Source organism: Musca domestica, unplaced genomic scaffold, assembly GCF_030504385.1.
Source record: "Musca domestica strain aabys unplaced genomic scaffold, Musca_domestica.polishedcontigs.V.1.1 30, whole genome shotgun sequence".
Taxonomy (NCBI): Eukaryota; Metazoa; Arthropoda; class Insecta; order Diptera; family Muscidae; genus Musca; species Musca domestica.
This window is the reverse complement of record NW_026712300.1, coordinates 8,658,682-8,730,770: the sequence shown is the minus strand read 5'-3', so window position 1 is coordinate 8,730,770 and position 72,089 is coordinate 8,658,682. Positions and strand designations below refer to the sequence as shown.

At 36.6% G+C, this 72,089-nt stretch overlaps 1 protein-coding gene across 1 annotated transcript; it reads right to left on the bottom strand.

Moving 5' to 3' along the window:
• Positions 1-36,580: 36,580 nt before the first annotated feature.
• On the bottom strand, positions 36,581-68,421 carry LOC131803484 (uncharacterized). The gene is made up of 4 exons (XM_059124844.1): positions 63,154-68,421; positions 62,089-62,296; positions 37,292-37,540; positions 36,581-37,164 (listed from the first exon to the last, which is right to left on the bottom strand). Exons 1-4 carry the CDS (start codon positions 68,419-68,421, stop codon positions 36,581-36,583), a joined length of 6,309 nt encoding a protein of 2,102 aa, XP_058980827.1.
• Between the last annotated feature and the right edge of the window lie 3,668 nt (positions 68,422-72,089).

Sequence of the window (72,089 nt, the reverse complement as noted above, 5' to 3'; positions counted from 1 at the left end):
CGACAGGTCTAGTATTAAAGAGATTATAATCAGCAAACCGAATACTAGGCAAACGAGAAGCGATGTCTGAACTGAGGGCGAATGATGGGAGATTTCCAAAAATTTTTGAAAGAACAAACATGCTGGTTTTAACAAATGTGAATGAATCAACAGGAGAACTGATGCGAAGTGAAGTGGCATATGTAGAACCATTTACACCAGATACTGTGACAGTGACACACTGGGTGGGCAACTTAAGACGCTTTTGTAAATTTTCTGTTATAAAGGAAGTCTCTGAACCTGGGTCGATGGGAGCATGAAATAATATTTCCATCTACCTGCGGAGGAATTACTTCATTTGAAAGGACTGTGTTCAATGGTCTAGGTGACAAGCTGGAGAAGGCCTATGCAACAAGGTTTACAAAGGTTAAAATTATAGCTACTAGAGCAATACTTAACAGAATGTCCGACAGAAAGACGATTAAGGCAAGCTCCCTGATATTTAGCAGTCTCTTTTTAAATGAAAGATTTCTAAATTTAGGGCAATAAAGTAAAGAATGATATTCATTGCGACAAAGTTAGCTAGTGACAAGAGTTTGAATTCATTCAGTGAGAAATTTGTCTAATTCTTCCTAAGACGATAAAGAAGATTTGTCTTTAATATTCTGCTCCCATAACGCTATACTTTATTTAGATATACGCTGTTGACAAATAAAGCCGGTCAAGCTTTTAATACCCTATACCACAAAAACTCTTCGTCGACCGTGCCTTGTCTATTAATAGAACAGTTTTGGCTTGTTTGTTCGGGATACCATATTATTTTGTTGTTGCAAAATGGTCAGGCTTAATACTTTTATTGTTGTTTTTATAAAAACAACGTTTGTCTCTTAGTGGAGAACGATGGTAATGCTTACCAGGGGGTTAGGCAGGGAATACCTAGGTTTCGGTAAGAGCCACCAATCCTCATCAGTTCCCTTGTTTTTTGTCTGGGATATTCTCCCCAGAAGTTACTTTAAAAATAATTTCTATAACACAAAGGAGATTTAGGAAATTTTTTTTCAAAAAATTTAGTTTTATTTAATTCTTTGGTTCCACTTCTATTACGATCTTCTAACTTGGGCAAAAAAAAAAAATTTTTGTCGTAGAAGTTAATTTTAAAATAACTTCTGGGGAGAATATGCCTGACAAAAAAACAAGTAAAAAAGCAGTAAGTTCGGCAGGGCCGAACTTTTAATATACTCCACCATTTGGTACAAATTCGGCAATTTTCAAAATGAGGACTATTATATGGGGAGTATTCGAGGCCGTTGACCTGTACAAACAATTTTTTTCATAGACTATGGTATTCATTACGAAATTGAAATATCAAATTTGAAAAAGTTCCGGTAAATAATGTCGCTAAAATAATCAAAATACCCAATATAGGGAGGTACCGTTATATGGGGGCTATACGAAGACGTGGGCCTACATGGCTGATTTTCTGTCTTAGAATGTAGTATCCATTACGAACTTTAAATAACAATTCCGGTAAATAATGTCGCATCATCAAAATACCGAATGTCGTGTGGTACCGTTATATGGGGGCTATAGAAGACGTGGACTTACAAGGGCCATTTTATGTTTTATGCTGTAGTACCTTCAAATGACAAATTTAAAACCGTGCAATCGTATAATGAAAACTGAAGAACTCGAATAGCAAGATCGTGCAATGCATCGATAATGTCCTGATCGTTTGAAGGTTGAACCCGTCGAGTCCAATGAAGCGAAACCACTGATATCTCTTGGAGGAACTCCAGTGATCGTTGGGGCGATGGGGCGTAATCCTTTAAATAACAATTCCGGTAAATAATGTCACATCATCAAAATACCGAATGTCGTGTGGTACCGTTATATGGGGGCTATAGAAGACGTGGACTTACAAGGGCCATTTTATGTTTTATGCTGTAGTACCTTCAAATGACAAATTTGAAACCGTGCAATCGTATAATGAAAACTGAAGAACTCGAATAGCAAGATCGTGCAATGCATCGATAATGTCCTGATCGTTTGAAGGTTGAACCCGTCGAGTCCAATGAAGCGAAACCACTGATATCTCTTGGAGGAACTCCAGTGATCGTTGGGGCGATGGGGCGTAATCCGCACACCATTGTCGCAACCATCATTCTAAATTTTTCAACTCATATGAAAGGTAGAGATGAAGCGAAAATGTAGATAGGAACTGTATAGCTCGATGCCTCGAATCTCTAACGCGGCCATCAAACTATATTTTTCTAAATTTGCAGCGAAAAAGTAGAGAGGAGACTGGACGTAATTCATCTGCCATAGGAGTGGAAGATGAATTAAAATCGCCATCGGATGAAAGTGCTGTCTTCAATATTAAATTTCGCCCCTCATATTCAGTTATATTTGGTGAGATGTGGACCAGTGATCCAGCAAAAGAAATCGTTGGGGCGATGGGGCGTAATCCGCACACCATTGTCGCAACCATCATTCTAAATTTTCCAACTCATATGAAAGGTAGAGATGAAGCGAAAATGTAGATAGGAACTGTATAGCTCGATGCCTCGAAACTCTAACGCGGCCATAAAACTATATTTTTCAAAATTTGCAGCGAAAAAGTAGAGAGGAGACTGGACGTAATTCATCTGCCGTAGGAGTGGAAGATGAATTAAAATCGCCGTCGGATGAAAGTGCTGTCTTCAATATTAAATTTCGCCCCTCATATTCGGTTATATTTGGTGAGATGTGGACCAGTGATCCAGCAAAAGAAATAATTTTAGATGTGAAGCATCTCCTTTAAGATTTAGCACTCCAAGAATGAAAAATATGGGATGCTTCCTTGAAAATGAAGTACAGATGGCCGTATAGTCATTGTTTATGTGGATTAAAAGTTATTTGTGTAACAAATGAAAAAAACAATATTTGCGTTGCATGTAGGAGGACGAAGTGTAGGTGAATGAATCTTTGTGTTTTTCGTAGAAAAACTGACCTATACTTTAAACATGTATGGAAAATGCGTCCGTAGAGAAAGGTGTGAGCAAACGTGACTCAAAGTCCCCAGTTATTTACCCAAATCTGGGGAGAATCTCTAAATAGGAGGTTGTAGATGGGAGTTAGGCGTTTGACCAGTAATGATTCAGCCGAAGACGGTGTTCTGTGCTATTAATGGTCCTAATGGGAATGTGAATGGGAAACGGACCCACTAACCCCGAGATTGAAGATTGAACGTTATTCGCGCCTGTATCCAATCTTTTTTGCATACGTTCAGAAACAAAAGATGCTTCCGAAGCAGGATCTTTCAATGCTCTAGCTGGGTACGTAGTACCTTCGTTCACAATATGTACCATAGCTGTGCCTAACAATATTTTTCTGCTCTGGATGGTATGAAATACCAGTCGGCTTGAAGACCCTGTGATACTGGTAGAAGTAGTAGGTAGAATTACCTGATCTAGACTTCTTCTGATGCCGTTTATTGCATATGGCGCAGTTGTAAATGCTGTTGCATTTAGAGGCTTCATGGCTGTGAGACAAACAATTAAGACAACACAATTGTTTCTTAATTGTGCAGACTCTTTCAGGAACTGAAAGACTTAGGAATTTATGACAAATTCTTAGATGATGCCTTTGTCGTGAACAAAGCGCACAAAGCGCATATGATGTATTCGTTGCACCATTCGCTGAAAGGGAACATTTACCATTGTTTAGAGGTTCGGCGTAATCGATGCCTCTAATATCACGCAAGTAGGTCAGAGTTTGGATCCTTTCTGTGAGAAAATGATCCAGATCTTTACACGTAGAAAGAATTGATTTCTTTCTTGTATTTTTTTCCCAAATTCCCACGCAGTTCTTAACTAATTTCTGATGACACAGAAAACTAGAATAAGATCCAAGTTTTGGTGAACACATCATAATTAGACATGAACGAAATACACCCTTTATACCTCTTTGTAGTTTCTTTAACCCTGCACTAGTTTCTTTGTCTAAAACTGGAAGGCCAAGGAGGAGCTTAAGTTGGTTGTTTACCAAAATTAGCGGATTTTCATAAGTAGAAAACAATGCACTCCATGCTAAGCTAAACTTTTTGTGTGTAGACGTAAAAAATTTCATGAGCATAGCCACTGATTTTATTATCCAAACGCTGTAGTACCTTCAAAAGACAAATTTGAAACCGTGCAATCGTATAATGAAAACTGAAGAACTCGAACAGCAAGATCGTGCAATGCATCGATAATGTCCTGATCGTTTGAAGGTTGAACTCGTCGAGTCCAATGAAGCGAAACCACTGATATCTCTTGGAGGAACTCCGGTGATCGTTGGGGCGTAATCCGCACACCATTGTCGCAACCATCATTCTAAATTTTCCAACTCATATAAAAGGTAGAGAGAAAGCGAAAATGAAGATAGGAACTGTATAGCTCGATGCTTCGAAAATCTAACGCGGCCATCAAACTATATTTTTCTAAATTTGCAGCGAGAAAGTAGAGAGGAGACTGGACGTAATTCATCTGCCGTAGGAGTGGAAGATGAATTAAAATCGCCGTCGGATGAAAGTGCTGTCTTCAATATAAAATTTCGCCCCTCATATTCGGTTATATTTTGTAAGATGTGGACCAGTGATCCGGCAAAAGAAATAATGTTAGATATGAAGCATCTCATTTAAGATTTAGCATTCTAAGAATGCCATATGAACAATATGGGATGCTTCTTTGAAAATGAAGTACAGATGGCCGTATAGTCATTGTTTATGTGGATTAAAAGTTATTTGTGTAACAAATGAAAAAAGCAATATTTGCGTTGCATGTAGGAGGACGAAGTGTAGGTGAATGAATCTTTGTGTTTTTCGTAGAAAAACTGACCTATACTTTAAACATGTATGGAAAATGCGTCCGTAGAGAAAGGTGTGAGCAAACGTGACTCAAAGTCCCCAGTTATTTACCCAAATCTAGGGAGAATCCCTAAATAAGAGGTAGTAGATGGGAGTTAGGCATTTGACCAGTAATGATTCAGCCGAAGACGGTGTTCTGTGCTATTAATGGTCCTAATGGGAATGGGAAACGGACCCACTTACCCCCGAGATTGAAGATTGAACGTTATTCGCGCCTGTATCCAATCTTTTTTGCATACGTCCAGAAACAAAAGATGATTCTGAAGAAGGATCTTTCAAGGCTCTACCAGGGTACGTAGTACCTTCGTTCACAATATGGACCATAGCTGTGCCTAACAATATTTTTCTGCTCTGGATGGTATGAAATACCAGTCGGCTTGAAGACCCTGTGATACTGGTAGAAGTAGTAGGTAGAATTACCTGGTCTAGACTTCTTCTGATGCCGTTTATTGCATATGGCGCAGTTGTAAATGCTGTTGCATTTAGAGGCTTCATGACTGTGAGACAAACAATTAAGACAACACAAATGTATCTTAACTGTGCAGACTCTTTCAGGAACTGAAAGACTTAGGAATTTATGACAAATTCTTAGATGATGCCTTTGTCGTGAACAAAGCGCACAAAGCGCATATGATGTATTCGTTGCACCATTCGCTGAAAGGGAACATTTACCATTGTTTAGAGGTTCGGCGTAATCGATGCCTCTAATATCACGCAAGTAGGTCAGAGTTTGGATCCTTTCTGTGAGAAAATGATCCAGATCTTTACACGTAGAAAGAATTGATTAGTTTGTTGTACTTTTTTCCCAAATTCCCACGCAGTTCTTAAGTAATTTCTGATGACACAGAAAACTGGAATAAGATCCAAGCTTTGGTCAACACATCATAATTAGACATGAACGAAATACACCCTTTATACCTCTTTGTAGTTTCTTTAACCCTGCACTAGTTTCTTTGTCTAAAACTGGAAGGCCAAGGAGGAGCTTAAGTTGGTTGTTTACCAAAATTGGCGGATTTTCATAAGTAGAAAACAATGCACTCCATGCTAAGCTAAACTTTTTGTGTGTAGACGTAAACAATTTATTTTATTATCCAAATGGTATAAACGCTTAATATCGCTTATGCCGCTATTGTTGATGTAAATGGCTAAAAATAACTCCCTGAACCTAGGCCAGGAAAGAAAATCGGCATTGAAAACTTCGATGTCACAGGGTGGCAAATTCAACGTGTGACCGAAATTTTCATTTCTTCAGAATGTGAAAGATAAATTTTTGGAAGTTTCGGATCGATGCGGAACATTCGATATGGTCCCTGTATCATCGGAACGAGGTATTGAAGTGTTACTTATATGAGATTTTGGGGAAGTTACAATTGCAGGTGACTTCGGCGAGGCCCGTAATTCACCTAGCTTTCTGTTTATGCACGATAGAACATTTAAAAAATATTTATAAGCGACATCATATTTGATGTCGGCGGCTGAAATGCCGTCCTCATTAGAATTTTTATCATCATATTGATAATTCAGGCACGTTTAAATTGGAATTTAACATTATCCCATAGTGTTCAGACGTCAGCTCCTTGTAATTCCAGGATGCAAACGTCGAGCTCTTCATTCCGTTGGGACCTGAAGTTGGCATTAAATTTTACCACAGCATTAGTAGCTCGAATGAACAAATCGAATGGAGTGAGTGGCGTTTAAAAGCAAATCAGAAACCAATGAATAATGTTAATTTGGACACTTAATGTATTGTTTGAAAAACGAATAGAACAGTGTTGGCATGTTTGGTCAGGGTTAATCCCATTTTTGCTGTTTTTATAAAAATAATGTTTGCTTATTAGTGGAGAACGACGGTAATCTTTACAAGGGGGTAAAGCAGGGAATGCCTAGGTTTCGGAGAGAGCCACCAATCCTCATCAGTTCCCTTATTTTTTGTCTGGGATATTCTCTCCAGAAGTTAGTTTAAAAATAACTTCTATGACAAAAAAAAATTTACATATTTGACGAGATCGTAAGTACTCGTAGGGTCGGTAGAATACTGTAAAAGTTCATTTATTTATAGACTTACTCCCATATAAACTTACATTCCAAATATTAGTATTTTTAACTCTGTAGCCATATATAAAACACATTCGGCAATACTGTGGCTAATTATATAACTATAGCTTTTTCCAATTCGGATTCAACAGTAATGTGGCTTGTTTATTTACAATAGTTTACCGTTTATACAACAATTAATGTTAAAATATGTAATATTTTCTATAGGTATGTTTAATTGAAACTTTTATCTCATGTTTTCAAATATTTTATCTAACAAGGAACCCAAAATATTAATTTGCGTTCCTTCCCTCAAAATCTGCGGATACAAATCAGACCCAACAGTAAATCGACAGGTCTAGTATTAAAGAGATTATAATCAGCAAACCGAATACTAGGCAAACGAGAAGCGATGTCTGAACTGAGGGGGAATGATGGGAGATTTCCAAAAAATTTTGAAAGAACAAACATGCTGGTTTTAACAAATGTGAATGAATCAACAGGAGAACTGATGTGAAGTGGCATATGTAGAACCATTTACACCAGATACTGTGACAGTGACACACTGGGTGGGCAACTTAAGACGCTTTTGTAAATTTTCTGTTATAAAGGAAGTCCCTGAACCTGGAATTATTTCATTTGAAAGGACTGTGTTCAATGGTCTAGGCGACAAGCTGGAGAAGGTCTATGCAACAACGTTTGATGACGACTTTTACAAAGGTAAAAAATATAGCTACTTGAGTAATTCTTAACAGAGTGTCCGACAGAAAGCCGATTAAGGCAAGCTCCCTGATTTTTAGCAGTTTCAAATCTCTTTTTATACCCTCCACCATAGTATGGAGGGTATATTAAGTTTGTCATTCCGTTTGTAACACCTCGAAATATACATTTTAGACCCCACAAAGTATATATATTCTTGATCAGCATAAAATTCTATGTCGATTTATCAATGTCCGTCCGTCTGTGGAAATCACTCTAGCTTCCGAACGAAATGAAGTAGGTTGATAAAATTTTACTCAAATGTGTACTATGTCTGCAGGACTTTTGGTATTGAAAATGGGCCATATAGGTCCACGTCTTCGGATAGCTTCCATATAACTGTACCTCCCTATATTCGGTATTTTGATGATTTTAGCTACATTATTTACCGGAATTGTTTCAAATTTGGTATTTAAAGTTTTTAATAGATACTACAGCATAAAACAGAAAATGGGCAATGTAGGTCCACGTCTTCGTATAGCCCCCATGTAACGGTACCCCCCCGATATTCGGTATTTTGATCATTGTAGACACATTATTTACCGGAATTGTTTCAATTTTGGTATTTGAAGTTCGTAATGAATACTACATCCTAAGACAGAAAATAAGCCATGTAGGTCTACGTCTTCGTATAGCCCCCATATAACGGTACCCCCCAATATTCAGTATTTTGATGATTTTAGCGACATTATTTACCGGAACTATTTCAAATTTAGTATTTGAAGTTCGTAATGGATGCTACAGCCTATCACAGAAAATTGTCTGTGCAGGACTACGCCTTCGTATAGCCCCCATATAACGGTACCACCGATCTTCGGTATTTTCATGATTTTAGCGAACCTATTTACCGGAATTGTTTCAAATTTCGCATTTGAAGTTCGTAATGAATACTACAGCCTATGACAGAAAATTGTCTGTGCAGGTCCACGTCTTCGTATAGCCCCCATATAACGGTTCACCCCGATATTCGGTATTTTGATGATTTTAGCGACATTATTTATCGGAATTGTTTCAAATTTCGCATTTGAAGTTCGTGAAGTTCGATATAACAGCCTATGACAAAACATTTTGTATGCAGATCCACGTTTTATAACCACCTTGGTACCTCCCTATATTCGACAATTTTAGCTACATTATAAACAGATTTTTTTCAAGTTTCGCATTTGAATATTTGATATAAGTTGCCTTGTGACAAAAGTTGCCTATGCAGGTTCATGTCGCCATATAGACTCTAATATACGGCTACACGATTTTAACAGAATTTTAAAATCCTTTTATTTTTTTTTTGTGAAAATTGTTGAATTCGTACCAAATGGTGGAGGGTATTCAAAGTTCGGCCTGGCCGAACTTACAGCTTTTTTTCTTGTTAAATGAAAGATTTAGAATTTAGAGCAATAAAGTAAAAATGATATTCATCGCGACAAAGTATCCATATCGTTTTCGATTTATCTTTAACAGCAGAATTAGCTAGAGACAAAAGTTTGAATTCATTCAGGGAGAAATTTGTCTAATTCTTCCTAAGACGATAAAGAAGATTTGTCTTTAATATTCTGCTCCCATAACGCTACACTTTATTTAGGTATACGCTGTTGACAAATAAAACAAGTAGAAAACATTAAGTTCGGCCGGGCCAAGCTTTTAATACCCTACAACTTAGGGTAAAGGAAACATTAGAACCCATTGTGTCCCACAAATACCATTTTTTTGACATATTCGTGGGAATATGTCGTAAAATCATTAAAATATTGAATAACAGGTTCACGTTTTTGTAGGGGGGCTATACAAAAACGTGGGCATTCAATGTTTTGCCACCGAAGCTAGAGCCCATTATGACCCACAAATACCCATTTTTAGACAAATTCGTAAAAAATGTGGCAAAATCATCAAAATACCGAATATCGGAAGGTACCGTTATATGGGGACTATACCAAAACGTAAACGGATATATCTCAATTTCAATACCAACCATCCTAGGCACAATACAAATTATTCTGCTAAATTTTGACTCTCTACGTCAATTAATATGGGCTGTATCGTGATTTCAACAGACAGACGTCGTTAAATCGACATAGAATTGTATGCTTCGCTTTTTCCACAAATCATGAAGTTCTGTATTTCGAACTCAAGATTAAAAACAGTATGACTTTCGGCATTGATGAGCTTAAAACCGACAACAAATGCATGAATAAATTGGGTTAATTTGGTCACCGACATGGATAAGAACAAGTTAAAAAGCAGTAAGTTCGGCCGGGACGAACTTTGAATACCCTCCACCATTTGGAACGAATTTGGAAATCAAATCCTGAAAATTTTTTGGTAATATATTAAAAATACCGAATATTGCCGTTATATTGGTGCCTATACGACGTGGACCCACACAGGCATTATTTGTCATGAGTCATTAACAAATTCAAATTCGGAAATTGAAATAAACGCGAATAATCATAGCTAAAATCATCAAAGTATAGAATATAGGGAGGTACCGTTATATCGGAGCTGTGCGAAGACCTGAACCTGCGTCGACAATTTTTTGTCATATTCTGTAGCATCCATTACGAACTTCAAATACGACATTTCAAACAACTTCGGTGAGTATTGTACCTTAACTCGTCAAAATACCGAATATAGGGAGGTACTGGTATATGGGGTCTATGCGAAGACCTGGATCTGCATAGACAATTTTCTGTCACAGACTGGAGTTTCCATCACGAACTCTAAATGCGTAATTTTAAAAAAAAATTTGGTGAATAAAGACGCTAAAATCACCAAAATACCGAATATAGGGAGGTATACGAAGACGTGGACCTACATGGTCCATTTCCTGTCATAAGCCGGAGTATCTATTATGAACTTTAAATGCTAATCTTGAAACAATTCCGGTAAATAATGTTGCTAAAATCATCAAAATACCACATACCGGGAGGTACCGTTACATGAGGGGTATACGAAGACGTGGACCTACATGGCCCATTTTCAATACCAAAAGTCCTGCAGACTTAATACACATTTGAGTAATTTTATCAACGTACTTTATTTCGTTCGGAAGCTAGAGTGATTTTCACAGACGGATAGACGGATGGACATTTGCTAAATCGAAATAGAATTTTATGCTGATCAAAAAGATATATACTTTGTGGGGCCTAAATTGTATATTTCGAGGTGTTACAAACGGAATGACAAACTTAATATAGCCTCCATACTGTGGTGGAGGGTATAACAAGGGAACTGATGAGGATTGGTGGCTCTTTCCTAAACCTAGGAATTCCCTGCCTTACCCCCTAGTAAACATTACCATCGTTCTCCACTAATAGACAAACGTTGTTTTTATAATAACAACAATAAAGGGATTAAGCCTGACCAATCTGCAACAACAAGATTTAAATATTATTTAAACCGGCGCTAGAAAAGGCGCTTGGAATATTTGGGTATTGTTGTTGCGATTAAACGAAAAATAAACCAACAAAACCGATCAAACAGTGAGTGTCGGGAATAGGAAGAAAATGTAGATGTATTTAAAATTGCAACCAAAAAAGGGGCACGATGTAGAACAGTAGTGTTCTTATTGTTTTTCTCAACACACGATTATTTATTTAAAATCAACGACGATTAGTGGACTCTATATAAAATGAAATTTTAGAACACACGCGTTAAGGCAATTGTAAGGCGAACAGTATGCGACGTAAGTTAATGTTTTTCAAAAACGATGACATTCGCGGTTTGCTCAGTACAAAAGAAACTGAACTACATACCTTCGAGTTTTTGATGTTGGTTTGATGAGTTGGTTTGGTGAGGTTCATGGCAAGATGATGCGCATTGATGATGGGGGATGATTGTGTGGATGAGTTTTGTTCTTCAAAAATTTGAAAAAGCAAATATTAGAAAAGACTGCAACAACTTCTGTGAATTTATCCGGCTCAAATGGATAAAATAACGAATCAAATAACGAATCAGACCAAAATGTTGGCTTGATACTAAAACAAATTACCCCGAAAAATAACAAAATAAAAAAAACAAGGATATATAATTTTATGATAAGTATTTTCAACGGTTATTTTGTAAAGTAATGAGTTTCAACGAAACGAGACTTTACCATTACGTGTGATCACAACAAGAACAATAGACCAAGTGTAGTTGCAGATGAACACAATAACGGAACAAGGTCGTGACCAGCACCGACGACCGCAGCATTGGCCTCCCTGCATCCAAACTGAGCGAATATGACTTTTAGGAGAAGATGCAGAAGAGAGCTTAAGCTCTCCCCCACAATCCGAACTAGACGATTGGGACTCTTAAAATAGTGACAGAAGAAGATTTCCCCATTAATCTCAAGTGAGACGCTAATTAATGTGATTACGTGGAATGCTGGAGTTGGGGGATGATGTATCGAACATATTCCTTGGCGTAACCAAAGTATAAAACTTATACAGATATAGTTTTAATTGTTATATTTATATTTATTTATATTGCACAAAAGGTTTGCTGAAATTCCGAAACACCATTTTAAAAACGACTCAAAACGTACAAAGAAGAATTAAACATGTTCCTATCCGCCAAAATCTATATATTTGTAAAGCTTTGAAACATGATGATATTGCGATCTAAATTAATAGTTTTTGTATATAACTCTCTTTCGTAATTTTATAAATCACTTTTGTTTATTATATGGCTCAATGTACAGGTTTTCTTACGATTTCTCGATTATTTCCACTGATCTGGGTGAATGCCAGAGATTCTTGACTCAACCAGTGTTAGTATTATTGTCCGGTGTTGCTAAAGCATTTTAGTTTTGCAAAATAGGTGGGCTTAAGCCCATAATTAATGTTTTTATAAAAACAAATTTGTTTATTAGTGGAAAGATGGTAATGTTTACTGGGGTTACGGCAGGGAATGCTATGAAAGCACTAACCCTCATCAGCTCCCTGGGGATGTTTCCCTCAGCTGTTACTTAAAAATAATAATTTTGACAAAAAACAAAATTTTAGTCAACACGAACAAAATTTTATATATAAATTGCATAGTTGGAATGTATCAATCATCAGCTCATCAATGTCTCAGATACCAAGTCATCAAAACCCTCCCCACCAACTGCGTGTGCTGAAGCAATTATATTGGGATATTCGTTTGTATTTTTCTCCACAGGATTTGTACACATTCTGGCCAAATTGCTCTCCAACACCCGTTTAAGGTTGATGGTCGTAAATCTGACATTGCTAAAGCAGCATGTGTAACGCAATCTTTGATAGAAAACTTTTTCCAGGCATAAATTACTGTTAGAGTTTTATCCCTATCCAAAGTGTCCAAAATGTACTGGAATGTTCGTTTGATATAATAAGTTTTGAATGTCGCGATAATTCCTTGGTACAGTGGTTGGATTTGGGATGTGGTATTTGGTAGCAGGAACAAAACTTGTACATTTTCGTGTTCCAGCTGAGGATGCCCGGGTGCATTGTCTACCAACAGAAGAACTTTAAATTCTAAGCCCTTTTCATTCAAATATTTTCTAGTTTCAGGCACAATATATTTAATGAACCATTCTGTGAAAACTGTAGTCGTCACCCATGCTTTTTATTGGCCATCCAATTAACCAGCAATGTATCAAAATCGACACCTTTCATTGCTCGAGGCTTTAATGTACGATTGATAAGCTTTAACATACGATCTCCAGAAGCGTTACTGCACAATAAAATTGTGACTCGATCTTTTTCAATTTTTAAAACCCCTAGCACTTTTTTGCGATTTGGCCACATATGTTCTTCTCGGCATTTTTTTTCCACAAAAAGACCGGTTCCGTCAGCGTTAAAAACCTGATCAGGGCTGTATCGACCATCCGCTATTACTTTTTTTAAGCTTTAGTTGGTATTCTTTGGCGGCTTTCTGATCTCCAGAAGCAATCTCGTCCTTGATTTTTATGTTATGAAGCGCATGCCTATGGAGAAATTCCCCTCATCTAACCTGTGCTTGCAGAAAATACGTAGCTCTTCTCAGCAGCTGTTTGTTTGGATGTAGACGGTTGTTATTCTTTTATCATTTTATAGAATCTTAATGCTTGCTGTTTGATATTGTTTCCGTCTACGGGAATTCTTTTTTGGACATTTTCCTCCAGCCATATAATGAATGCTTTTTCCATTTTGTCTTTAACAGCATTTTTAGTGTATGATGAAGACTTAACAGATAGGTTCGTTCCAGAAATCACCGATTGCCTAATAGCAATTTCATTTTTCTTTATAGTTCTTATTGTGGCTTCATTTAAACCGAACGTTTTACCAAGAGCAGTTGAGCCTTTTCCATTTCGAAGGCGATCTAAAATTTTAATCTTGGTTTCCAAAGAAATTGCCTTCCGTTTTAGTTTTATATCTGACATTTCCTTTTAGGGATACATAAAATATATAACAAAATTAAAAAAAAAAAAAACATAAATAACTGAATACATACAAAATATTTTTTGGCTTACCTTTTATCTTAATGCGTTAAAGTTAATTTTAATGGAAAATCAAATTTGCCTGCAAAAAATTTCTTTACACAACACGTCTTATTGCATTGACAGTTCACAAAATATTAACACGTTTCAATTGCTCTGACCAGTAAATTTTATTGTTTGCTCATAAAGGGAATTCCCCTAAATTGGTGCTATTCACATTTGCTTTGACCAGTAAATATTGTTTGTAGGCTCACTTAAATCTTTCAGCTAGTGTACGCAAACCATCGATACTATCGATGGTTTCAGACTTTTTTTTTCAAAAATACTTTTTTGTGATATGAACATTCTTCGCAAAAATTAAATTTGACAATAAAAATTAAGTACATAAAATTTCAAATCGTGCTAAATGGAATAAAATCGTTTAAGAAAATTAAAAATATTAAATTTTCAAACCAACAGACTTAGGTGTATATTACATGTACACGAGAGCTCATGTAAGGTCTGTTGGAAAGTCTTGGCTTAATACAGGGTTTTTGGGTGGGTTATTGGAGGTTAGATGGAACACAAAATGGAAGACAAATTATACTAAATAGATGGAGGAAATATCCACATATTTTTGGAAGGTAAGATAGACCCAAATAGGTGTAAAGTGATGGAATGAATGTCAGGACAACTAGATAATATACACATACTTGAAATTTCAAGGAATGCAACACCAGCACAAATTTATTGATAGAATGGAAACTTACACAACAAACATTGAAATACTTAGAATTTTGACATATGGGGGAAACAGGATATTAGCAAAGCCCTCAACTACTATCCACCTCGTCATGGGACTATCAAATTAAAGAAACTACCATCAACGATAACACGTCTTATTGCATTGACAGTTCACAAAATATTAACACGTTTCAATTGCTCTGACCAGTAAATTTTATTGTTTGCTCATAAAGGGAATTCCCCTAAATTAGTGCTATTCACATTTGCTTTGAGCAGTAAATATTGTTTGTACGCTCGCTTAAATCTTTCAGCTAGTGTACGCAAACCATCGATACTATCGATGGTTTCAGACTTTTTTTTTCAAAAATACTTTTTTGTGATATGAACATTCTTCGCAAAAATTAAATTTGACAATAAAAATTAAGTACATAAAATTTCAAAACGTGCTAAATGGAATAAAATCGTTTAAGAAAATTAAAAATATTAAATTTTCAAACCAACAGACTTAGGTGTATATTACATGTACACGAGAGCTCATGTAAGGTCTGTTGGAAAGTCTTGGCTTAATACAGGGTTTTTGGGTGGGTTATTGGAGGTACTCTGTTAGATGGAATACAAAATGGAAGACAAATTATACTAAATAGATGGAGGGAATATCCACATATTTTTGGAAGGTAAGATAGACCCAAATAGGTGTAAAGTGATGGAATGAATGTCAGGACAACTAGATAATATACACACATACTTGAAATTTCAAGGAATGCAACACCAGCACAAATTTATTGATAGAATGGAAACTTACACAACAAACATTGAAATACTTAGAATTTTGACATATGGGGAAACAGGATATTAACAAAGCCCTCAACTACTATCCACCTCGTCATGGGACTATCAAATTAAAGAAACTACCATCAACGATAAGAAGGTTCTTCAACTCACACAGCCTCACTTCAATCAAAGATAGCGTAAATTATAACTGATTTATTTGGTCCAATATTACACATACACACTGTGCTAGATTAACATCGTGTTAAATCATGTCGTATTAATTTGTGAAATAACAAGTTAAAAAGCAGTAAGTTTGTCCGGGCCGAACTTTTAATACCCTCCACCATTTGCAACGAATTTGGAAATTTTCAAAAAATCCTTAAAAAATTTTGTTAAAAATTTAAAAATACTGAATATAGCCGTTATATTGGGGTCTATACGACGTGGACATACATAGGCATTGTTTGTCATAAGCCATTACCATATTCAAATTCGAAACTTGAAATAAACTGTGAATAATGTAGCTAAAATCATCAAAATATCGTATATAGGGAGGGGCCTTTAAATTGGAGCTGTGCGAAGACCTGGACCAGCATTTTCTGTCACAGGCTGTAGCATCCATTACGAACTTCAAATACCACATTTCAAACAATTTCAGTGGGTATTGTACCTAAAATCGCCAAAATACCGAATATAGGGAGGTACTGATATATGGGGCCTATACCAAGACCTGGAACCGCATAGACAATTTTCTGTCACAGACTGTAGTTCCCATAACGAACTTCAAATACCAATTTTGAAACAATTCCGGTGAATAATATCGCTAAAATCATCAAAATACCGAATATAGGGAGGTACCGTTATATGGGGGCTATACGAAGACGTGGACCTGCACAGACAATTTTCTGTCTTACGGTGTAGTATCCATTTTGAACTTCAGGTACCAAATTTGAAACAATTCCCGTGAATAATGTCGTTAAAATCATCAAAATACCGAATATAGGGAGGTACTTATATATGGGGCCTATACGAAGACCTGGACCCGCACAGGCAATTTTCTGTCACAGACTGTAGTATTCATTACGAACTTCAAATACCAAATTTGAAACAATTCCCGTGAATAATGTCCTTAAAATCATCAAAATGCCGAATATCGAGAGGTACCGTTATATGGGGGCTATACAAAGACGTGGACCTGCACAGACATTTTTCTATCTTAGGGTGTAGTATCCATTTGGAACTTCAAATACAGAATTTGAAACAATTCCGGTGAATAATGTCCCTAAAATCATCAAAATACCGAATATAGGGAGGTACCGTTATATGGGGGCTATATGAAAACGTGGACCTACATGGCCCATTTACGAACTGAAACTGCTTACAGCAAAAATAAACATGTGTGCAAAATTTTAGCCATCTATCTCAATTCATTCGAAAGATAGCGTGATTACAACAGAGAGACGGACAGACAGACGGACATCGCTAAATCGACTTTGAATTTTACGCTGATCAAGAATATATATACTTTGTTGGGTCTGACATGAGTATTTCGAGGAATTACAAACGGAATGACAATGTTAATATTCCCTCTATAGTATGGTGGAGGGTATAAAAATGTCAAAGAAATGTGTGAGAGAAATGTCAAACCTCTTAAAGGAAATATTATTTATTTCACAATCGTAGAACAAGAATCCAACTCCAGACAACTAAAAATCCATCATTTCTAAAAATAACTAGTAAAGAAAGTCCTAAAGACGGGCGGGCTGATTTTATGATACCCTGCACCACTTTGCAAATTTAGTTGAGCTCCACATAACAATTAAAAGTGTTTTATGGGAGAATTCAATCATACACCTTATGATTATAATTATAATTTAAAATTCATAGGACTAAATATGCCGAAGCATTTGTATTTTTTAAATTCGGACTTGTATTGCCCATTTGGTGCAAAATTAATTTGAAATCAGATAATGATATATATGGGAGCTATATCCAAATCTATATATATATATTTCCCTGAATATCGTTGTTACGGAGTGCATTTTACGGCTGTGGGTAACAAATACAACAAATCGGATGAACAATATATATGGGAGCTATAGCTATATCTAAACCTATCTTCACCAAATTTGGCATACTACCTTCTAGACTCAATTCGGTCGTAAGTGCTGAATTCCATCCTATTTGGGCAAATATTATACGTTTGGTGCACAATAAAAGCTAAATCGGACGAAGTTATATGGGAGCTATATCCAAATCTGAACCGATCTCGATAAAATTTAGCAAAGGTATTTCTGAGCTGCATTTGATATATTTCCCCAAATTTTGTTGTTACAGAGTGCATATTACGGCTGTGGAGGACAAAATAACAATGGACAATATATATGGGAGCTATAGCTATATCTAAACCGATTTCGATCAAATTTGGCATACTTATTTTCTGGCCTAATTTGGTTGTATGTGCTACACGCAGTGTGACCGCTGGAAATTTTCAAAAAGTATAATTTCTTAAAAAAAGTGGCACATATCACTTTAAATGGTGGCACAGAAAGTGGCACAATTTATTTCACATTTTATTTAAAACAAGTAAAAAATGCCGGGCCGAACTTTGAATACCCTCCACCATGTGGTAAAAATTTGGCAATTTTCATAAAAAAAATAAAATCGGTTAAAAATTCTGTTAAAATCTTAAAAATACCAAATGTAGCCGTATTTTAGGGTCTATACGACGACGTGGGCCTGCATAGGCAAATTTTGTCATAAGCTATTATAATATGTAAATGTGAAACTTGAAAAAAATTTGTTTATAATGTAGCTAAAATAAATAAAATACCGAATATAGGGAGGTGCATTGGGGTTACAAAACGTAGACCTGCACAGACAATTTTCCGGCATAGGCTGTAGTATACATTACGAAGTTCAAATACAGAATTTGAAAAAGTTCCCGTAAATAATGTCGGTAAAATCATCAAAATACCGAATATCGGGGTACCCTTATATAGGGGCTATAAGAAGACGTGAACCTACACAGACAACCTCCTGTCATATGGTTTAGTATCTATTACGAACTTCAAATACCAAGTTTGAAACAATTCCGATAAAAAATGTCGCTAAAATCATCCAAATGCCGAATATCGGGGGTACCGTTATATGGGGGCTATACGAAGACGTAGACCTGCACTTTCTTCAACTTACTTCATTTCGTTCGGAAGCTAGAGTGATTTCCAAAGACGGACGGACGTAGAATTTTATGCTGAGAAAGAATATATATACTTTGTGGGGTCTAAACTGTATATTTCGAGGTGCTAAAAACGGAATGACAAACTTAATATACCCTTCCTTTATGGTGGAGGGTATAAAAAAGGTGGCACAATGTATAAAAAAGTGGCACAAAAATTCAAAAAAGTGGCTCATTTAGGATCAAAATAAAAAGGTGGCACAAAGGTATCAAAGCCCAAAAAAAGTGGCAAAATTGATACTTTAGTGGCACAACGGTCACGCTGGCTACACGTTTGGTGCACAATAGAAGTCAAATCGGCCGAAGATTTATATGAGAGCTATATCTAAATTTTTACCGGTTATCTCCAATTTCAATAGGGTTCGTCCTTGGACCAAACAAATGTTGTTTCATCTAAATCGGACAATAAATGCGACCTGTAATTTGTTCACAATAATACATGGACGGAAAGACGGACGGACAGACGGACTGACATGCATAAATCAACTCAGAAAGTGATTCTATGCAGATCATCAAAAGGAACTACTTTCAGTCAAACAAACCACTAAACAAGTAAAAAAACATTAAGTTCGGTCGGGCCAAACTTTTAATACCCTCCACCTTAGGAAACATTAGAAGAAATGTGACAAAAACCTTAAAATGCCGAATATTGGGAGGTATCTTTATATGGGGGCTATACAAACTCGTGGACCTACACATGCAATGTTTCGCCAACGGAGCTAGAACCCATTATGACCTACAAATACCAATTTTTAGACCAATCCGCGGAAATATGTGGCAAAAACTATCTAAATACCGAATATCGGGAGGTACCGTTATATGGGGGCGATACCAAAACGTGGACCTATAATTACAATGACTCGCCACACGAACTGGGACCCATTATGATCTACAACTACCAATTTTCAGAGAAATTCGTGAAAAAATGTGTCAAAAATCATTAAAATACCGAATATTGGGAGGTACCGTTATATGGGGACTATACCAAAACGTGGACCTATGCATACAATGTTTCGCCACACGAACTGGGACCCATTACGACCTACTAATACCAATTTTTAGACAAATCAGTGCAAAAATGTGGCAAAAACCATCAAAATACCGAATATCGGGAGGTACTGTTATATGGGGGCTATACCAAATCGTGGACCCATACATGCAATGTTTCGCTACCGGAGCTGGAACCCATTATACAAATCCGTGAAAAAAAAAAATGTGGCAAAAATAATCAAAATGCCGAATATCGGGAGGTACCTTTATATGGGGGCTATACCAAAACGTCGACCTATACATGCAATGTTTTGCCACACGTACAGGGACCTGTTATGACCTACAAATACCAATTTTCACACAAGTCCGTGAAAAAATGTGGTATAAATATAACAGAAAATCGGTATGAATATCGGGGGGTACCATTATATGGGGGATACAAGGGGACTCCTAGTGAGGATTTGCAGACAATTTCATTGAATAATGTCGCTAAAATCATCAAAATACCGAATATTGGGATGTACCTTTATCTGGGGGCTATACTGTAAGCTGTAAGTTCGGTCGGGCCGAACTTTTAATACCCTCCACCATTTGGTACAAATTTGGCAATTTCCAAAAAATAAAATCCGTTAAAAATTCTGTTAATATCTTAAGAATTCCGAATGCTTATACGACGACGTGGGCCTGCATAGGCAACTTTTGTCATAAGTTATTACAATATTTAAATGCGAAACTTGAAGAAAAATCTGTTTATAATATAGCTAAAATCATTAAAATACCGTATATGGGGGGTACCGTTATATGGGGGTTATACGAAGACGTGGACCTGCACAGACAATTTTCTGGCATGGGCTGAAGTATCCATTACGACCTTCACATGCCGTATTTGAAACAATCCCAGTAAATAATCATCAACATACCAAATATCGGGGGGTACGGTATATGGGGGCTAGATGAAGACTTGGACCTATATGGCCCATTTTCTGTTTTATGCTGCAGTATCTATTACGAACTTCAAATTCCAAATTTGGAACGATTTCGCTAAATAATGTCGCTAAAATCATCAAAATACCGAATATCGGGGGGTACCATTATATAGGGGCTATACGAAGACGTGGACCTACATAGATTATTTTCTGTCTTAGGCTGTAGTATCCATTACGAACTTCAAATACCAACTTTGAAACGATTCCGGTAAACAATGTCGCTAAAATCATTAAAATACCGAATACGAACTTAACCTGTCTACTGGCAAAATATACATGTGTGCTAAATTTTAGCCTTCTATCTCTATTTGTTCGAAAGATAGCGTGATTACAACAGACAGACAGACAGACAGACAGACAGACAGACACACAGACAGACAGACGGAAATGGCTAAATCGTCTTAGAATTTTACGCTGATCAAGAATATATATACTTTGTTGAGTCTGACTTGAGTATTTCAAGGAGTTACAAACGGAATGACAAAATTAATATACCCTACCCTACTTACCAATACAACATAGTACATATATATATATATATATATATATATATATATATATATATATATATATATATATATATATATATATATATATATATATATATATATATATATATTGTTTAATTTTGTAGAAACTGTACATGTTGTAAAAATAGTTTGTGTGTTGAATGTTCTTCTTTAAATTCTTATCTCATTTTTATTTGTCTTTTCCGAAGAATGTAAATTAGTTAAATAAAGAAAACACTTAAGATGCATGTGTTTTCCAAATGCTAGGTTTATGGTCGGTAATAAATAATGTAATAAATGTCACGGCCATAAATAGAAGATAAGAAAGAGTCGATCACAAATTAGGTACGTTTCGTTTTCTCCCGCAACGTATTGTGTGCGTTAATGCATTATTGTGTGCGTAAATAAAATGTAAGCTTTAGTGTTAAGAATATGTTGTAAATAAATTGAGTTCCCTTCCAGCCACGGAACGAGAAAGATCATCTCGCGGCGTTTTCTTTTTCTTTCGTTAGTTACATCGCTTTGTGATGAGGTTAGGAGTCGACCTCATCATATATATATTTACATTAGCTGCTGTTGAATACACTTTAAACGATTGTTAATGGGTTCACATTCGAAAGTACACAGTATTGCCGAATGTGTTTTACACTGCTAAATAAAATATACTAATAATCGGAATTTAAGTTTATATGGGGCAAGTCTCTATATTCAGGAACTTGGTGACTGTTTGTCAGGTCATTCACGCCTACCCGGTACGATCTTGAAATATTAAACGAATATATCGCTATTTGGCAAGTTCAGGATATAGCCTATATTCACTAATTCAGAGATGTTAGTTTTTGAATATAGGAAGTTACGTGATAAGAAGCAAGCTTACGGGAACGAAGTGAAAAAATGATTATCAGGACAACTAAAATATTTGCAAATGACCGACACATAGGAATGAAAGGAATGCAGCACCAGCACAAATTTATGGACGGATGGAAACTAACAAAAACTCGTGAAAAAAATCACACAATAAACTTTGAAATATTTAGAATTTTGAAATATCCACTTCGTCATGGGACTATGAAACAAGAGAAACACGTAGACACCATGCTAGATTGCTACAAACATGTTCTATACAAATGTGAAATGTTTTTTTTATAAAGGAGAGAAATGTTAAGTTTCTTATATGAAAATTTTTCGCTTCAATATCGTAGAACAAGAATCGAGCCCCAGACCACCAAAAACTCCATTATTTCAAAAAATAAACAAGTAAATAATCTGTAGGTTCGGCCGGGCCGAACTTTGAATACCCTCCACCATTTGTAACGAATTTGGCAATTTTCAAATAAAAAAAACCTGTAATATTTCTGTTATAATATTACCGAATGTAGCCATAATATTAGGGTATGTGCGACGAAGTGGACCTGCATAGGCAACTTTTGTCATAAGCCTTGAAAAATATTCAAATGCGAAACTTGAAAAAAGGGGAATAATGTAGCTAAAAATTGTTTCAAGTTTAGTATTTGAAATTCGCAATGAATACTACAGTCTAAGACAGAAAATTGTCTATGCAGGAGCACGCCTTCGTATAACGGCACCTCCCAATATTCAGTATTTTGATGATTTTAGCTTTATTATTCACCGGAGTGGTTTCAAGTTGCGTATTTAGAGTTCGAAATGGGAACTACAGTCTGTTACACAAAATGTTTTATGTACGTCCAGTTCTTCGTATAGCCCCCATATATCAGTGCCATATAACGGTACCTCCCTATATTCGGTATTCTGATGATTTTAGCGACATTATTCACCGGATTTGTTTCAAATTTGGCATTTGAAGTTCGTAATAGATAATACAGCTTATGACATAAAATTGTCTGTGCAGGTCTACGTCTTCGTATAGCCCCCTATAACGGCACCACGCAATATTCGGTATTTTGATGATTTTAGCTTCATTATTCACCGGAGTAGTTTCGAATTACGTATTTAGAGTTCGTAATGGGAACTACAGTCTGTGACACAAAGTGTTTTATGCACGTCCAGGTCTTTGTATAGGTCTCATATAGCAGTGCCTCCCTATATTCGGTATTTTAACGATTTTAGGTACAATACTCACCGAAACTGTTTGAGTTATCGTATTTGAAGTTCGTAATGAATGCTACAGCCTATGACAGAAAATTGTCTATGCAGGTCCAGGTATTCTTATAGCTCCGATATAACGGTACCTCCCTATATATGGCATTTTGAAGATGCTACATTATACCCATTTATAATATGGTAATGGCTTATAACAAACAATGCCAATGTAGGTCCACGTCGAATAGACCCCAATTTAATGGCTATTTTTATTTTTTTAAAATTACCTAATTCGTTCAAAATGGTGGAGGGTATTCAAACTTACTGCTTTTTAAGAAGAAGTGAATATCAGGACAACTTCAATATATACAGGTGACCAATATAAAGTTGGAATTGCAAATTCAAGGAATACAGCACCAGCACAAATTATGGTTGGTATGGAATCTTACAAAAACTCCTGAGAATAAAATTCATGGTTAATAAACAAGCCACGTTGCTTGTGGGCTCACATTCCAAAAAAGCTGAAGTTATATAATTAGCCACAGCACTGCCGAATGTGTTTTAGGCTGCAGAGTTAAATATACTAATAATTGGAATTTAAGTTTATATGGGAGCAAGTCTAAAAATTAAGGAACTTGGTAACTGTTTGTCAGGTCATTCACGCCTACCTGGTACAATCTTGAGGTATTAATTGATTATATACCTGTTTGGCAAGTTCAGGATATAGCCCATATTCAATAATTCAGAGATGTGAATTATTGAATATAGGAAGTTACGTGCTAAAAATCAAGTTTGCGGGAACGAAGTGAAAAAATGATATGTAGGTACTATTATGTGGGGCTATACCAAAACGTGGACCTGCACCGCCAATTTTCTTTTATATGGGGGCTAGACGAAGGCGTGGACCTGCATAGACCATTTTTTGTCGTAGGCTGTAGTATTCATTACGAACTTTAAATACCACATTTGAAACAATTACGGCGAATAATGTCGCTAAAATTATAAAAATACTGAATATGGGGAGGTATTGTTAACTTGGACCTGCACCGACAATTTTCTGTCTAAAGCTGTAGTATATATTACGAACTTCAAATATCAAAGTTGAACCAATGTCAGTGAATAATGTTGCTAAAATCATCAAGATACCGAAAATGGTTAGGTACCGTTGTATGGGGGCTTTACAAAAACGAGGACTTGGAGGTACTGTTGTATGGGAAATATACTATGACTTGGACCTGCACAGACAATTTATGTCGAAAACTGTAGTATCCATTACGAACTTCTGTTGTGGAAACGAAGCAATCCACTACTATTCTTATATAAAAAAGGCTTTGGTTTTTTGTATTGAAAATATGTTATTGAAAGAAAATTTGATTCATTGTCTATTCTTTGCACGAAACACATATAATTTGTTACGCATACAAATTGAAGAATAAATTAATTCGAATTCTATAACCCTATAATCCTCGCGTTTTAATAGGTTATGGGCCCAGAAGAGGCAAAATAACTGCGAATTAATCAAAATCTATTGAGGGGCAATAATTTTAAAGGATTACAATTTTGAATCAAAGGATTTGTTCGACTGGAAAATGGCTGGTATGGTACGTATAGAACCGCTAAACGCGGAAAACTACGATACATGGAAACTGCAGATGCGTGCTATTTTGGTGAAAAACGATTTGTGGGGATATGTCGACGGAAATGGTGAATGTCCCAGAGAAGAAATTGCAGCAGTTGCTTGGAAAAGGCAAGACCAAAAGGCAGCGGCAGATATAATGTTGGCAATGAGTCCCTCCGAACTGGGGTTAATAGCGGAATGTGAAAGTGCAAGAGAAATTTGGTTGCGATTGGAGTCTACGTATCAATCGAAAGGACCTGCGCGAAAAGCGACATTGTTGAAAAGAGTGGCATTGTCTCGAATGCGCGAAAGTGATAAAGTTCGTGATCACATAAACGATTTTTTCGATGCCGTGGCAAAATTAAAAGAAATCGGAGTTGCAATAGGAGACGAGCTCTTGGCAATTTTACTATTATATAGTCTTCCGGAATCGTTCGAAACTTTTCGATGTGCTTTAGAGACTCGCGATGAATTACCGAAACCAGAAGTTTTGCGTGTTAAAATTTTAGAAGAATCTGAATCAAGAAAGTCGAAAGAGAATAGTGATGCGTCCAATGCTCTTTATGCTAAGAAATATCTACCTAAAGATAGACAAACGAAACCTAAGCAAAATAATGGATGTTTTAAGTGCGGAAAAGTCGGACATTTCGCGAAAAACTGTAAATCTAAAACCGGTAAGAATGTTCATAGTACACAAAAAGTGGAAGAAAATAGAAAACCGAACAGACAAAGGTTACGAGGTAAGATTTCGCAAAAACGATGCAGTTGTAATTGATAAAAGCAATAAGGTGATTTTAACTGCTGAAAGAGTCGGAAACTTGTACTATATTCAAAACCTGGAAAATTCTGTGAATATTATTGAACCTAAGAATGAACTGGATGAGTGGCATTATAAAATGGGCCACATTAATGAGAGATATTTAAAAGAAATGGCAAATAGTGACGCAGTTTATGGTTTGAAGTTCAGAAGTGATTTAAAATTATCACCCTGTGAGGTGTGCCTCAGTGAAAAGCAAACGCGGGAAAATTTTCCAAAGAATGAACACAAAACGTGTACAGATTTGCTTGAAATAATACATAGTGACGTTTGCGGGCCGATGAGAAATGAGTCGAATGGTGGTGCAAAATACTTTGTAACTTTTATTGATGAAAAATCTCGCTGGTGCGAAGTATATTTTCTAAGCCACAAGTCGGAAGTATTTTCAGTTTTTCAGAAATTCAAAACGTATGCTGAAAATTTGACTGGTCGTAGAATCAAGGCGCTTCAGTCGGATAACGGTAAGGAATACTGTAATCGGGAATTCGACACATATTTGGAGAAATGTGGCGTAAAACGCCGACTTAGTACCCCATACACGCCACAACAGAATGGTATGGCAGAACGTAAAAACAGAACACTTGTGGAGATGACCAGGTGTATGATGAAACATGTTGGTGCACCGTCATCATTTTGGTCCGAAGCTATAAATACTGCCTGTTATATTAGAAATCGATGTGTTACTTCAGCTACAGGAGAAATACCGTACAAAGTGTGGACAGATAAAAAACCTACCCTGATGCACATGCAAGTATTTGGTTCCAAGGGTTATGTTTTAAATAAGAAGGCCAAATCTAAATTTGAATCAAGATCTGAATTGTGTGTTTTTGTGGGCTATTCCTCAGAGTCAAAAGCCTATCGTATTTGGTGTCCGCGGAAAGGAGATGTTATTATCAGTAGAGACGTCAAATTTATAAATGAGAATGGATTTGGAAAGTCCTATGATGGCTTCTACGAAACTAGGCCATGCGATGAAATTGAAATTGAGTATGAAGATAAGACTCCAGGATACGAGCAACAAGAGGAAACTTCAAATGAAGGTATGTCAAGTGACGTTGAAAACGAAACAATAATTGAAATTGCACGAACTCAAAAGAGATCCAGAGGACGTCCGAAACTTGAAAGAGCTGGAAAAAGGGAAGACCAAGAAAATTATTCCATAAAGAGCAAAATAATGAGGAAACGGATCAGCATGGGCTTACAGAGGATGAAACGTTCGAAGAGTGTGAGTTCTCATATTTGTCTAATCTAAGTGATCCGACAACAATAGATGAAGCATTAAAAAGCCGAGATGCAAATGAATGGGAAAAGGCCATAGAAGACGAATATATGTCCCAAATTAAGAACAATACTTGGGAAATAGTTGAGAAACCGCCTGAAAGGACTATTGTGGGAAGTCGATTGGTATTTCGAACAAACGGAGACGGGAAGAAAAAAGTCCGATTGGTGGCAAAAGGATATGCACAACGACCCGGTGAAGATTTCCACGAAACCTACTCTCCAGTTGCGCAATCATCGTCAATTAGACTTGTAGCAGCTTTAGCAGCAGAATTTAATCTGGAAATCCATCAAATGGATGTCGTGACGGTCTACCTTAATGGCGAGTTAGATGAAAACGTATACATGCAAGTTCCCGATGAACTAGAGCCAATGCTGTCAAGAATGAAAGATGACAAATCTATTAAGAAATGCAGCGAAGAGGCAAAAGAAATTGGTTGCAGATGGCTTAAAGATTTGAAGAATAAGAAATATCCTGTTTGTAAGCTAAATAAAGCTTTTTATGGTTTGCGCCAATCTTGTCTCATGTGGTACTACAAATTGACAGCGGAATTGAAATCATTAGGTCTGAAACCATGTACGCAAGATCCGTGTTTATTATCGAAAAGAGAAGGGAATAAGATTTTATTGATTTCCATATATGTTGACGACTTATTGTTGGCTTCCAATGATCCGAAATGGATAAACTCCATAAAGTTGTCACTATCCAAGTCGTTTGATATGAAGGATATTGGTCAAGTAAAGGAATGTTTGGGGATAACATTTGAACAAAATTGTGATTTAAATGAGGTGTTTCTGTCTCAACGTAAGTACGCCGAATTGTTACTTGATCGTTTTGGTATGACCGATTGTAAACCCTCCTCGACGCCCATGGAAGCAAATTGCAAATTGGCAGTACCGTCAAAAATGTGTAAAGTAACCATGTCTAAGTATCCATATCAGAAGTTAATAAGAGCATTAATGTTTTTAGCAGTCACAACGCGGCCTGATATTGCATATGCGGTAAATTTTATGAGTCAGTTCAATACAAACTACAGCGAAGAACATTGGAAAGCAGTTAAAAGAATACTGAGGTATTTGAAAGGAACTCTTGATTGTGGGCTTTTATACAAGAAAACGAATACAGATTTATTTGGAGTAGTCGACGCCGATTGGGGTGGAAATATGTCCGATCGTCGTTCATATTCTGGCTATGCATTTATACTGGCTGGAGGTGCAATTAGTTGGGAAGCACGAAAACAGAGAACGGTTTCGCTTTCCAGTACAGAGGCTGAATATATTGCTATAACTGAGGCAACTAAAGAGGCTCTTTACTTGAAAGGAATTTTGAAGAGTATTGGTTTGAATACAGGTGATATCATTCTGTATTATGACAGTCAAAGTGCTCAAAAACTTGCACAAAATTTCGGATACAGCGCCCGTACAAAACATATTGATATTCGTCAACATTTCGTACGCGATTGTGTCAAAAATAAAGAAATATCACTTAAATATCTCTCAACGGAGAATATGCCTGCTGACTTGCTGACAAAAGGACTCAACAGAAACAAGCATAACTTTTGTTCGAAAAACTTGAGTTTAGAGAATCAAGGACAGTAGTGTATTTACTTCGAGGGGAGGTGTTGTGGAAACGAAGCAATCCACTACTATTCTTATATAAAGAAGGCTTTGGTTTTTTGTATTGAAAATATGTTATTGAAAGAAAATTTGATTCATTGTCTATTCTTTGCACGAAACACATATAATTTGTTACACATACAAATTGAAGAATAAATTAACTAGAATTCTATAATCCTCGCGTTTTAATAACTTCATATAACAAATTTGAAACAATTCTGCAACAATTCAATGCAACGACAATATTCTGTATTGGGCGGTACTATCGATTACGAAATTCAAGTACCAAATATCGGGTGGTGACTTTATATGTGGTCTAGACGAAGACGTGGACCTGCATAGACAATTTTCTGTCGTAGGCGGTAGTATTCATTGCGAACTTTAAATACCAAATTTGAAACAATTCCGGCGAATAATGTTGTTCACGGATGAGTGAACATATTTCATAAAATTATTTTAGTTGAATAGAGGAGATAAGTTGTGGAAAGGAAATCTATTGTTAACAAATGTACAGTCCACAAATAAATACAAACACCAAAGGGGCAAGCAGGTGGGGGTCTTTAAATAAGATAAGAAACTGTAGTGAGCAGACCTTCGATTTAGAAATAAATAATACAGAATTTTCAATTGCTGCATGTGTTATGGTGGAGTTAGATTATGGGATGTAATCTTTACTCAGACTGATAAGCAAGTGCAGCATGTTTGCTTGCCACATGTAAGATAGCTATGTGTGTGTATGACCTCCCCCTAAGGTTTATGGTGGCATGGTGCATATGCATATGTACAGTTAGAATCTATTTCTCTCTCATTTGCACTTAATGATAATTTAGGTTAAGTCATATTATCATAACTAGTTCTTAAGAAATATTTTTAATAAATAAATTCAGTGTAGTAAAAATATTCAAACGGTGCGTTCATTTCTTCCGCGAACAAATGTCATCAAAATACCGAATATAGGGATGTACCGTTATATGGGAACTCCACGAAGACGTGGACAGGCAGAGACAATTTTCTGTCTTAGGCTGCAGTATCCATTACGAACTTAAAGTACTAAATGTCAAACGATTCCGATGAAAAATGTCGCTAAAATCGCTAAAATATTGAATATTGGGAGGCACAATTATTTGCGGACTATACTAAAACCTGGACTTTCACAGACAATTTTCAGGCATATTTTGTAATATCCATTACGAATTTCAAATACTAAACTTGAAACAATTCCGGTGAATAATGTCGCTAAAATCATCAATATACCGAAAATAAGGAGGTATCATTATATGGGGGCTATACCAAAACGTGGACCTACATAGCCCATTTTAAATACCTAACGTCCTGCAACATAATTTACATTTCAGTAAAATGTTATTAACCTACTTCATTTCGTTCGGAAGCAATTTTCTGTTTTAGGCTGTAGTATCCATTACGAACTTCAAGTACTAAATTTCAAACAATTTTGGTGAAAAATGTAGCTAAAATCATCGAAATACCGAATATCCGGATGTACTGTTATGTGGGGGCTATGACAAAACGTGGACCTAAATAACCCATTTTAAATACCAAAAGTCCTGCAACATAATTTACATTTGAGTAAAATGTTATCAACCTACTTCATTTCGTTCGGAAGCTACAGTTATTTCCACTGACGCACGGACATCGCCAAATCGAATTTTATGATGATCAACAATATATATACTTTATGGGGTCTAAAAGAGTTGGAGTATTAATCAGGTAAGTAGTACGTCGATAGAATATTTGATAGCATAACATAAGCTTTCAGTCACAATCAAAGTAGTTATACTGAACACACATTTTGAGAATTCGTATTATAAAAATTAAAATTAAAATTAAAAATTAAAATTAGATACATTTTCAGTAATATGAAGCTACTACGAAGAGGTATTGTACTAATTTTTGTAGATATATTTATTTATATTTATTTATATTGAAACGAAAATTTAGGCTTAATACAGAGGTTTTGGGTGTATTATTGGAGGTACTCAGTAAAATGGAACACAAAATGGAAGACACTTGCACTACACCGATGGAAGACAACAACACCAACACCTTGTTGGAAGGTGGGATAGACTCAAATATGTGTAAAGTGAAGAAATTAATGTCAGGTAAACTGGGATATATACAGGTAACCGATACTATGTTGGGATTGCAGATCGCAGCTTATGACATAAAATTGTCTTCGTATAGCCCCCTATAACGGCACCACGCAATATTCGGTATTTTGATGATTTTAGCTTCATTATTCACCGGAGTAGTTTCGAATTACGTATTTAGAGTTCGTAATGGGAACTACAGTCTGTGACACAAAATGTTTTATGCACGTCCAGGTCTTTGTATTGGCCTCATATAGCAGTGCCTCCCTATATTCGGTATTTTGACGATTTTAGGTACAATACTCACCGAAATTGTTTGAGTTATCGTATTTGAAGTTCGTAATGAATGCTACAGCCTGTGACAGACAATTGTCTATGCAGGTCCAAGTATTCGTATAGCTCCGATATAACGGTACCTCCCTATATATGGTATTTTGAAGATGCTACATTATACCCATTTATAATATGGTAATGGCTTATAACAAACAATGCCAATGTAGGTCCACGTCGAATAGACCCCAATGTAACGGCTATTTTTATTTTTCGAAAAAAAATAGACCCCAATTTAATGGCTATTTTTATTTTTTGAAAATTACCTAATTCGTTCAAAATGGTGGAGGGTATTCAAACTTACTGCTTTTTAACTTGTTATAGTTTCAAGTTTATCTAGTTAAAATATAATAAAGCCAATTTTATTTTCAAGAATGATATTGCAATTTAAACTAATACTTTTTATATTTACACCCCTCTTTAGTGATATAGTACAGATTTTAGTGATATAGTACAGATGGGATACACCTAAATATGTATACAGTGAAGAAATGAATATCAGGACAACTTCAATATATACAGGTGACCAATATAAAGTTGGAATTGCAAATTCAAGGAATACAGCACCAGCACAAATTATGGTTGGTATGGAATCTTACGAAAACTCCTGAAAATAAAATTCGTTGTTAATAAACAAGCCACGTTGCTTGTGGGCTCACATTCCAAAAAGGCTGAAGTTATATAATTAGCAACAGCACTGCCGAATGTGTTTTAGGCTGCAGAGTTAAATATACTAATAATTGGAATTTAAGTTTATATGGGAGCAAGTCTATAAATTAAGGAACTTGGTAACTGTTTGTCAGGTCATTCACGCCTACCCGGTACAATCTTGAAGTATTAAACGATTATATACCTATTTGGCAAGTTCAGGATATAGCCCATATTCAATAATTCAGAGATGTGAATTATTGAATATAGGAAGTTACGTGCTAAAAATCAAGTTTGCGGGAACGAAGTGAAAAAATTATTATCAGGACAACTAAAATATATTCAAATGACCGATACATAGTTTAAATTGCAAATCCAAGTAATGCAGCACCAGCAAACATTTACGGACGGAAGGAAACTTACGAAAAGGCATAAAAATAAAAATCATACAACAAACCTTGAAATATTTAGAATTTTGAGAACCAGCCGGGCCGAGCTTTAAATACTCTCCACCATTTTGAACGTATTTGGCAATTTTCAAATTAAAAAAAATAAACATGTAAAATGTTTGTTTTAATCTTACCGAATGTAGCCGTATTAATAGGGTATATACGACGAAGTGGACCTACACAGACAACTTTTATTATATAGCCCCCTATAACGGCACCACGCAATATTCGGTATTTTGATGATTTTAGCTTCATTATTCACCGGAGTAGTTTCGAATTACGTATTTAGAGTTCGTAATGGGAACTACAGTCTGTGACACAAAGTGTTTTATGCACGTCCAGGTCTTTGTATTGGCCTCATATAGCAGTGCCTCCCTATATTCGGTATTTTGACGATTTTAGGTACAATACTCACCGAAATTGTTTGAGTTATCGTATTTGAAGTTCGTAATGAATGCTATAGCCTGTAACAGAAAATTGTCTATGCAGGTCCAGGTATTCGTATAGCTCCGATATAACGGTACCTGCCTATATATGGTATTTTGAAGATGCTACATTATACCCATTTATAATATGGTAATGGCTTATAACAAACTATGCCAATGTAGGTCCACGTCGAATAGACCCCAATGTAACGGCTATTTTTATTTTTCGAAAAAAATAGACTCCAATTTAATGGCTATTTTTATTTTTTGAAAATTACCTAATGCGTTCAAAATGGTGGAGGGTATTCAAACTTACTGCTTTTTAACTTGTTATAGTTTCAAGTTTATCTAGTTAAAATATAATAAAGCCAATTTTATTTTCAAGAATGATATTGCAATTTAAATTAATACTTTTTATATTTACACCCCTCTTTAGTGATATAGTACAGATTTAAGTGATATAGTACAGATGGGATAGACCTAAATATGTATAAAGTGAAGAAATGAATATCAGGACAACTTCAATACATACAGGTGACCCATATAAAGTTGGAATTGCAAATTCAAGGAATACAGCTCCAGCACAAATTATGGTTGGTATGGAGTCTTACAAAAACTCCTGAAAATAAAATTCGTTGTTAATAAACAAGCCTAGTTGCTCGTGGGCTCACATTCCAAAAAGGCTGAAGTTATATAATTAGCCACAGCACTGCCGAATGTGTTTTAGGCTGCAGAGTTAAATATACTAATAATTGTAATTTAAGTTTATATGGGAGCAAGTCTATAAATTAAGGAACTTGGTAACTGTTTGTCAGGTCATTCACGCCTACCCGGTACAATCTTGAAGTATTAAACGATTATATACCTATTTGGCAAGTTCAGGATATAGCCCATATTTAATAATTCAGAGATGTGAATTATTGAATATAGGAAGTTACGTGCTAAAAATCAAGTTTGCGGGAACGAAGTGAAAAAATGATTATCAGGACAACTAAAATATATTCAAATGACCGATACATAGTTTAAATTGCAAATCCAAGTAATGCAGCACCAGCAAACATTTACGCACGGAAGGAAACTTACGAAAAGGCATAAAAATAAAAATCATACAACAAACCTTGAAATATTTAGAATTTTGAGAACCAGCCGGGCCGAGCTTTAAATACTCTCCACCATTTTGAACGTATTTGGCAATTTTCAAATTAAAAAAAAATAAACATGTAAAATGTTTGTTTTAATCTTACCGAATGTAGCCGTAATAATAGGGTATATACGACGAAGTGGACCTACACAGGCAACTTTTATCATAAGCCATTACAATATTCAAATTCGAAACTTGAAAATGAGACGGTGAATAATGTAGCTAAAATCATCAAAATTCCGAATATATGTAGGTACTATTATGTGGGGCTATACCAAAACGTGGACCTGCACAGCCAATTTTATTTTATATGGGGGCTAGGCGAAGATGTGGACCTGCATAGACCATTTTTTGTCGTAGGCTGTAGTATTCATTACGAACTTTAAATACCACATTTGAAACAATTCCGGTGAATAATGTCATCAAACTACCGAATATCGTTATATGGGAACTACATGAAGACGTGGACAGGCAGGGACACTTTTCTGTCTTAGGCTGCAGTATCCATTACGAACTTAAAGTACTAAATGTCAAACAATTCCGATGAAAAATGTCGCTAAAATCGCTAAAATATTGAATATTGGGAGGCACAATTATTTGCGGACTATACTAAAACCTGGACTGTTACAGACAATTTTCAGGCATATTTTGTAATATCCATTACGAATTTCAAATACTAAACTTGAAACAATTCCGGTGAATAATGTCGCTAAAATCATCAATATACCGAAAATAAGGAGGTATCATTATATGGGGGCTATACCAAAACGTGGACCTACATAGCCCATTTTAAATACCTAACGTCCTGCAACATAATTTACATTTCAGTAAAATGTTATTAACCTACTTCATTTCGTTCGGAAGCTATTTTCTGTTTTAGGCTGTAGTATCCATTACGAATTTCAAGTACTAAATTTCAAACAATTTTGGTGAAAAAATGTCGCTAAAATCATCGAAATACCGAATATGGGGATGTACTGTTATGTGGGGGCTATGACAAAACCTGAACCTAAATGGCCCATTTTAAATACCAAAAGTCCTGCAACATAATTTACATTTGAGTAAAATGTTATCAACCTACTTCATTTCGTTCGGAAGCTAGAGTTATTTCCAATTTTTGTTTTTTTATTTCGAATTTTATGATAATCAACAATAGGTATTCCCTGCCTTACCCCTTGGTAAACATTACCATTGTTCTCCACTAATAAACAAACGTTGTTTTTATAAAAACAACAATAAAGGGATAAGCCTGACCATTTTGCAACAACAAAATACTACGGTATCCCGAACAAACAAGCCACACTGTTCCATAATCAACAATATATATATACTTTGTGGGGTCTAAAAGTGTTGGAGTATTAATCAGGTAACCAGTACGTCGATAGAATATTTGATAGCATAACATAAGCTTTCAGTCTCAATCAAAGCAGTTATACTGAACACACATTTTGAGAATTCGTATTATACGGGAGAAAATTAGATACTTTTCAGTAATATGAAGCTACTACGAAGAGGTATTGTTCTAATTTTTGTAGATATATTTATTTATATTGAAACGAAAATCCGTTTCAGAAAGGATTCGAAAAGTACAAAAAATTAAACATTTTACTATCAGCCAAAATCTACTTAAAAATGTTTTAATCCTAGAAACATGTCAATCTACCAATCTCTCCGACCTGAGAAGAATCAATCAATATTTGGTATGTAGAGTTGTCTGAATATTTTGGGCTTTTTACTGTTGTTGACAAGATAGAACAGGACCCGACAAAAACTTTAGTTAATACGTTTAAACTTTATTTAAACTAGAGCTCATATGGGATCTGTTGCAAACTTTAGGCTTAATGCAGAGGTTTTGGGTGTATTGTGGGAGGTACTCAGTAAAATGTAACACTAAATGGAAGACAATTACACTACACCGATGGAAGACAATAACACCAACACCTTGTTGGAAGGTGGGATAGACTCAAATATGTGTAAAGTGAAGAAATGAATGTCAGGTAAACTAGGATATATACAGGTAACCGATACTATGTTGGAATTGCAAATTCAGCGTAAACAGCACCAGCACAAATTATGGATGGAATGGAAACTAACGAAAACTCATAAAAATAAAAATCACACAATAATTAGAATTTTGACATATGACGGAAATTTCGCAACGGGAAATTAGCAAAGCCCTCAACTACTATCCACCACGTCATGGGGCTAGGAAACAAGAGAAACACGTAGACACTATGCTAGATTACTACAATCATGTCCTATAAAAATGTGAAATTAATTTTCGAATTTCTTAAACGAAATATTTTTCACTTCACTATCGTAGAGCAAAAATTTGGCAATTTTTACAAAAAAAAAAAAAACATGTAAAAAAACATTGTGTTCGGTCGGGCCAAACTTTTAATACCCTCCACCTTAGGGTAAAGGAAACATTAGAAGAAATGTGACAGCAACCATTAAAATGCCGTGGCGAGTCATTGTAATTATAGGTCCACGTTTTGGTATCGCCCCCATATAACGGTACCTCCCGATATTCGGTATTTAGATAGTTTTTGCCACATATTTATTAAAAATTGGTATTTGTAGGTCATAATGGGTTCTAGCTCCGTTGGCGAAACATTGCATGTGTAGGTCCACGTCTTCGTATAGCCCCCATATAACGGTACACCCCGATATTCGGTATTTTGATGATTTTGGCGACATTATTTATCGGAATTGTTTCAAATTTCGCATTTGAAGTTCGTGAAGTTCGATATAACAGCCTATGAAAAAAAATTTTCTGTGCAGATCCACGATTCTTCAATTCCTCGGCATGTTCTTGATGGATCCGGCAAACACGTAGCCCAATTGTGTATTGTAAGCCAGGACATCGCCAATTCCTGCTGCTGTACACCCATCTTTCCTTATGGCGGAGTACGTGTCCGCTCCCAGTTCCACATCGAACGGACTATTTCCTCTGGGATCAGGGTCAGCTAAGGCGTAGCTCGTGAAGCATCTAGTGGGGTCTTCAAGTATTGGGACCGAGTATATGCGTCTTGGGAGATCTTCGATAATTACCGCATTTACCTTCAGACTCCAAGTACTGTTCGTGCGGCGGGGCGAAACGGTGAAGGTGGTGAATCGCTCCCCTTTGTAGCTCCGCGACTGCAGACCCAAGCGACGGAACGCGGCGTACGAAATCTTAGACATCGTCGCAGATTGTCTAATAATGGCTTGCAGCATGCTGAACCCCTCCATGCCCTCGGCCGTTATGCGTACCATAGCCGTCGGTACAAAAACCAAATCCCATGCGAAGGCTGGGGTGGTGACGGCTTCTATATTCAGGGATACCTCATCTAATTGATGACGCCCCGTGCAATAGGGTATGGTGCCGGTCGTTGCATCTCCGGCAACCAGTTAAAGACGGGCAGTCGGGGGCCAAATGACTTCTCGCCAGGCAATTTCGGCAATACCCCCGACGCTCCACGGTCTCATACCGCTGGAAGGGTGTCTGTCTGCGGAACCTCTCACAGGCACTGAGGGCATGGTCATCTTGGCAGAGCCCACATGAATATTGCCAATAGCTTGGTGTTTCTTGGCGTTGGCGGGGTCTTACGTCGGATCGAATTCTCTGTCGCCTTTCAGGGGATGTGGATCTGGGACGATGGATGGGCCGTATGGGTCGATTGGCGCTTCTTGCTGTGGGACGGGCAGGTGAGTCTGGGCTACGGCTGCTATCGTCTAGACTGCAGTCCTGGTTGGGCAAGTAAGCGGCCATATCTGAAAAGAAATTAAGGCGAGTACTAAATTCTTTTTTGAGTGAGAATCCGACTAGTCAGTCGGAAAACAATTTGACAATTTTTGTAATGGGTCTGCTAATGTTGCCACTTTATGTCCGTATGTCTACCCTTGTATTTCGGTCACTACCTGGATACGTTTTTTCGATACGACCTAACTTCCATTCATGCGGAGCCAATCTATCACCTTTTACGACAACTAAATCTACTTCTTTGATATTCTCTTCTTCATATTTTCATTTAGTTCTTCTGTGAAGTTCGTGAAGATATTCTAACTTCCATCTGTTACAAAAATATTGCGAAATAACTTTGAGTCTTTTCCAACGATTGACTAAGCTTAAATCTGTATTCAGCTGGGGTAAGAATAGGTGTTCCTATTAAGAAATGACCAGGTGTCAAAGGGGAAAGGTCGTTGGGTCGTCGCTAGCAGGACTTAAGGGTCGCGAATTAAGACACCCTTCAATTCTTGATAAAATTGTGGTAAATTCTTCAAAGGTAAAATTCATTTTTGGGATACTTTTTCGCAAATGAATTTTAAATGATTTGACGCCAGCTTCCCACAAACCGCCCATGTACGGAGCACCAGGAGGAATAAATTTCCAAGTAAGATTTTGAGTGAAATTATTTTGAATTGTGCTATTTTGAATATTCTTCACGAAAGCTAATCTATCTCGCTTTAATAGATCAACCGCTCCCGCAAAATTAGTTCCGTTGTCCGAAAACATACAAGACGGACAACCTCGCCGACTTATAAACCTAGAAAAAGCGGCAAGAAATGCATATGTTGACAAATCGCTTGTGGGTTCTAAATGTATAGCCTTAGTGGCGAAACAGACAAAAAGGCAAACGTAGCCTTTTGTAATAAAGCAGGCTCTTCCTGAGTAACTTTTAATGTTAAAAGGTCCTGCAAAATCTCCCCCTGTGTTTGTAAAGGGTCGAGAAAGAAAAGTGCGTTCGGGTGGTAGCGAAGCCATTATTTGTGTTTGGGTTTGTTTTTTGTGAATTAAGCAGATTCGACATTTTCGTATTGTTTGTTTGATAAGCGACTTGAGTCCAAATATCCAGAATTCGGACCTTAATACTCGGGTCATTAATTGATTACCCCTGTGTAAAGTAACCTTAAGAATGAATTCGACCAATAATTTGCTAAGTTTTGCGTCATATGGTAATATTATTGGGTGACGTTCGCTATAGGTAAGGGCTGACGATTGTACCTATCGGCCATTTGCTCTAATAATACCCTTTGAGTCTATAAACGGGTTGAGTGTCAACAGAGGACTTGAAGGAGAAATTTGAGTCTTTTTCATAAGTGAGTTGTATTCGTCTGCATATACGAATTTCTGGGTACGAATTATGCAAGATCGTTTTCCATCTTGGATTTCATCTGAAGTAAGGCCTTTTGATGAGGCGCGAAGGTGTTGCCTATTTGTTCCAGTATTTTTCCAGAGTCTTAGAGCATATGCGTATGATCGATAAACTTTAGATAAAGAGCAGAAAATTTTTTAAAGGGTCTTCCTTTTCCGCGAAAAGGGTCATGACTTTTCCGTTTTGGCTTCCAAATTTGTGTCATTTGGGATGTCATACGATGACCAACGGTCTTTTGACATTCTGAGCCATTGAGGTCCCTGCCACCAGAGATCACTAGTTTTTAGCTCTGCACGCGAACATCCACGGCTCGCAATATCAGCTGGATTATTTTCCGAATCAACATGTCTCCAATTTTTTTGTCCAACATTATCAGCACTTTCCGAGATTCTATTTCCAACAAATGTGCTGCAATGACAAGGAGGCTTTCTTACCATGCTAAGACGATGGTAGAATCGGTCCAAAATTGTGTCGAATATTTTGATATTTGTAGGCTATTTACAATGAATTTAGCTAATTTTGATAGTAATACTGCCCCGCATCACTCGAGTCTGGGTATTGATAATTTTTTTAATAGGAGCGACACGAGTCTTTGCTGCTAATAAGAATGTGTCTTATGGTCAGTATTTTCCACCCGAATATAAAGAGTGGCTCCATACGCCCTTTCTGACGCGTCACAAAATCCATGAATCTCGACAGAACCATCTAACGTATATTGAATCCAACGAGGAACTCTGAGATATTCAATATCTGTGCTATTTTTGACAAAATTGTTCCAGTTTATTTGAGTTATTGGCTTTAATTGATCATCCCAGTCAATTTTGTCTAGCCAGATTTGTTGCATTATTAACTTGGCTACGACGACCACCGGTGCCAGCCATCCACATGGGTCAAACAATTTAGCTATAGTTGATAAAACTTCTCTTTTTGAAGAAATATTTTTATTTTCCATTGAAGGTGGTGTAAACGAAAAATAATCGCCTGAGATATTCCATCGAATTCCAAGGGTCTTACTTGAAGCATCTTCGGAAATGTCTAGCCAATTGAGTGGTAGCAAATGTTCATGTGGAATATCTTGTATTATTTCGTGATCATTTGACGCCCATTTCATTAGTGTAAAACCAGCAGAGTCTAAAGCAGCAGTTAATTCTTTTCGAGCTTTTATTGATTCATCTTCAGTGTAGCCGCCAGCTAATACATCATCAACATACAAATTATTATACCCTCCACCATAGTATGGAGGGTATATTAAGTTTGTCATTCCGTTTGTAACACCTCGAAATATACATTTTAGACCCCACAAAGTATATATATTCTTGATCTGCATAAAATTCTATGTCGATTTATCAATGTCCGTCCGTTTGTCCGTCTATCCGTCTGTCCGTCTGTGGAAATCACTCTAGCTTCCAAACGAAATGAAGTAGGTTGATAAAATTTTACTCAAATGTGTACTATGTCTGCAGGACTTTTGGTATTGAAAATGGGCCATATAGGTCCACGTCTTCGGATAGCTCCCATATAACTGTACCTCCCGATATTCGGTATTTTGATGATTTTAGCTACATTATTTACCGGAATTGTTTCAAATTTGGTATTTAAAGTTTTTAATAGATACTACAGCATAAAACAGAAAATGGGCAATGTAGGTCCATTGCTTCTATTTTGGTATTTGAAGTTCATAATGGATACTACATCCTACGACAGAAAATAAGCCATGTAGGTCTACGTCTTCGTATAGCCCCCATATAACGGTACCCCGCAATATTCAGTATTTTGATGATTTTAGCGACATTATTTACCGGAATTGTTTCAAATTTGGTATTTGAAGTTCGTAATGAATACTACAGCCTATCACAGAAAATTGTCTGTGCAGAACCACGCCTTCGTATAGCCCCTATATAACGGTACCCCCGATCTTCGGTATTTTCATGATTTTAGCGAACCTATTTACCGGAATTGTTTCAAATTTCGCATTTGAAGTTCGTAATGAATACTACAGTCTATGACAGAAAATTGTCTGTGCAGGTCCACGTCTTCGGATAGCTCCCATATAACTGTACCTCCCGATATTCGGTATTTTGATGATTTTAGCTACATTATTTACCGGAATTGTTTCAAATTTGGTATTTAAAGTTTTTAATAGATACTACAGCATAAAACAGAAAATGGGCAATGTAGGTCCATTGCTTCTATTTTGGTATTTGAAGTTCATAATGGATACTACATCCTACGACAGAAAATAAGCCATGTAGGTCTACGTCTTCGTATAGCCCCCATATAACGGTACCCCGCAATATTCGGTATTTTGATCATTTTAGCCACATTATTTCCCGGAATTGCTTCTATTTTGGTATTTGAAGTTCATAATGGATACTACATCCTACGACAGAAAATAAGCCATGTAGGTCTACGTCTTCGTATAGCCCCCATATAACGGTACCCCGCAATATTCAGTATTTTGATGATTTTAGCGACATTATTTACCGGAATGGTTTCAAATTTGGTATTTGAAGTTCGTAATGAATACTACAGCCTATGACAGAAAATTGTCTGTGCAGGTCCACGTCTTCGTATAGCCCCCATATAACGGTACACCCCGATATTCGGTATTTTGATGATTTTGGCGACATTATTTATCGTAATTGTTTCAAATTTCGCATTTGAAGTTCGTGAAGTTCGATATAACAGCCTATGAAAAAAAATTTTCTGTGCAGATCCACGTTTTATAACCACCTTGGTACCTCCCTATATTCGAGGATTTTGACGATTTTATCTATATTGTAAACAGATTTTTTTCAAGTTTCGCATTTGAATATTGTGATATAAGTTGCCTTGTGACAAAAGTTGCCTATGCAGGTCCACGTCGCCATATAGACTCTAATATACGGCTACATGATTTTAACAGAATTTTAAAATCCTTTTTTTTTTTTATTTTTTTTTTGAAAATTGTTAAATTTGTACCAAATGGTGGAGGGTATTCAAAGTGCGGCCTGGCCGAACTTACAGCTTTTTTACTTGTTTGTGTGAAAATTGATCCAAATGTTTTTATTGGGGTTCCAGTTGTGAATATTAATGGTCCTATGTCCATTCCAATAAGTAAATCGATGGGTTGACTGACGTAAAATTTCGGGTCAGCCAGTTCTAATGCTGTTACATCTCGAAGTTGTGATTTATAAGTAAGTTCTTTAAAACTGGAGCCCAGACTTCCAGTTTAAAGCTAGGGTCGTATTTGAATCTCATAGTGAACAAGCAAGATTTTGTTGAAGTCTCAGAAACAAATTGACTTAAGCCAGTGACATGAACTAAGTTATTCGGTGTAGGTAACTTCAAAAAGTTTTTCATCTTTTCCGAAATAAAGGTGGATTGTGATCCTGAGTCTATTAGAGCTCGGGCATCGTAAAATTGTCCTTTTGTTTCAATTTGTACTATTGCTGTGAAGACTGGTGTTCCTCCAGATTGTCGCTCACAAATTTGCGGATCTTGGAGGGTCAAAGTAGTAATAGTAGTTGGTTCTAGGTTTGTAGTGGACTGTATTTGATTTGTAAGAGCAGCAGCACTAGTACTAGGTCGTGCTTCCACTCGAGCTAGGTATAAGTTGGTTGTTTGGGTTTCCGTTCCCTTGTTTAACAAAGTATTGTGTTTCATAGTACAAATACGGCAGCCAAAGCGACTTTTGCAATCCTTTACTCCGTGATTTGATGACAAGCAATTGTAGAATAAGTGTGAATTCTGTCATTCACACTCTTTTTCAAAAATTCGCTGCAATCTCTTATGAAATGATTTGATTTGCAAACTTGACAAGTTTGAGTATTTTTCGGCTTATTTGGTTGAGGTAATATTACATTAGTAGGTCTTCCTCCAAAGTTGTTTGTATTTTTTGAGACATTTGTTTGAAATGTTTTCAAAAGTCTAGGTGTGTAATTGCTATTTGGTTTTTGTTGGGCAAATTTCGATGTAGAGGGCTTTATATTTCCAACTGATTCCAAAGTTTTGAATTAGTTTTTTAAGACAGCGTCAAACTGTTCCCATTTTGGAATTTGTTTACAATCGCTTAATGAGTTCTCGAATTCTTCTAAAAAGCCTCTAGGTAATTTTGTTGAACAAATATATATTAAAATCGGATCCATCCTTTAACGTCGACATCAAGCATCCCCAGTGTCTGAATGCTCCTATTAACAGTGCGTTATAATTTTTGAATGTGACTTGAATGAATGTGTGTCTTGATTCAGTAGAAACTCCAGGTAGATTAAAAAGTGTCTTGATTTCTTCATTAATTTGCATTCGTTTATTCTCGTAACGATCTGTGAGATTTTTCCATGCCAATGTAAATCCATCATTAGTTAGTGGGACATGTGAAATAATTTCTCTAGCTTCTCCTGCTGTCTTTTGCGTTAAATGGAATAATTTTTCGACGTTGCTTAATTTTGGGTTGTTTATGTAAATTGCCGAAAATAGATCTCTGAAAGTTGGCCATTCCCTATAACCACCTTTAAATGTGTCTGTATCACATTTAGGTAGCCGCGATACATTAGTAAAATCCACTTCCCTTCCTTGTTGTGACATCTCTGACTCTTTTTCATTTTTTCTTTTGTCTTTTCATCCAAAAGGTTTTGAATTTGTCCATTTATTGAACTCAGCTCTTTTTTGTACGGTGCCATGGTATCCATATAGTGCTTCCTCAGTTTATTTTTATCGTACGGTGTCATCAGGTTTGGTTATTGAAAAAATTGAAATATAATCCAGAAGATCGTTGACGCAATTTGTGAATTTATCGCTTAACGTTTTATCCATTTTGAAAACTGAGCGTTAACCTTTACGAAATTTTTGTTGTGTTACAAAAATGAAAAGTTGCCCAATGAAAAGGACTAACTTGGTTCAGAATTTAAACTTTTATAAAAATTTTATACCCTCCACCATAGTATGGAGGGTATATTAAGTTTGTCATTCCGTTTGTAACACCTCGAAATATACATTTTAGACCCCACAAAGTATATATATTCTTGATCAGCATAAAATTCTATGTCGATTTATCAATGTCCGTCCGTCTGTCCGTCTGTGGAAATCACTCTAGCTTCCGAACGAAATGAAGTAGGTTGATAAAATTTTACTCAAATGTGTACTATGTCTGCAGGACTTTTGGTATTGAAAATGGGCCATATAGGTCAACGTCTTCGGATAGCTCCCATATAACTGTACCTCCCGATATTCGGTATTTTGATGATTTTAGCTACATTATTTACCGGAATTGTTTCCAATTTGGTATTTAAAGTTCCTAATAGATACTACAGCATAAAACAGAAAATGGGCAATGTAGGTCCACGTCTTCGTATAGCCCCCATGTAACGGTACCCCCCGATATTCGGTATTTTGATCATTTTAGCCACATTATTTCCCGGAATTGCTTCTATTTTGGTATTTGAAGTTCATAATGGATACTACATCCTACGACAGAAAATAAGCCATGTAGGTCTACGTCTTCGTATAGCCCCCATATAACGGTACCCCGCAATATTCAGTATTTTGATGATTTTAGCGACATTATTTACCGGAATGGTTTCAAATTTGGTATTTGAAGTTCGTAATGAATACTACAGCCTATGACAGAAAATTGTCTGTGCAGGTCCACGTCTTCGTATAGCCCCCATATAACGGTACACCCCGATATTGGGTATTTTGATGATTTTGGCGACATTATTTATCGTAATTGTTTCAAATTTCGCATTTGAAGTTCGTGAAGTTCGATATAACAGCCTATGAAAAAAAATTTTCTGTGCAGATCCACGTTTTATAACCACCTTGGTACCTCCCTATATTCGAGGATTTTGACGATTTTATCTATATTGTAAACAGATTTTTTTCAAGTTTCGCATTTGAATATTGTGATATAAGTTGCCTTGTGACAAAAGTTGCCTATGCAGGTCCACGTCGCCATATAGACTCTAATATACGGCTACATGATTTTAACAGAATTTTAAAATCCTTTTATTTTTTTTGAAAATTGTTAAATTCGTACCAAATGGTGGAGGGTATTCAAAGTTCGGCCTGGCCGAACTTACAGCTTTTTTACTTGTTATTTTTAAAATGAGGATAAGTTTCTTTCTCCAATTTTTGTCGACGAAAACGATCTTATCTTATTGGTTTGAGTCAAATTATATTTCGTTTTTAAAGTTCGTAATGAATACTACAGCCTATCACAGAAAATTGTCTGTGCAGAACCACGCCTTCGTATAGCCCCCATATAACGGTACCCCCGATCTTCGGTATTTTCATGATTTTAGCGAACCTATTTACCGGAATTGTTTCAAATTTCGCATTTGAAGTTCGTAATGAATACTACAGCCTATGACAGAAAATTGTCTGTGCAGGTCCACGTCTTCGTATAGCCCCCATATAACGGTACATCCCGATATTCGGTATTTTGATGATTTTGGCGACATTATTTATCGTAATTGTTTCAAATTTCGCATTTGAAGTTCGTGAAGTTCGATATAACAGCCTATGAAAAAAAATTTTCTGTGCAGATCCACGTTTTATAACCACCTTGGTACCTCTCTATATTCGAGGATTTTGACGATTTTATCTATATTGTAAACAGATTTTTTTCAAGTTTCGCATTTGAATATTGTGATATAAGTTGCCTTGTGACAAAAGTTGCCTATGCAGGTCCACGTCGCCATATAGACTCTAATATACGGCTACATGATTTTAACAGAATTTTAAAATCCTTTTATTTTTTTTGAAAATTGTTAAATTCGTACCAAATTGTGGAGGGTATTCAAAGTTCGGCCTGGCCGAACTTACAGCTTTTTTACTTGTTATTTTTAAAATGAGGATAAGTTTCTTTCTCCAATTTTTGTCGACGAAAACGATCTTATCTTATTGGTTTGAGTCAAATTATATTTCGTTTTTGAAGTTCGTAATGAATACTACAGCCTATCACAGAAAATTGTCTGTGCAGAACCACGCCTTCGTATAGCCCCCATATAACGGTACCCCCGATCTTCGGTATTTTCATGATTTTAGCGAACCTATTTACCGGAATTGTTTCAAATTTCGCATTTGAAGTTCGTAATAAATACTACAGCCTATGACAGAAAATTGTCTGTGCAGGTCCACGTCTTCGTATAGCCCCCATATAACGGTACACCCCGATATTCGGTATTTTGATGATTTTGGCGATATTATTTATCGGAATTGTTTCAAATTTCGCATTTGAAGTTCGTGAAGTTCGATATAACAGCCTATGAAAAAAAATTTTTCTGTGCAGATCCACGTGTTATAACCACCTTGGTACCTCCCTATATTCGAGGATTTTGACGATTTTATCTACATTGTAAACAGATTTTTTTCAAGTTTCGCATTTGAATATTGTGATATAAGTTGCCTTGTGACAAAAGTTGCCTATGCAGGTCCACGTCGCCATATAGACTCTAATATACGGCTACATGATTTTAACAGAATTTTAAAATCCTTTTATTTTTTTATTTTTTTTTTTTTTTGAAATTTGTTAAATTCGTACCAAATGGTGGAGGGTATTCAAAGTTCGGCCTGGCCGAACTTACAGCTTTTTTACTTGTTATTTTTAAAATGAGGATAAGTTTCTTTCTCCAATTTTTGTCGACGAAAACGATCTTATCTTATTGGTTTGAGTCAAATTATATTTCGTTTCTTTTCAGGAATTTCAAAATTTTTGAAAAATTTCAAAAATTTTCTTTGTATTTGACGCCGGAATGGTTTGATTAAAAATGTTTGGTGGGATGCCAGAAGGTGTCAACTTATAGCCAAAAGGAGCAAAAAAAAATCTGTTAAAGTCCACTTACAGAAGGATTTTATTTTTTCAAACCGACAAATAATCAAAAGTTTTTAAAACAAAAGTGTGTAAACGAGAATTTCAAAGGCAGAAATTACCAGAGATGTTTTGCTGCAATAAACTATTTTTTCCAAAAAAAAAAGAAAAAGAAAGGAAAGTCTAGTTTGATAGTCAAAGAGAAGTTTTATGTTCCAAAAAGTTTCAGAAAATCCAAAAAAAAAAAATTCAACGAAAGAAAAAATGTGTGTTTGGTTGTCGAACAAAAGTTTCAAAATTTTTACTTAAAACTGTATGTATGTATGTAAAATCCAAATATTTCAGCAGAAATATTTCAAACAAATAATTTGGGTCAAAAATCCAAAAATTTGAGCAAAAATTTCCAAAAATTTTGACTTGGGTCAAGGTCCAAATATTTCAGCGGACAATTGTATGTCCCAGCAAAATATTTCAAAAGAAAATAATTTGGGTTCAAATCCAAATATTTTCAGCAGACTTCAAGAAAGTGTAAAAAATGTCAATGATCACAAAAAGTATCATTTCTTAAAAAAATTGGCACATATCACTTTAAATGGTGGCACAGAAAGTTGCACAATTTATTTCACATTTTATTTAAAACAAGTAAAAAGTTATAAGTTCAACCGGACCGAACTTTGAATACCCTCCACCATGTGGTAAAAATTTGGAAATTTTTACAAAAAAAAAAAAAAAAAAAAAAAAAAAAATCGGTTAAAAAATCTGTTAAAATATTAAAAATACCGAATGTAGCCGTATATTAGGGTCTATACGACGACGTGGACCTGCATAGGCAAATTTTGTCATAAGCTGTTACAACATTTAAATGCGAAACTTGAAAAAATTTGTTTATAATGTAGCTAAAATAAATAAAATACCGAATATAGGGAGGAGCATTGGGGTTATAAAACGTGGACCTGCACAGACAATTTTCAGGCATAGGCTGCAGTATCCATTACGAAGTTCAAATACAGAATTTGAAATAATTCCCGTAAATAATGTCGCTAAAATTATCAAAATACCGAATATGGAGGTACCGTTATATAGGGGCTATAAGAAGACGTGAACCTACACAGACAATCTCCTGTCATATGCTTTAGTATCTATTACGAACTTCAAATACCAAGTTTGAAACAATTCCGATAAAAAATGTCGCTAAAATCATCCAAATGCCGAATATCAGGGGTACCGTTATATGGGGGCTATACGAAGACGTAGACCTGCACTTACTTCACGTTACTTCATTTCGTTCGGAAGATAGAGTGATTTCCACATACGGACAGACGGACGGACATTGATAAAACGACGTAGAATTTTATGCTGAGCAAGAATATATATACTTTGTGGGGTCTAAAATGTGTATTTCGAGGTGTTACAAACGGAATGACAAATATAATATACCCTTCCTACTATGGTGGAAGGTATAAAAAAGGTGGCACAATGTATAAAAAAGTGGCACAAAAATTCAAAAAAGTGGCACAAAGGTATCAAAGCCCAAAAAAAGTGGCAAAATTGATACTTTAGTGGCACAACGGTCACGCTGTGTCCACCAGACGCTTGCTTGATTTCCAAATTTTTAACAAAAATTTTAGGTTATTTTTCGTCTGTCCACCAGACGCTATTTTTTAAACGGGTTTTATTTACTCGTTTATGTATTCGGATGACGCCAAATTTTTCCAAAAAAATATGGCGACTATATATTGCAAGTGACGCTTTGTTTCCAAAAAATTGTATATAGTTTTTGCAATATGGCGTTTATATGTTTGCCAAGTTTGGTGACGCCAAATTTTTCCAAAGTTCAAAGCTTATGTATTTGTGTCAATATGGCGCTAATGTATTCACCTCCACGTTCAGAAAATTTCAAGATTTTTAGTATATATATATTTGTATATGGCTGAAAATTACCTTTTTTTTTGAAAAAATATATGTCTGTCTGCTTTTTTCCCGGGTCAATAGCCAAATGTCCGTCCACAAAAATGGCTCCAAATGGAAAATTTCGTTCACTGTGTCAGAGTGGGCAACTAGCAGCTTTGAATATGTGTCAACCTTATCTTGCAACCTTATGGGAATATGCGGGTCAATGCAAATATTGAAGATTTGCCTGCTCCCGAAATGCCCTTTTGTGTCAAAAAAGAAAATTTCACGAGTACTCATTTTGATGTTGGGTTTTTTCCGGGTCTCGATGTTGTACCTTGTTTGTTGTTGTTGGGCTGCGTGTGTCCGCCCGTCTCTTCTTGACTGCTGTATCCGCACTTTTCCTTTGCCACTGCTTTTTGTGTCACTTTATATTGTCTCTTGAGTATCTCTTTTTATTGTCTCTTTAGTTTCTAAGACTTCTTGTTTAATTGTAATTTTTTTTATTTCATATTTTTTAAAATAGAAGAAAAAATTTAATTTTTCTAAAATTTTTGTTTGTAATTACTTTTAAAGTTTATTTTATTTTATTTATTTTTTTCTTTGCACTTATTTTTGCACCGCACTGTATTTTTCACTGTTCTTTTTTCTCACTGTTCTTTTTATACCCTCCACCATAGTATGGAGGGTATATTAAGTTTGTCATTCCGTTTGTAACACCTCGAAATACACATTTTAGACCCCACAAAGTATATATATTCTTGATCAGCATAAAATTCTATGTCGATTTATCAATGTCCGTCCGTCTATCCGTCTGTCCGTCTGTGGAAATCACTCTAGCTTCCGAACGAAATGAAGTAGGTTGATAAAATTTTACTCAAATGTGTACTATGTCTGCAGGACTTTTGGTATTGAAAATGGGCCATATAGGTCCACGTCTTCGGATAGCTCCCATATAACTGTACCTCCCGATATTCGGTATTTTGATGATTTTAGCTACATTATTTACCGGAATTGTTTCAATTTTGGTATTTGAAGTTCATAATGGATACTACATCCTACGACAGAAAATAAGCCATATAGGTCTACGTCTTCGTATAGCCCCCATATAACGGTACCCCCCCCATATATTCAGTATTTTGATGATTTTAGCGACATTATTTACCGGAATGGTTTCAAATTTGGTATTTGAAGTTCGTAATGAATACTACAGCCTATCACAGAAAATTGTCTGTGCAGAACCACGCCTTCGTATAGCCCCCATATAACGGTACACCCCGATATTCGGTATTTTGATGATTTTGGCGACATTATTTATCGGAATTGTTTCAAATTTCGCATTTGAAGTTCGTGAAGTTCGATATAACAGCCTATGAAAAAAAATTTTCTGTGCAGATCCACGTTTTATAACCACCTTGGTACCTCCCTATATTCGAGGATTTTGACGATTTTATCTACATTGTAAACAGATTTTTTTCAAGTTTCGCATTTGAATATTGTGATATAAGTTGCCTTGTGACAAAAGTTGCCTATGCAGGTCCACGTCGCCATATAGACTCTAATATACGGCTACATGATTTTAACAGAATTTTAAAATCCTTTTATTTTTTTATTTTTTTTTGAAAATTGTTAAATTCGTACCAAATGGTGGAGGGTATTCAAAGTTCGGCCTGGCCGAACTTACAGCTTTTTTACTTGTTTTTAAAAGTTATGTTATTAGTCTTGTTATTTTTGTGTTTTTGTATTGACACTTTCACTTGCCACTCGGAGGAAACTCGCGTTCGCGCTTAGAATTCGATTAGAACTAACTATTGCCAAATTTGCATCGTCACATCAAACCTGTTTTGGCTGTTGACGATGCTTAGTTATTGGAATTTACCGGTGGCTGCATAAATGTATGTGTATGTGTTTACATTATTTACATCATTTTGTTATGATGCCATTTATGCGGCCGCCGGTAAATATCCAACCAACAGTGTTGGGCAAAATTATAGCAATTTTATGAACAGAGGGTATAAAAAGAAACATGTAAAAAGTCTGTTATAATCTTACCGAATGTAGCCATTATGCATAGGCAACTTTTGTCATAAGCCATTACAATATTTAAATTCGAAACTTGAAAATAAAACGGTGAATAATGTAGCTAAAATCACCAAGATACCGAATATAGGGAGGTACCATTATGTGGGGCTATACCAAAACGTGGACCTGCACAGACAATTTTCTGTTATATGGGGGCTAGTCGAAGACGTGGACCTGCATAGACAATTTTCTGTCTTAGGCTATAGTATCCATTACGAACTTCATATACCAAATTTTTAACATTTCTTGTAAATAATATCGTTAAAATCATCAAAATACCGAATATCGAGATGTACCGTTATATGGGAACCAAACGAAGACGTGGACCTGCACCGACAATTTTCTGTCTTAGGCTGTAGTATCCATTTCGAACTTCAAGTACTAAATTTCAAACAATTCCGATGAATAATGTCGCTTAAATCATCAAAATATTGAATATCGGGAGGTACCATTGTTTGCGGACTATACTAAAACCTGGACTTGCATAGACAATTTTCTGGCATATTCTGTAATATCTATTACGAATTTCAAATACTAAACTTAAAACAATTCCGGTGAATAATATCGCTAAAATCATCAAAATATCGAATATCGGGAGGTACCATTATATGGAGGCTATACCAAAACATGGACTTATATGGCCCACTTTAAATACCAAATGTCCTGCAACATAATTTACATTTGGGTAAAATGTTATCAACCTATTTCGTTTCGTTCGGAAGATAGATTTATTTCCACTGACGGACGGACATCACTAAGTAGACATAGAATTTTATGCTGATCAAGAATACATAGACTTTGTGGGGTCTAAAATGTATATTTCGAGGTGTTACAAACGGAATATTAAACTTAATATACCCTCCATACTATGGTGTAGGGTAAAAACAAAATTCGGAGAAAAGATCGAGTTTTAATCATGTACGCAGTACATTAATAGAATATTTGATTGCATAACATAAAACATTCTATTTCAATCCAAGCAAGTATACAGAACACACATTTTGAAAATTCGTATTAAACGGGAGAAAATAACATTACCTTTTCAATAATATGAAGCTACCACTAAGAGGTATTGTTTATGTTGGCCTTCAACATCCCGAGTCCAGTCAATCACGGATGCTGACTGACACAACTGGCATTTCCTCAGCAACTTCCCTCGGGGCTCTCTCTCAATGTAGATGTAGTAGTAGACATCGACAAAGATCCTCGCCGATCGCCGCGATCCTCTGTGATTCCTGAACCTCGGCGTTCACTTGTCGAACAGTAGTTGAAGTGTACACTTCTCGCGCTCTAACAACTTCGAATATTTTACTATGCAGGCCTCTATCGCCACCCCAAATTACAAAGGTAATTTTGTTGCATTAAAAAAGAGAAATACACAAATAAAGAATGAAACTATTTAGAATTTATTACTAATAATCTCTTGTGTTTCCTTGTTTTGTATTTTCTCCCTTTCACCGCAATCAGCACACACGCGAATCACCTGCACCTCTCACCATCACATAATAACTCTCGGGAGTTATCATTGTTGTTGCTGCTGTCTGCCATTCCTCCACTCCCCTGAGTTAAACATTTGTTCGCATCGAGCCGCATAGAAGCCAGTTGCCTGTTGCTTATCGTTGCTCCCTTTTATTTACATGGAGATTACTAGCATCATCTTTCATCATTATAATCACCAACAAACAATCAGGTACGTAAATTCCGATTCTTGTTAAAGTGAGCTACTCGCGGTTGTCAGTGCATACTTGTTTTAGTTTTTTTTTTCCAAGTAACAGCACTGGTCGATTTTGGATACTTGGAACACACCAACATTCTCATTACATCGATGCCAACAAGTCCTGACCGTCTATTGAGTTGTTTATATTTCCCTTTTTCTCCTGTCTTCAATATGCAATAACAACACCCCTGACAGTTCGTCTATACGTCGCAAATTTGCAAATTATTAATAATTCACCATAATAATACAAATTTGGAAAAATTATAGAATTTTGTGGTATTAATAGTAATTTCCATTACAAATTTTACTCGCAAATTGGTTACTTGTTTTAAACTAGACATTTGTGAGCACTCTCACCCCACTGTTTACAAGTAGCACTCTACATTTGGCATGTAGTATCCCTCAATTTCTTATATTTCCTTCTTTTCAGTTGTGGTTTAAATAAAATGTATTACGCTTTGTTTATTTTCTCGCATATGTTCACCCTAACAGTCAAATTAAAAAAGATTTTCATTTCCTAAAAATACTTCCTATTTCCGCGAATCTAATCAAGGTGCAAAATGTCAATAAGTCCAATTGTTCGCTTTAAACGAGCCGCTGGCATGGTTCTCAGATGTGTAGGATTCTTTGATTCTATTAATAAATCCACGTATACTGTCTACAATCTCGAAATTCGCAGTTCAGAGTTTCGGAAAATCTTACCTCACGACATCCGATACTGCTCAGCAGAATAATAAAATTTCTGTATTAAAAAAAATCAAGTTAAAAAGCAGTAAGTTCGGCCGGGCCGAACTTTTAATACCCTCCACCATTTGCAACGAATTTGGAAATTTTCAAAAAATAAAATCATTAAAAAATTCTGTTAACATTTTAAAAATACCGAATATAGCCGTTACATTGGGGTCTATACGACGTGGACATACATATGCATTGTTTGTCATAAGCCATTACCATATTCAAATTCGAAACTGGACCCGCACCGACAATTTTCTGTCACAGACTGTAGTTCCCATAACAAACTTCAAATACCAAATTTTAAACAATTCCGGTTAATAATGTCGCTAAAATCATCAAAATACCGAATACCGTTATATGGGGGCTATACGAAGACGTGGACCTGCACAGACAATTTTCAGTCTTAGGGACAGACAGACAGACAGACGGATAGACAGACAGACAGACGGATAGACAGACAGACGGACATCGCTAAATCGACTTAGAAGTTTACGCTGATCAAGAATATATATACTTTGTTGGGTCTGACATGAGTATTTCGAGAAGTTACAAACGGATTGACAAAGTTAATATACCCTCCATAGTATGGTGGAGGGTATAAAAATTGGGAGAAAAGATTGAGTTTTAATCAGGTACGCAGTATATTAATAGAATATTTGATAGCATAACATAAAACTTTCAATTTCAATGAAAGCAAGTACACGGAACACTCATTTTGAAAATTCATATTAAACGGGAGAAAATTACATACCTTTTCAATAATATGAAACTTCCACGAAGAAATATTATTCTAAATTTTTGTAGATATATTTATTTATATTGCACAAAACTCAAAATACAAAGAAAAACTAAACATTTTACTATCCGCCAAAATCTACTTATAAAATGTGTAAATCCTCGAAACATACCAATCTCCCAATCCAATTGGTATGCAGAATTGTCTGAATATGTTTATACCTTCCACCATTCTATGGAGGGTATATTAACATTGTCATTCCGTATATATATTCTTGATTAGCGTGAAATTCTAAGTCGATTTAGCGATTTCCTTCGGTCTGTCTGTATTTCAAATACTAAACTTGAAACAATTCCGGTGAATAATGTCACTAAAATCATCAAAAACCGAATATCGGGAGATACCGTTATATGGGAACTGTACGTAGACGTGGACCTGCACAGACAATTTTCTGTTTTAGGCTGTGGTACTATTACCAATTTCAAATACTAAACTTAAAACAATTCCTGTGAATAATGTCGCTAAAATCATCAAAATACCGAATATCGGGAGGTACCATTATTTGCGGAGCATACTAAAACGTGGGTTTGCACAGAAAATTTTCTGGCATATTATGTAGTATCTATTTCAAATATTTCAAATACTAAACTTGAAACAATTTCGTAGAATAATGTCGCTTATATCATCAAAATACAGAAATAAGGGAGGTACCATTATATGGGGGCTATACGAAGACTAGGACCAAAATGGCCCATTTTAAATACCAAAAGTACTCCAACATAATTTACATTTGAGTAAAATGTTATCAACCTACTTCATTTCGTTCGGAAGCTAGAGTTATTTCCACTGACGCACTGACATCTCTAAATCGAAATCGAATTTTATCATAATCCACAATATATATTCTTTGTGGGGTCTAAAAGAGTTGGACTATTAATCAGGTCATGGGTTCAGGTCAGCAGTACGTCGATAGAATATTTGATAGCATAACATAAGCTTTAAGTCTCAATCAAAGCGGTTATACTGAACACACATTTTGAGTATTCGTATTATACGGGAGAAAATTAGACACATTTTCAGTAATATGAAGCTACTACGAAGAGGTATTTATTTATATTGCACAAAACGTTTGCTGAAATCCCGAAAATCCGTTTCAAAAAGGATTCGAAAAGTACAAAAAAATTAAACATTTTACTATCAGCCAAAATCTACTTAGAAATGTTTTAATCCTAGAAACATGTCAATCTACCAATCTTTCCGAACTGAGAAGAATCAATCAATATTTGGTATGTAGAGTTGTCTGAATATTTTATGCTTTTTATTGTTGTTGATAAAACAGGACCCGACAAAAACTTTAGTAACTTTCAAAAATGTATATAAGTTAAATAGTTTTTAAGATAGTTGGAATGAATAAAGGACCGTTATATGTAAAACTAGTGCTTATGTGGGATCTGTTGCAAAGTTTAGGCTAAAATCACCAAGATACCGAATATAGGGAGGTACCATTATGTGGGGCTATACCAAAACGTGGACCTGCACAGACAATTTTCTGTTATATGGGGGCTAGTCGAAGACGTGGACCTGTATAGACAATTTTCAGCCTTAGGCTATAGTATCCATTACGAATTTCTTATAACAAATTTGTAACAATACCGGTGAATAATGTCGTTAAAATCATCAAAATACCGAATATCGGGATGTACCGTTATATGAGAACCAAACGAAGACGTGGACCTGCACCGACAATTTTCTGTCTTAGGCTATAGTATCCATTACGAACTTCAAGTACTAAATTTCAAACAATTCCGGTGAATAATGTCGCTTAAATCATCAAAATATTGAATATCGGGAGGTACCATTGTTTGCGGACTATACTAAAGCCTGGACTTGCATAGACAATTTTCTGGCACATTCTGTAATATCTATTACGAATTTCAAATACTAAACCTGAGACAATTCCGGTGAATAATATCGCTAAAATCATCAAAATATCGAATATCGGGAGGTACCATTATATGGAGGCTATACCAAAACATGGACCTATATGGCCCACTTTAAATACCAAATGTCCTGCAACATAATTTACATTTGGGTAAAATGTTATCAACCTACTTCGTTTCGTTCGGAAGATAGATTTATTTCCACTGACGGACGGACATCACTAAGTAGACATAGAATTTTATGCTGATCAAGAATACATAGACTTTGTGGGGTCTAAAATGTATATTTCGAGGTGTTACAAACGGAATATTAAACTTAATATACCCTCCATACTATGGTGTAGGGTAAAAACAAAATTCGGAGAAAAGATCGAGTTTTAATCATGTACGCAGTACATTAATAGAATATTTGATAGCATAACATAAAACATTCTATTTCAATCCAAGCAAGTATACAGAATACACATTTTGAAAATTCGTATTAAACGGGAGAAAATAACATTACCTTTTCAATAATATGAAGCTACCACTAAGAGGTATTGTTTATGTTGGCCTTCAACATCCCGAGTCCAGTCAATCACGGATGCTGACTGACACAACTGGCATTTCCTCAGCAACTTCCCTCGGGGCTCTCTCTCAATGTAGATGTAGTAGTAGACATCGACAAAGATCCTCGCCGATCGCCGCGATCCTCTGTGATTCCTGAACCTCGGCGTTCACTTGTCGAACAGTAGTTGAAGTGTACACTTCTCGCGCTCTAACAACTTCGAATATTTTACTATGCAGGCCTCTATCGCCACCCCAAATTACAAAGGTAATTTTGTTGCATTAAAAAAGAGAAATACACAAATAAAGAATGAAACTATTTAGAATTTATTACTAATAATCTCTTGTGTTTCCTTGTTTTGTATTTTCTCCCTTTCACCGCAATCAGCACACACGCGAATCACCTGCACCTCTCACCATCACATAATAACTCTCGGGAGTTATCATTGTTGTTGCTGCTGTCTGCCATTCCTCCACTCCCCTGAGTTAAACATTTGTTCGCATCGAGCCGCATAGAAGCCAGTTGCCTGTTGCTTATCGTTGCTCCCTTTTATTTACATGGAGATTACTAGCATCATCTTTCATCATTATAATCACCAACAAACAATCAGGTACGTAAATTCCGATTCTTGTTAAAGTGAGCTACTCGCGGTTGTCAGTGCATACTTGTTTTAGTTTTTTTTTTTCCAAGTAACAGCACTGGTCGATTTTGGATACTTGGAACACACCAACATTCTCATTACATCGATGCCAACAAGTCCTGACCGTCTATTGAGTTGTTTATATTTCCCTTTTTCTCCTGTCTTCAATATGCAATAACAACACCCCTGACAGTTCGTCTATACGTCGCAAATTTGCAAATTATTAATAATTCACCATAATAATACAAATTTGGAAAAATTATAGAATTTTGTGGTATTAATAGTAATTTCCATTACAAATTTTACTCGCAAATTGGTTACTTGTTTTAAACTAGACATTTGTGAGCACTCTCACCCCACTGTTTACAAGTAGCACTCTACATTTGGCATGTAGTATCCCTCAATTTCTTATATTTCCTTCTTTTCAGTTGTGGTTTAAATAAAATGTATTACGCTTTGTTTATTTTCTCGCATATGTTCACCCTAACAGTCAAATTAAAAAAGATTTTCATTTCCTAAAAATACTTCCTATTTCCGCGAATCTAATCAAGGTGCAAAATGTCAATAAGTCCAATTGTTCGCTTTAAACGAGCCGCTGGCATGGTTCTCAGATGTGTAGGATTCTTTGATTCTATTAATAAATCCACGTATACTGTCTACAATCTCGAAATTCGCAGTTCAGAGTTTCGGAAAATCTTACCTCACGACATCCGATACTGCTCAGCAGAATAATAAAATTTCTGTATTAAAAAAATCAAGTTAAAAAGCAGTAAGTTCGGCCGGGCCGAACTTTTAATACCCTCCACCATTTGCAACGAATTTGGAAATTTTCAAAAAATAAAATCATTAAAAAATTCTGTTAACATTTTAAAAATACCGAATATAGCCGTTACATTGGGGTCTATACGACGTGGACATACATATGCATTGTTTGTCATAAGCCATTACCATATTCAAATTCGAAACTGGACCCGCACCGACAATTTTCTGTCACAGACTGTAGTTCCCATAACAAACTTCAAATACCAAATTTTAAACAATTCCGGTTAATAATGTCGCTAAAATCATCAAAATACCGAATACCGTTATATGGGGGCTATACGAAGACGTGGACCTGCACAGACAATTTTCAGTCTTAGGGACAGACAGACAGACAGACGGATAGACAGACAGACAGACGGATAGACAGACAGACGGACATCGCTAAATCGACTTAGAAGTTTACGCTGATCAAGAATATATATACTTTGTTGGGTCTGACATGAGTATTTCGAGAAGTTACAAACGGATTGACAAAGTTAATATACCCTCCATAGTATGGTGGAGGGTATAAAAATTGGGAGAAAAGATTGAGTTTTAATCAGGTACGCAGTATATTAATAGAATATTTGATAGCATAACATAAAACTTTCAATTTCAATGAAAGCAAGTACACGGAACACTCATTTTGAAAATTCATATTAAACGGGAGAAAATTACATACCTTTTCAATAATATGAAACTTCCACGAAGAAATATTATTCTAAATTTTTGTAGATATATTTATTTATATTGCACAAAACTCAAAAAGTACAAAGAAAAACTAAACATTTTACTATCCGCCAAAATCTACTTATAAAATGTGTAAATCCTCGAAACATACCAATCTCCCAATCCAATTGGTATGCAGAATTGTCTGAATATGTTTATACCTTCCACCATTCTATGGAGGGTATATTAACATTGTCATTCCGTATATATATTCTTGATTAGCGTGAAATTCTAAGTCGATTTAGCGATTTCCTTCGGTCTGTCTGTATTTCAAATACTAAACTTGAAACAATTCCGGTGAATAATGTCACTAAAATCATCAAAAACCGAATATCGGGAGATACCGTTATATGGGAACTGTACGTAGACGTGGACCTGCACAGACAATTTTCTGTTTTAGGCTGTGGTACTATTACCAATTTCAAATACTAAACTTAAAACAATTCCGGTGAATAATGTCGCTAAAATCATCAAAATACCGAATATCGGGAGGTACCATTATTTGCGGAGCATACTAAAACGTGGGTTTGCACAGAAAATTTTCTGGCATATTATGTAGTATCTATTTCAAATATTTCAAATACTAAACTTGAAACAATTTCGTAGAATAATGTCGCTTATATCATCAAAATACAGAAATAAGGGAGGTACCATTATATGGGGGCTATACGAAGACTAGGACCAAAATGGCCCATTTTAAATACCAAAAGTACTCCAACATAATTTACATTTGAGTAAAATGTTATCAACCTACTTCATTTCGTTCGGAAGCTAGAGTTATTTCCACTGACGCACTGACATCTCTAAATCGAAATCGAATTTTATCATAATCCACAATATATATTCTTTGTGGGGTCTAAAAGAGTTGGACTATTAATCAGGTCATGGGTTCAGGTCAGCAGTACGTCGATAGAATATTTGATAGCATAACATAAGCTTTAAGTCTCAATCAAAGCGGTTATACTGAACACACATTTTGAGTATTCGTATTATACGGGAGAAAATTAGACACATTTTCAGTAATATGAAGCTACTACGAAGAGGTATTTATTTATATTGCACAAAACGTTTGCTGAAATCCCGAAAATCCGTTTCAAAAAGGATTCGAAAAGTACAAAAATATTAAACATTTTACTATCAGCCAAAATCTACTTAGAAATGTTTTAATCCTAGAAACATGTCAATCTACCAATCTTTCCGAACTGAGAAGAATCAATCAATATTTGGTATGTAGAGTTGTCTGAATATTTTATGCTTTTTATTGTTGTTGATAAAACAGGACCCGACAAAAACTTTAGTAACTTTCAAAAATGTATATAAGTTAAATAGTTTTTAAGATAGTTGGAATGAATAAAGGACCGTTATATGTAAAACTAGTGCTTATGTGGGATCTGTTGCAAAGTTTAGGCTAAAATCACCAAGATACCGAATATAGGGAGGTACCATTATGTGGGGCTATACCAAAACGTGGACCTGCACAGACAATTTTCTGTTATATGGGGGCTAGTCGAAGACGTGGACCTGTATAGACAATTTTCAGCCTTAGGCTATAGTATCCATTACGAATTTCTTATAACAAATTTGTAACAATACCGGTGAATAATGTCGTTAAAATCATCAAAATACCGAATATCGGGATGTACCGTTATATGAGAACCAAACGAAGACGTGGACCTGCACCGACAATTTTCTGTCTTAGGCTATAGTATCCATTACGAACTTCAAGTACTAAATTTCAAACAATTCCGGTGAATAATGTCGCTTAAATCATCAAAATATTGAATATCGGGAGGTACCATTGTTTGCGGACTATACTAAAGCCTGGACTTGCATAGACAATTTTCTGGCACATTCTGTAATATCTATTACGAATTTCAAATACTAAACCTGAGACAATTCCGGTGAATAATATCGCTAAAATCATCAAAATATCGAATATCGGGAGGTACCATTATATGGAGGCTATACCAAAACATGGACCTATATGGCCCACTTTAAATACCAAATGTCCTGCAACATAATTTACATTTGGGTAAAATGTTATCAACCTACTTCGTTTCGTTCGGAAGATAGATTTATTTCCACTGACGGACGGACATCACTAAGTAGACATAGAATTTTATGCTGATCAAGAATACATAGACTTTGTGGGGTCTAAAATGTATATTTCGAGGTGTTACAAACGGAATATTAAACTTAATATACCCTCCATACTATGGTGTAGGGTAAAAACAAAATTCGGAGAAAAGATCGAGTTTTAATCATGTACGCAGTACATTAATAGAATATTTGATAGTGTTTATTAATATTAATTAAAGCAGATATACACAACACTTGAATTGTGTAACCTTGGTATGTTTACAATTTCTTGTAATCTACCAAGAAAATTTATTTTTGCTTTCTATTTATACATTTTTGAATTCATTAAAACTAGCATTTAAAGTTAACTAAGCAATAAATTACTTCAGCCAATAACCCATGCAATGTGAAACCAATCGAGGTGTTTCTTTATTTAGGCTATTGGCCTGCATAAGGCAAACAATAATTATATAGGTCAGTTATATGCTGACATAGAATAAAATAATGATAAAAACAAAATTAAAAATGTGTTAGTAAAATATGTTCTTTTGAACATTCTCCCCCACGTTGAACGAGGAACGTTCAAGAAACTGTCTGGTCAATGACGTATGATGATGAGACTGACTGCCGAGGGGTAGGTGTTGGGTTCATGTTATTGTTATTGTTGGAAGTTCTGTGGTGCCGAAACTTGACAATGACGTATATGGCTACTCCAATTCCAATGCAAAGAGCTAGATAGCTGATGGTATGATGGTGAATGGCCGTCGATTTCATTAATTGTGGAAGGCGTCCGATTTCAATAGTTTTTAGCTGTTGGTGTAAGGTGACGAGTTCAGCAGCATGTGTTTCATAGGTGCTGTTTAATGTTTTGTTGAGCAAGACAAGCTTACTGCTTGAGATTATGGAATCCAGTGGCTTAAGTCTCAGATATGATGTGTGCACTGTTGTTTTGTTTTCGTAGTGACCGTATATTGTAAATGTGTTGTCTTTGAAAATGCAGCCTGGCCCAATTTCTAAAGTTCCAGCTCCTTGCACCTCCAGGTGTGTCATTTTTGTACCACAAACAAAGGACAATTCTGTTAAATTGGCTAGAGTAAACATCCATTTATTCTTTTGTTCCATTTGTCTCCAAGGTTGGTGGTGCATGGTTGATTGCAAGTCGCACGCTTCTGACGATTTGTTCAATAAGAAAATCACCTCGCATAAATGTGATCGATCGCCTTTGCTAAATTTCGCTTGGTTGTCGCAAATAAAAACGTCATTTGTGGTATGTATGCAGCTGTTCATTTCTTCTGCGGTTAGCGATATGAACTCATCCCGATGGACGTTAGCTGCCAATAATGTTGATTTCAAAGCTATTGAAATAAATCGACCGGATCGTAGCATAGGTACGGGGATCATTTTGAATAAATCATACTGCTGGAGATCCACTAATGGAAGGCGAATCTCGAATATGATATGGTTCTTAATAACCCTTCCCTTACTCTTCATTAATTTGAAGAAATCCGAAACATTATCTTCGCGAACGGGTAGAGCACGAGATGGAGGAATGTGAGCCTTGATGGTTTGGAGCTCTTGTAGCAATTGATGTGGCGTAAGTAGCAACGGACTTATCCGACCATGATGAGCATCCGTTAAAACGTCGATTAAGTTATCTTCTATATGTTTCAACCTTGATGAAAGTAGCATGAGCTGTGAAGTGAGAAACATAATTGATTGTGTTGTCTTTACAACATCTTCTTCTTTCTTCACCTTATTTGCCAAAAGGTTCATCTCCACTTGCATGTTGCCGAAGTTCCTTTGGCTCGTATCTTCGTCCTTTCTAATTATGTTGATTGTTGAATCAATAATAGATGTCTGATTTTTTAGAAGATCCAACAAATGTTGCTTGTCTTCATTTGCCTTCTCAATTGTCACAGTCATTTGCTCCGCATATTCCGAATCCAAGACACCAAATAACGAGTGTGCGAGGTTCCCGACTATGTTTAGAGCTCCTCTCCTGATGCGCCTGGGGAATATGTTCAGTGTATTTGATTCCAACTGCTTTGTACTTGAATAAGATTTTCTGAAAGTATCTCACAGCTTCTGTTCTCAACTGCTATCTTACACAACTTCTGAAGGGTTCCTATCCCGGTAGAAAAGCCATCCATATCTGCCCAAAATGGGGAAAGATCATAATAAGTGATCAGTTTCCACTCTGCTGTTACTACTTTTGTGATTCCAATTCCTTCAAAATAGATGCCGGGCTTATTCTCAAACTTGTGTATGTTGAACGAATGACACAAGCATAGAGGTAAAAATAGTAAAGCCACAAGCATCATCGATACTAGCATGCTGCTTGACGTCTTCAATCGCTTTGGAGATGGCTCTTCACTCCTACTCTTGGTCTCTATAGGCGGAAGAGGTTCCTTTTCCTTTTTCCATAAAGGAGCTAATCTGGTTATAGCTCTTTTAATTTCGCCGTTTTGTGTCTTTACGTCGACTACACGAACGGCTCCATCGTTGCCCTTATATGTTCGGGTTATTCTGCCTAGCGGCCACTGCATTACAGGCATGTTATCTTCCTTAATAATGACCAATTGACCAGGTTCCACGTTTGGAGATGGTGTACTCCATTTCCTTCTTTCTTGCAGAGTATTTAAGTACTCCGTGGACCAACGTTTCCAAAACTCATGCCTAATTTGAGATACGACCTTCCATCTGCTTGTCAATGATGTTGACGATTGGTTCGCTGATGGGTCAACCTGTGCCGTTAACGGTTCTCCCACAAGAAAATGACCAGGTGTTAATGCAGCTAGATCATTTGGATCGTCAGAAATAGGAGTCAACGGTCGGGAATTCAGGATTGCTTCTATTTCAATAACAACTGTTTCCAACTCTTCGTGGGTTAATGATGCACTATTAGTGGTGCGAAGCAACAGTTGCTTGGCTGACTTCACCGCGGCTTCCCATAAGCCACCAAAATGTGGTGCTCTTGGGGGAATAAACTGGAAATCGATCCCTTCTCTTGAGCACGTCTCCGCTATTATTTCTTTGCCTTTCTCCCCAAAGACAGCCTTATTGAATTCATCGAGCTGATTTTTAGCACCTACAAAGTTAGTCGCGTTGTCTGAATATAGGGTTTGACATTTTCCTCGCCGAGAGATAAATCTCTTCAATGCTCCAATGAATGCTTCCGTTGTTAGGTCTGTAACTACTTCCAAATGTACAGCCTTTGTTGCGAAGCAGACAAAGACAGCGATGTAAACCTTGTGTGGTCTCTTGCCTCGTATTTTGTAGTGGACCCATAACGGTCCGCAATAGTCAACGCCGGAGACAATAAACGGCCTTGCTGGTGTGACTCTGCTCGGTGGGAGATTTCCCATGATTTGGTTGTATAACTTTGGCTTCGCCCGGGTGCACCTTACGCAATTTTGCACAATGTTGCGAGCCATAGCCTTCCCCTTGATTATCCAATATTTTTGTCTTGATGTTGCCAGTAATAGTTGTGAGCCACAGTGGCTATTCTCTAAATGGATCATGCTAAGAATGAGTTTCACAATTGGATCGTTGTATGGTAACAACATCGGGTGTTTTGTGTCGTATGCTAAGGTTGCCTCTTCCAACCTGCCACCGACTCTAAGTATTCCTCTGTCATCAAGAAACGGAGTTAAACTATGTATGGAGCTTGATTTGTCCAATGCTCCATGTTTCCTCAATTGCTGAATTTCTTTCGCAAAATCTGCCACCTGTACGGTCTTGACTATTAGTTGCATCGCCTGATTCAACTCCATAGGTGTCAATACATCGGTCGAACTTCCATGCTTGCGTCCCTTTATCCTTTCTGAAAATCGCAGGACATAACCGACAATACGTTGTAATCGTCTAAATGAACCCTTGTGGTTGATTCCATAGATCATATCCTGTAACCCACTCTGTGAGGCAATTGCTGATACTGTAGATTTTGTCTTGAATTCAAGATCGGATTGATTTTCTCTATTCTTTGAGAAGGGCCCCGGCCAGAGAGATTCATTTCCATGTAGATACGTGGGTCCATAAAACCACATCAGACATCCCGACAGACGATCTGGTTTCATACCTCTGGATATATAATCGGCAGGATTATCCTTCGTCCCCACATGTCGCCATTGAGTGTTTATCGATCTGCCTTGTATATTTTTTACTTTGTTGGCAACGAACGTCTTTAGAGCTGATGGTTCTGAATTGATCCAGTACAATGTAATCTCTGAGTCTGACCAATAAATAGTCCTTAGATCTTCGTAACCCAATTCGGCTTTGACCTTAGCAGTAAGTTTTGTTCCCAATTCAGCGGCACAAAGCTCTAACCGTGGCAGCGTGATCTCCTTTATTGGTGCTATTTTTGATTTTGAACAAAGAAGTCTGACTATATGCCTGCCGTCTGGCAGCATAGCTCGAAGATACACCACAGCACCATATGCCTTTTCTGACGCGTCCACGAAAGTATGTATCTCAATTTTTGTTGGTTTCTCTCCATCAAACATGTGTCTGGGTAACCTGAAATCATTTAACATCTTCAGACCTTCTCGGAACGATAGCCAATATGCTGCCCTTTCTGCTGGCAGTTCCTCGTCCCAGCCAAGTTTATTCTTCCACAGTTGCTGAATAAAGATCTTAGCTGCTGACACCACAGGACCCGCAATTCCTAAGGGGTCAAACAATCTTGCCAAATCAGATGTGACCTTCCGCTTGGTGACCTTGGTGCATTCGTTCACATCACTCTTCAAACAAAATCGGTCTGCTTGAGGAATCCATGTTAATCCCAAAACCTTGGTTGATGATTTGTCAAAATTGAGATCTACTTCTCTATCTTCTGGAGGAATTCCATGCAGCAGTTTTAAGTGGTTAGCACACCATTTTCGTAGTCTAAATCCAGCTTCCAGTAGTAACATATTAACTTGTTTCTGCATCTCAATTGCCGTTGTTAAACTGTCAGACCCGCACATGCAATCGTCAACGTAAAAATTCTTTTGCAATACCATCGCCCCCAATGGATATCTTTGTATGTTCGTATCTGCTAGCCTTTTCAGACATCTTGTAGCAAGATATGGGGCACACGTCGTACCATATGTTAACGTATTCAACATGTAATGTTCGAGTTCCTTGTCTGGAGTGTTTCTCCATACGATTAGTTGATATTTGCGATCTCTTTTGTCGACTAGCACTTGTCTGTACATCTTTTCAATGTCTGTTGTAAACACAACTCTCGGCAGTCTAAACCGCAACAGCATTCCAAACAGATCTCCTTGAACCCTGGGACCTGAATGCAAAATATCATTGAGTGACCATCCAGATGATGACTTGCAAGACGCATCGAACACAACCCTCAGTTTTGTTGTGCTGCTATTTGGGCGTAGGACACAATGATGCGGGATATAGTAATGATTACCACGCACCTCTCTTGATTGTATTTTCGTCATATGTCCCCGATCCTCATACTCCTTCATAAATTTAGCATACTGCTCGTGAAGACTTGCATCCTTAGATAAGCGACGTTCCAACGCAAAGAATCTTGATGCTGCAATATTCAAGGATTCAGAAATTTTCTCAGGGCCGTCTGCAAACGGTAATCGCACCACAAACCGACCATTCTCATTCACTGTTGTATTTTGGTTGAAGTGATTTTCACACTGTTCCTCTGCTATTGTCAAGTTCTGGTCTTCACAAACATCGTCTTGTTCCCAGAACATTTTTAATAAATCTTCTAAAGCATGTTCATCTTCTCCGAAAACGGCGCATGTCACAGTTTCTGATTCAGCCTGAACTCTTCCACTAGCAATCCATCCTAGTTTTGAGTTCTTCAATATAGGAAGCTCTTTGGACATTCGAAGTTCTTGTGAGAGAATCAGGTTGAAGTAGAACTCTGCTCCAAGTAGTACGTCAATCCTGGTCGTTTGATAAAAATAGGGATCTGCTAGTTTTATGTTTTCTGGAATAGGCCATGATGTGATGTCGATCTCAGTGCTTGGTTGGGGTGGCACTATATTTGGTAACACAAAGGCTTCTAGGCGTGTTCTGAATTTGCTGGTGAGTGACTTAAGCTCCACGTTGACCCTGTGGTTTGCGGTTCTTGATCTACCTCCAACACCTTCGATACAGAGAGATGTTTGAATGGGTTCGATACCCAACCTCTGCACTAGTCGCTCTGACACCAGATTAATTTGTGAACCGGAATCCAGAATCGCCTTAAACTCATAGCTTCTTCCATTATTTGCCTTGATCGCAACACGTGCGGTTGCAAGAAGTACGTATGATTGGGATCTATTCGCCGATGCTACTGTTGGCGGCTGTTGAACCGACAAATCTGCTGACTTGTTCTCTACTTGTGGCCTCGTTGAAAAATGCAAAAGTGTATTGTGTTTTTGTTGACACTTCCTGCACTTCCCACTTGTACACGTTTTTGCCTGATGGTCATCCTTGAAGCAATTTAGACACATCTTGTGTCTAGCAACCCATTTCTGTCTTTCGGGCACTGTCATTGCCAAGAACTGTTTGCAGTAATATAGGGGGTGGTCACCTTTGCACATGTGACATCTACGGATCGTGGTGGAAGCAGTCGTTGCTGACGGTTTGCTCTTCTGAATCCCATTGACAGCTTCTAATGATTCGAAACGACTCCTCAAACATTTCATGAAATGATCCATCGTTTGGAGTTCTTTCGAATCTACAATCGACTGCTCATACAACACATGAGTAGTCTTGTCCATCCTCTTTGTTAGGATGTGGATTAAGAGTGGATCCCATTCCTTTGGCCTTACTCCAAGACCCTCCAATGCCAATAACGATTCATGAAGACTATCATGAAAGTCCTTCACTGATCTGCTATCGCCAGACATGTTGGGCAGGTTTAGCATTCTCTCAAGTATAGTTGACACTTGAGCTCTCTTGTTATTGTACCTGTCTTGGAGTGTCTTCCAGGCAATGTCGTAATTCGCCTCGGTCAACTCGAGGTGCCTTATGAGTTTCTCGGCTTCTCCAGTCACGTTGGCCTTGAGATACCACATTTTTTGCACTTGTGGCAAGGCTTGCTCGTTGATCATTTTCCCAAAAATGTCAGCAAACGTCTGCCACTTCGAATAATCCCCATTAAATTGAGGGATTGTAATTTTTGGCAGATTAACTTGATTTGCCAAGTTTCCGCCTGATCTCTGCTGAGACGACGAATGATCGACCTGTGTTAGCGTCGATATTTTTTCTTTGAACTTTAACGTCTCTTCCTCTAAGAGAACGTAGGCTGATGCATCGTACCCCACCAACGTTGGGTCATCAAAGTCCTCGAACATTTTGAAGTGGATATCTTCCACGTGTGTCCACAGTTTTTCAATTGCAGCCACTGTCTGACAGGGAGCAGCTTGGCCTGAATTGCCCCTTATTAACGTTTGTATGGACTGCATTAGAGCCCTCTGACGTCTCACTAATGCAGTCACGCTGCTGGTTGCAGTAAACTGGCCTGATTGTTTTTGCACCCCCTCCCTTGTTGCGGGAAGCGGTTTCTGAGGCATTTGTTCTTTGCCCCTTTTGATGTCTGCCTCGATGTTGTCGATTGCAGCTCTGTACTCTTCACCAATGACTTGGTATTCGTTATTGGTGATATGGAGATGTGACTCTGCCGCAGGATCTGCACGAATTTTGTTTTCATTGCGATCGATCTCTGCCCAGAGTGCTTCCATTTCCTTGAGCTTTTTGCTGTAGAACTCCACCGTTCTTCTTTCCAATGGAGCCTTTTTTACGTTCGCAATTGCCTTCCTCAACTCGGCAATTGCTGCTTGTTGTTGCTCGATTACTGTAGCTAGATCCATACTGTATCCGCCTTACGGTGATTAGCTATCAGTTGACTCAGATTCTTGATGTAGGTACTGGCTTCTTCTCCAGATGTTTCTGGCTCTTAGATGGTGCTACTAGTTGTACGTAACTAGCTCCTTTCACAAATAAATATTTCAAATTCCTTACCACTGGTGGGGGGAAATTCGAAATTTATGAGTGAATCAAGTAATCCTTGTCAGGATCACGTCGGGGTCACCAAAAAATGTTTATTAATATTAATTAAAGCAGATATACACAACACTTGAATTGTGTAACCTTGGTATGTTTACAATTTCTTGTAATCTACCAAGAAAATTTATTTTTGCTTTCTATTTATACATTTTTGAATTCATTAAAACTAGCATTTAAAGTTAACTAAGCAATAAATTACTTCAGCCAATAACCCATGCAATGTGAAACCAATCGAGGTGTTTCTTTATTTAGGCTATTGGCCTGCATAAGGCAAACAATAATTATATAGGTCAGTTATATGCTGACATAGAATAAAATAATGATAAAAACAAAATTAAAAATGTGTTAGTAAAATATGTTCTTTTGAACAGATAGCATAACATAAAACATTCTATTTCAATCCAAGCAAGTATACAGAATACACATTTTGAAAATTCGTATTAAACGGGAGAAAATAACATTACCTTTTCAATAATATGAAGCTACCACTAAGAGGTATTGTTTATGTTGGCCTTCAACATCCCGAGTCCAGTCAATGACGGATGCTGATTGACACAACTGGCATTTCCTCAGCAACTTCCCTCGGGGCTCTCTCTCAATGTAGATGTAGTAGTAGACATCGACAAAGATCCTCGGCTATCGCCGCGATCCTCTGTGATTGCATGAACCACGGCGTTCACTTGTCGAACAGTAGTTGAAGTGTACACTTCTCGCGCTCTAACAACTTCGTATATTCATACTAACCAGGCCTCTGTCGCCAACGTAATTTTGTGGTATTAAAAAAGAGAAATACACAAATAAGGAATGAAACTGTTTAGAATTTATTACTAATAATCTCCTGTGTTTCCTTGTTTTGTATTTTCTCACTTTCACCGCAATCAGCACACACGCGAATCACCTGCACCTCTCACCATCACATAATAACTCTCGGGAGTTATCATTGTTGTTACTGCTGTCTGCCATTCCTCCACTCCCCTGAGTTAAACATTTGTTCGCATCGAACCGCATAGAAGCCATTTGCCTGTTGCTTATCGTTTCTCCCTTTTATTTGCATGGAGATTACTAGGACCATCTTTCATCATTATAATCACCAACTAACAATCAGGTACGTAAATTCAGATTCTTTCTAAAGTGAACTACCCGCGGTCGTTAGTGCATACGAGTTTAAGTTTTTTTTTTTTTCCAAGTAACAGCACTGGTCGATTTTCCATCACCCTTCGCGTGTGTTTTACTGGGATGGAAACTTGGAACACACCAATATTGTCATAACATCGATGCCAACAAGTCTTAACCGTCTATTGAGTTGTTTATATTTCCCTTGTTGTTGTACCCCTTAAACCGCACTAGTAACAAAATTCACCTAATTATCGTTTGGTTATATCTCTCTTATCTCCACCAACCAAACATACTTGGTCTTCTTATTTCCCTTTTTCTCCTGTCTAACAACACTCCTGACAGTTCGTCTATTTGTCGTTTGGTTATTTTGTTATCCTCACCAACCAAACATAATAGTGTTTGTTGTGAATCACCTTCATTTTTCTAAACATCGATCGATTCTCACTTGAGAACTTACATTGCAAAGTATTACAACAACAGTACCCATTCCACGCGCCCTATTTAGCGTCGGTTTGATATTTTGCTGAAACACCAACAAATTGTTTTGATCTCCAACTCTCATTGTTGGATCGTTCGTGGCGTCGCTTGTTGTGTGGGTGCGTAGCTGCTTATGCATATTTATTTCTCTGCCGACGTTGCTTGTGTTTTATTTCTCTTTGTGCGATATCCGTTGTTGGTTTTCGATAATATTTGGAAGATTAATAAGTCGCAGGGGTGTTTGTGTAGTTTTTGGACAAATTCACCCTACATTCGGTATTAACTAGATACCTCTTTATAGAAGCATAATCGTGAAGAACTTGTAACTTTAGTAATTTAGTCATTGTTTGCTTAATTATTTATAACGTTTTGTCATAATTTAAACATTTTCGTAGGGTTTTATTACTTTTGGTAGATACGCTCTACTTTCAGCATATATTGCAAATTATTAATAATTCACCATAATAATACAAATTTGGAAAAATTATAGAATTTTGTGGTATTAATAGTAATTTCCATTACAAAATTTTACTCGCATATTGGTTACTCGTTTTAAACTAGACATTTGTGAGCACTCTCACCCCACTGTTTACAAATAGCACCCGACATTTGGAAGTAGTATCCCTCAACCAGAAGGAGTTTTTCTTAAATGTCCTTCATTTCAGTTGTGGTTTAAATAAAATGTCTTACGCTTTGTTTATTTTCTCGCATATTTTCACCCTTACAGTCAAATTAAAAAAGATTTTCTGTGACAATTCTCATTTCCATTAAGCTATAGCTACATTTCCTAAAAATCCTTCCTATTTCCGCTTATCGAATCAAGGTGCAAAATGTCAATAAGTCCAATTGTTCGCTTTAATCTAGCCGCTGGCATGGTTCTCAGTTGTGTAGGATCCTTTGAGTCTATTAACAAATCCACGTATACTGTCTACAATCTCGAAATTGGTAGTTCAGAGTTTCGGGAAATCTTACCTCACGATATCCGAGACTGCACAGCAGAACAATATTAATGTCGTTGAGGATAAATATCATAATTCTGTTATTGCATATAATCGGTGTTTGAATACAATTACTCGGCATCTTGATCGCCTAAAATCCCCAGTTTCTGAAAATCTCCAATCTGATGTAGCTCCTCCACTTGCGGCCTAAGTATATACAAATACTTGTTATTTGAGGCTTTCTTAACAAGTTTCAAAATAAATTGTAGTTATTCTTAACAAAACTGACAAAAATATAACAATTTAATAGAAACAATTTTTTCGGTATTTTTTTTTCGTAAAAATGGTTATTTTATTTTGCAAAATACATTTCGTTCGTTCCCACGCCTTTTTTTATTTCGTTCGTTCCCACGCCTCTCACACCCGCCCCTGCCGACCGAGGGGGCCACCTCCCTATACGTAGAGAGCGCGTACACACCACAGTCCGGAATAAGGCGGGTTAGCAATGGTTTCGCACCGGCTAAAGAAACTTCATCAGCCAGTAAATAAAATAACAAAAACAACAGACACACACAGATTAGTAAACAAAGTTAACAAGGTACAGATTTTACAATTACTCGGCATCTTGATCGCCTAAAATCCCCAGTTTCTGAAAATCTCCAATCTGATGTAGCTCCTCCACTTGCACTGACTCCTCCACATTCTGGTAGTCTAATTGCACCTAGTGCACCGTTTAATAGTCCTTCGTTTGCGTCACCTTCTAGGCTACTTTCGGACAATTCCGTCCATCCGGTTGCTGTGCAGTAGCCTGTTCCAATCGTTTATGCTTCCACAGAAACTCTCGCCACTAATAGTTGTTTGAATCCTCCCTTCGACAAACATAGTCTCCCTTTGCCATTAATTTCGAAGTCTTTGCTTGCGATTTTGTATCTTGGCCCACA

What these genes read in the sequence shown, in the direction of transcription:
- LOC131803484 (XM_059124844.1), bottom strand. Translation starts at nt 68,421, where the DNA reads ATGGATCTAGCTACAGTAATCGAGCAACAACAAGCAGCAATTGCCGAG. An exon ending in TTAAGGAAGATAACATGCCT is followed by an intron (nt 62,297 to 63,153) that starts GTAATGCAGTGG and finishes CTCACTTCACAG; the next exon opens with CTCATGCTACTTTCATCAAG. An exon ending in TGACCATGCCCTCAGTGCCT is followed by an intron (nt 37,165 to 37,291) that starts GTGAGAGGTTCC and finishes TGGTTGCCGGAG; the next exon opens with ATGCAACGACCGGCACCATA.